The 72,089-nt window shown below is 34.2% G+C and overlaps 3 protein-coding genes and 1 pseudogene across 3 annotated transcripts in view; 2 read left to right on the forward strand and 2 right to left on the reverse strand.

Moving 5' to 3' along the window:
- LOC146747370 (serine/threonine-protein kinase Chk1-like) overlaps positions 1-6,863 on the reverse strand; it is a 7,873-nt gene extending 1,010 nt beyond the window's left edge. Inside the window, exons 1-5 of the mRNA XM_085498625.1 lie at positions 6,793-6,863; positions 5,399-5,498; positions 4,192-4,315; positions 1,973-2,107; positions 79-267 (exon numbers count right to left, since the gene is read on the reverse strand). Of these exons, the coding sequence (XP_085354751.1) occupies positions 79-267; positions 1,973-2,107; positions 4,192-4,315; positions 5,399-5,498; positions 6,793-6,863 (619 nt within the window). The remainder of the gene's footprint in view (positions 1-78; positions 268-1,972; positions 2,108-4,191; positions 4,316-5,398; positions 5,499-6,792) is intronic.
- A 15,763-nt stretch (positions 6,864-22,626) lies between these two features.
- On the forward strand, positions 22,627-25,141 carry LOC144354070 (uncharacterized; annotated as a pseudogene).
- A 16-nt stretch (positions 25,142-25,157) lies between these two features.
- LOC146747371 (uncharacterized) lies at positions 25,158-30,857 on the reverse strand. Its single transcript, XM_085498626.1, has 8 exons — positions 30,090-30,857; positions 29,873-30,000; positions 29,635-29,741; positions 29,341-29,437; positions 28,939-29,104; positions 28,133-28,274; positions 26,276-26,524; positions 25,158-26,007 (listed from the first exon to the last, which is right to left on the reverse strand). Exons 1-8 carry the CDS (start codon positions 30,800-30,802, stop codon positions 25,525-25,527), a joined length of 2,085 nt encoding a protein of 694 aa, XP_085354752.1. The 5' UTR covers positions 30,803-30,857; the 3' UTR covers positions 25,158-25,524.
- Positions 30,858-38,490: 7,633 nt separating this feature from the next.
- Positions 38,491-41,543, forward strand: LOC146747372 (G2/M phase-specific E3 ubiquitin-protein ligase-like). Its single transcript, XM_085498404.1, has 4 exons — positions 38,491-38,637; positions 39,198-39,441; positions 40,703-40,870; positions 41,269-41,543. Exons 1-4 carry the CDS (start codon positions 38,491-38,493, stop codon positions 41,541-41,543), a joined length of 834 nt encoding a protein of 277 aa, XP_085354530.1.
- Positions 41,544-72,089: the final 30,546 nt, after the last annotated feature.

Below are 72,089 nucleotides of genomic sequence, written 5' to 3' on the forward strand. Positions count from 1 at the left end.
CTTGTAATAACCTCATATTCTCATAGTATTTTAGGTTTTACACACATGTGTTTTCTAATGTGACAAGAATTAACTTACCACCAGCTAACATTGCCACTAATATAATACCACATGACCAGATATCGGATGGCTCAGCGTGATACTCTTTTCTTTTCAACACTTCCGGTGCTACGTATGGCGGTGTTCCACAACAACGTGACAACAACCTCTCTTTACCTTGGTGACGGAAAACAGTAGCTAAACCAAAGTCTGTAAACTTAAGATTTTCTGTGTGAAAAAATATGAAATATTAAACTTCTATAAAAAAAAATAAAAAAGACACAATAGAATCTGGTCTACTGGGGTATTAAACAAAATATTATTTCAATCCTGGCGATGGCTGAGAATATACTACTAGTAATATATGTCTGTCTGTTTTAGCATAGGCGAGAATATTATTGTAGTAATTACCATGAAAACTTCAAAATTTCGGCCACTTTTAAATAGTTTGTTTTGATACACGGTTGGGTTTTTAGAATACAAAATAACAATAAATTTGTGGCCAGTCGAGTTTTTTTAGAGTGAGAAATCAACAAATATAAAGGTTGGGTTATACTATAAAAGGGTTAATTATTCACTGGGTTTTAATTTTGCTTATTTCCCTGACTGAAAAATGCGCCAAATTAAAACCCTGTGAATATGTAAAATTTAGCATAGAACACATTATCTAAATGATAAAACCATGAATTTTAAACTCACTGAATATGCCTGAAATGCTAAATCAGCGAAATTTAAACCCAGTGAAAATTAGTCATTTTACAGATACAGTTGCAGAAATTGAATAGTTATAGAAAGTCATGTATCTAAGCAATTTTTTTGAGTAAAAATAAGTGAGCAATTTCTGGTGTGGTCAAAATTCTTTGGGATCAATAAATTACAAAAAAACGCCAAATACTTAGGTGTAAAATTGTTTAGAGTGGGTGAAATTTTAGAGTATTTACGGTAGTTTAGGATTCACTGATTGTGCAAATAAGATGTTGATTCATACTCAGTCAGCAGGAATACGCAGTTTCAGGTAGATATTTTAATATACCAGCTTCAGTGAGGCTGTTTTGAGGCGAAGCACATAAACAAGGCAAGGCGTGTCAACAACAAGCTGCTTTCTGATTGGTCTGACTGTTTCGGCGGTATTTGGGATGGGTAGCCAATCAAGCACAATCTTCTAAGTAGTTCTACTTTTGTCAACATCCAAATTGCATGTACCTTTGAAAGTATACGAAATGTTCACAGAGAGGAAAACAGAGAGAACACAGAGAGGAAAATTGGACAAAATATAATTTAGTACATCTCAGTATCCTTTTGTACATTTGTAAAGATATCTCTGGAAGAGAGCACACAACATATTCAACTTGTGGAATACTTAGACAAACAGACTCATAGATAGCAGATCATTACCCCCCCCTTTTTTTCATGACATGCACTCAGCAACGTTACAACCAAAGAACTTGAAACTGAAGAGCATGTGACACATTAAAGTATACATTGCTACATTTTATTCATATTGTTTCCCGCTTGTGTTTGTCTTGCATGTTTTTTTTTTGTATTTCTACTGAAATGATTGAGTTTTTTGTATATGGGTGTTTGCATGAGTATTTGAGTATAAACTTTGAGTATAGATAATGTATATTTTTAATAAATAGCAGTTGCTCGACCCATTAAATGAATGGGACAGTCACTCTTTCGTTGCTGTGGCAACTATATGTTAGTACAATCCATGTGAAGAGTTAATTATATGTAATCCATAAGCATACTCAGATTAGCAGCATGCTATATACTGTTATCATTGCCATGGTTACCACTGATTCCAGACTACAGAAAAGAGTGAGTAACCAGCGGAATGACAATCTGTTACCCAGGCTAATACTACAGCTAGTTGAGCTGAATTCAAATTAGTAGGTTGTTTTGAAGCACCTACACATACATTGATACATACCAAATTCATCCAAAAGAAGATTCTCTGGTTTGAGGTCACGATGGGTCACACCTTTACAATGTAAATAATCAACACCATCTATTAACTGGGAGAAAAACTTGTGAGCTTGTTTTTCTACCATCCCTAGATCAGGCTCTGAAAACAAGAATAAACAAATGTTTCAAATCTTTATCGGCTATGTGAAGATTTCAGTACAGCAATATATGTAAATAAATTTGTATTTTTAATCTTTTATTTTGGCTCTGGATTATGTGCCCTATAAGCCCATTTGAGCTCAACTCAGTAACCCCACTAAGTTTCTCAGTGACCTCAACATGCTGCACAGTGACTCCACCAAGTTGCTTACTAGTAGTGATCCAACCAAATTGCTCAGTGACCAAATCTAGTTGCTCAGCGTCCTCAACATGTTGCTTCCGTCGTGACCTCACCATGATGCTCAGTGACCCCCACAATGATGCTTTAATAGTGACCCTACGATGTTTCTTGGTGACCCATGTTGTTTAGTGACATCACCATGTTGCTTAATGACCCATCAAATTGCTTTATATAATAGCGACCTAACCATGTTGCTTAGTGACCCCAGCATATTGCTTAGATACCTCACAATGTTGCTTTGTGACCTCATTATGATTCTCAGTGACCCCACCATGTTGCTTAGTGACCTCACCATGCTGCTTAGTGACCTCACCATGTTGCTTAGTGACCCCAGCATAATACTTAGTGACCCCAACAAATGTCATCACTTTATTCTTTATGGTATATACTAACAACATTTTTGAACTTGACCTTTCTGAAGATAATAAAATTGTTTGTTACCATGAAACAGTTTATATGTAGGTCATGTTCATCCCTTTATATTTGATATTGGTTTTCTATACCTATGTTGTGAACCCAGTACTGTAAATTCCTTATTTAATATTGAAAAATACTTTATTTAATCTGGAATAAATTTTCACTGAAAATGTTTTTGGGTGTTTTGTACAAAATTCATTTTCACTGATTTTTGATGAGTTGAATGTAAAATATAGGAAAAAGGGTATAAGCAATGGATATTATTTTCACTGAATCATCCCTTCAGCAAAATGACAGAAAATAAATTCCAAATATTTTACAGTAAATACTAGATACAAATGACCACTGAGAGTGAGAGAGTCAATGCAAAGCTACATGAAAGAGTGTTCCTGATTGGCTAACCAACTCTAACACACAACAATAGGACCAATTAAAGAGCAGCTTATTTGCTGACAGGTTGTTATTTTTTAATCAACTGCAACATTTGTTTTTGCCCCTGTTCTACTCTCTCCCCCATTGTGTTCACTATTCCAGAAATCTTGGTTACATGGGTCAGGAAAACAATGGTTCTGATGACGAGAAAGAATAAAACACTTTTTGAGAGTGAAAACCAGTTGTGTGGCTCCCTCACTCTCAAACTGATCTTGCTGACCAATTGTCTTTAAGTTTCGTCTATTGCCCAAATAAATACAGGGAAACCTGTGTAAACCAAACAATATTACAGTGAATTTTAGGATACTAAGGGTCATCATGTCACATATCATGTTACTCCAATGGAGATAGTGAGTGAACACGGGATGTGGAATCCTACAACTAAACAAAATTTGTCATTCATAGCATAGTGGGTGTTGCATCAGACTCATGATTGGTAGACCTGAGTTCAAATCCTATTGTAAACGATCAACTCCTACCCTGGGTGAGTGTGCCACAGACTCTATGGAAAGGCTGAACTACTGGCGAGATTCATTCACTAATGGGTGCGACTTTGGGAGACCCAAGTTCAAATCCTATTCAAAAGTGAGTGTGCCACAGTCTTCTTGGAAAGGCTGAACTACTGGCGAGATTCATTCACTAATGGGTGCGACTTTGGGAGAACTTTGGTTAAGGTTTGCAGGTACATTGATAGAGAGATGGCTGCACAGCCCTGTCATGTAGTCCCAAACTTGACTTCTGTGGCAAAAGTGCAATATATGTCAGCACTTGCAAGTTGCACATAATAAGAAAAAGAAGGAATAGTCAAAAGTGACATTCAATGTTCGGAACTGTCGCCTGGCAAAAAAAAATAACATTAAAAAAAAAGTTTGTCAACATTCCTTGTGGGTGAACAAATTTGGTTTAAATAACATGTACCAGTATTTGATATGTGTAACAACAATCATGATTTGTGTAGCAGAGGAGAGCGCCCTCTATAGACATATTTTGCATACCTATTCTATCAAAAAGTTCACCACCGCTGGCATACTCTAAGAAGATATACTGTATATTGCCTTCTTTTCTTGAACCATAGAACTTAATGATAGATTTATCTTCTACCATGCGATGAATACAAACCTATAAACATAAAGTAATATTCGAGTCATACAGGATTCTATAATTATTTTCAGTGTATAATAATTTGTTGTAAGTCAGATTTGTTACATAAATATCAAAATAAATTGTGAAGAGCAATTTTGGAAAACTCTTTTCAAAAATATAAAACACTATACAGTATTTATATACTATGTATTCAAATCTTTGCAAGATACTATACTATTCAATGTTGACCAAATCCTGCAATAAATTCTGATTAAGGTAGAGATGCAGTTTACCTGACAGGTATTTTAATTACTTAATTAGGCAACCAAGATGACCTCCCTTGTCCACAAAACTATATATTTTCGGAAAGCTTATTGTATGAATTTTAAAATTTTGCAAGTTTTTTTTATGGACACTGTAGTTTGAAATATGGTTTGAAATTTTGGTCAAAAGTGATTTTAAAAAAAATAGCTTCTAAAACATGCCTCTGTTTCCTGTAAAAAAATGTTTATGAGTACATCTGTTTACTATGAAGAAAGTGCCGTCTTGAAAACTGTCTACCAGTTGTCAATTTTGCTGGGAAACAGCTCAAATTTCACTACTTCAAGTTTATGTATAAATTAACTACCAGGCTAGTTGTCTGTACGAGTGTTGTAACACTGTTCAACCAAAAACAATGCCCCGACGGTGTTTTGAAGATAAACACATTGTCAATCATTTGTGAACATTTCAAAAGAAAAGGTCAAATCGTCTAGGAGCTATTTTTTTTAAGTTCTGGGATGTGCACTAAAAAGAAGCTGAGATAATTGCTAATTTGCATATTTTATAGTTAAGTAAAAATATATGCTGATTTACATCGCCATTGGATTTAACAGAGTTCCACTAATGAGTTTAATTTAAAATTTTCACAGAATACAGATTTTCATACATGCGGCTTTTCCATTAAAAATACAAAAAAAAAGTGAAATTTGTCAAAATTTGCAAAATAAACTGCATCACTACCTTAAAAAAAGGGAGTTCAGCGTTTGTGCATTGCCGTTTTCTCCGATTCATTTTGGCTATCTGTGGGAACTTTCAGCAAGTGATGTGGAAAATAGAGCTAAAAACAACTGAACTCACCTCTTTTCTAATATTATCATAATTTTGTCCGACTTTGTCTAAATCTAGTATTTTAACAGCTACGGCCTCTTGTGTCATCTGGTTTACTGCCAGTTTAACTCTGTAAACAAGAATGCAATATAACATGCATGTTAAACACTTTATATTTGTTCTGATTTATTCATTTGTGCACTTCAAAAACAAGTTGGTCAGATTTTAGTATTTTCATCTTCATCGGACATTGTTCAATTATTGCTAGTTTGCTGATTGCTCAACAAACCCCATGTTTAATGGTGTTTACAGAAAAATCTTTCAAATTTGGCCTAAATTCTGGATAATAAATTCAAGTTCATTCAAGTCTAACTGAAATCTTCTGTATTTGTTCATGTTTGGTCATCGAAAAATAACATTATTTTGTTTGGGTACTTGACTAATTCAAAAAGAAATTGTATCAGGTTTTGATATTTTTATTTAGTCCTTATCAAAAAGAAAATTGTTGGTATTTGTGAAAGTGCCTGGATGAAAATAGTTTGATATGTATTGCATATCGTCACTAAATTCAGAACAAGCACTATTTACATCATTATGCAGACGTTAGAAGATGTCATTAAAATCACAAGGGATTAGTATAGTCACAGTTCCTCTAGATAGAGTGACTGTGCTATAGTGCCGGCTGATTGGCTGGAAACAAAATTGATTCTGCAAACTTTGTGTATAATCTTACTCTGGCCTCAGTATAAAGACTACATGATGAGCAAAAATGTAGCTCATCTTCAGTAATATTACATTTTGCACATTTTCTATCTTCAATTTTTATTTTTGGTTTTTGGTGTCTTCCGGATGCAATGATTATTTTATGTGCACTTAGTCTTAGTCTAGAAATAAGGTCAGTATCCTCTGTTTTGTACTATTGGCAATTTCAATCTTATTTTTTAATAATTTATATGTCCTTAGTTTTGAGTTTGGATCATTATTGCTCAAGTTCCATTTTGTTTCATAGTATTCGTTAGTTTTCTGTTTAAATTCATATTTGTTGATGATTTGTATGTTATGTATACTATAAATGTGTTGTTCTGTCCCATAGATGCCAATGTATTGACACAAATAAATTATCAGGCCCCTGAGTCTGACATGCAGCATACTCAATCATAATCTAACTATAAATGGAGTTGTTACATCACTCATGCTGTGCGTTGCTGAACCGTATATAGTGTTGTGTCAATAAATTGTTGTTGTAATATTAAACATTGGTGTGACAGATTTCTAGCACTCTGACAGATTATAATGTATTGTGTGATACTATTAAGGCCCGTAGGATTAATTTAAACAATAAAAACAGAATTGGAGCAATTAACGAGAATGACAGCTCAGTTTACAAAAATATAGATACCAAATTATGATTATTCAATACTTACTCGCCATATGCACCTTCCCCAAGAGTTTGCACAAAATCACATCCTTCAACGAAAGCCGTTACTTCTGTCATATTCCAATATCTTCATAGACAATGACAAGTAAAATATAAACTGCAACGTGTTGAATTCAGTAAACGGGTTTGTGCAGTGATACTTTCCGGAGTTCACCGATAATAAATCGGGAAATGTTTTGATTGAGGTGCTTCCGGTTTTAGTCGAGAGTTGACAGCACTCTCTTAGCTCGATGGTTTCTACTGATCTTGAGATGATGAATACCAAATAAACGACTCACACGTGTCCTGTGAAGTCACTATGTGGTCAGCGACGTAACGATCGTGCACAAATCATTCATCGAGAAGGTGAAAACGGGGATACAGTGCAATCAAATCTGGATGTCAACTGTGCGTATCTGCCCCATACAGTAAAGTGGGTTTGACCACAGAGCCAAAACGCAAGAAACTAATAAGTAACTATAAGTGACCCGAAGAGGGGTATATACCATACAGATTGCACCGGTTAGACATGGTTAGGATTAGAGTTATTAGTGAGGGGCCCTTAAGAACTCTTACCAAAATCTGGACCCAAAAAGATTGACGATGAGGTTCTTTTGCTCAAAAATTGGTGTTTTACGCCAACATTTTTTTTAAATGTCTAATTTAAATGTCAAATTTCCGGTGAAAAAGTTTGCTGGACCCTAAAAATGGGGTTAAAGCAGTGGCGCATACTTCAACTATGGGGTAGCCCCCAGGCTCCGATTGGTCACATGGAAAACATATATTTTTTTTATATTATTTGGTGGCCAATTTTGTTCTAAAATATTCATCAAAATCAAGAATTTATAACTGAATCTCGGTAAATGATTGGTATATCAGAGATTTTTTTAAACAAGGGGACAGGGGCACAGCGCCCTCATGTCATGGTCATGTGCCCCCTTACCCTGGGGAGCAGATCATCTGGCAACCATACAATTCTGATTGACCAGGGCATGCCATTTTGTTTTTCAGATCAGATTCAAAATGGCTGACTGGCAGCCATGTTGTTTTCACGAATGCTGTTCAAAAGCTGTATCTCAAGTTTACCCTGACTGATCTTTTTCAAACTTAATATACATCATGTCACACATATCATTTGGTGATCCAATTCAAGATACCTGAATTGCAATCCTTTAATATTTCAATGGCCAACTAGTGGTAATTTTGTTTTATATAATACAGTATGTCTGATATGCTCTGACCATTTGTGTTCAAACTGTTTCTAAAGGAGCATTATGTTGTTTGCTCAACTTCATGTTTAAAGCGGGGGATTCGTCACCTGCGCATGTGTCAGATGACCATAGCGTGTCATTGTTTACAAACAAGCGTCTACCTATGAGCCTTTGCATTTTTAGCGTGTGTTGTTATCATCGCTAAGGACACAATTCCCGCATGTGCGCAGGTGACTACCCTCCTGCTTTAAGATAAAATGTGTGTATTTTTAGTGAATGCAGTTCAAGAGCCTTGAATGATCATTTTGATCCAACTTTATATATTGTTCAATGGGCTATTTTCAATTTAATTAATGTGTTATTATAAATATCTTTTTTTTATATTTCACACAGATGCGCATATATTCGTTTGATGGCTGAATGGCAGTCAGTTTAATGTTGAAAGTTCATCAAAATCTTCTGCCATTCCAGAACCAGATCTTGGGTGTTTGAAAGGATTGATTTGGTTAAAGTTTGGTATACACATTGAAAATTATGTGACCTTGATTCAGATCATTATGTTGTTTGCTCAACTTCATGTTTAAAGAATAACATCGACACGGTGTTGTTAGAGATAGCAAATAACTTCATTGATCTAATTTGCATATTTTCAGGAGGGCGTGGTTATTACTGCCAAAAGCGCATCTACTCATTTCAAGGTGTGATCCTACCACATATAAACTAAATTAGATCAATGAAGTTATTTGCTATCTCTTACACCACCGTGTCGATTTTATTCGTATTTGGTATGATTACACCTTGGCACGAGTAGATGTGCTTCTGACAGTAATGACCACACCCTCCCAAAATATGCAAATTAGAGCAATGCAGTTATTTGCTGATATCTCCACCACCATGGTGTCGATTTTATTCATATTTGGTATTATTACACCTTGGCTTGAGTAGATGTGCTTTTGGCATTAATGACCACACCCTCCCAAAAATATGCAAATTAAAACAATGCAGTTACTTAATAGATTCTGAACATGGTTCAGTGGAAGTTTTTAGTTGTCAGTACAAAACTATGAGAAATCACTTTATGATGAATTGTACCCACATATAATACATATTCATTCACCTGTTTGCAGATGTTCCTTGTACTACTTTATAATCAAATAACGGGGACTGTGACATTCATGTTTTGTTTCACTGAATCATTCCTTCAGCGAAAATTAATTTCAAGCGAAAATAAAGTATTTTACATTGTTTAAAAATGGGAATGCTTTGGGAAAATGTGCTAGCATCATTCACTCTGATCATTTTATTTGTCTCTTTCAGGGCTTTAGACAACCAGTTATATGTGGCTGCCATATCACCAGCCAGAGATGAGACTGCTTCGTACATTGCATGGGAACATACTAGTGCTGTGAATCCATAGTAAGTGAAAAGATTCATCATGATTGAAAGAATCATGTCTCACAAATCTCTCACTAATGACCATAAGATAGAAACTTGTTTTTCTCATATTATTGATTATCTGCCTTTATCAGCTTTATATTTTTCACTTTTCTTTAAAAACAGTCAGCTGTATGGGGATGGGGGGTCTGTGTATTTTATTCTCTAATTTTAATGAATATTTTTGTAATTTTTGTAATAAATGCTATATCAATGTCTTATTGAAAATGCACGGTGAACCCAATTGCTTCAATATTTAATATGCAGGCACCTTGGATGAATAACTTAAATGTTCTAATTTTAGCGAATATTCTTTTTCATTATGAATCTAAAATAGCGGAGCTAAATCAGCTGATAGCTTATTATTTCCCGATGGCATGTAGTGGCTAGCAGTGTTCATCTGTAGACAGAGTGATATAGACAATTCAACTTATAATTTTAAACCTTGGTGTGATGGGTCTACAGTTCTTGATGAAAAAAGGTGTATATTTTCCTACATAATAGAGTGGTGAATAAACCTATACTCTATGTTTAAATTCAAAACTCATCATATTGTAACTTGGTATGTTTGATGTCATACTCTTTTGGTGAGGACAAACTATATCCAGTTATACTATAGCTAGTTCACCACAGTTCTCTCCAAACCTCCATTGCTCGTGAAGCAGTGTTGTGGGATCTGCCATTTCTGAAGGCTTTTGTGTTTCATATACAATATTTGGAAAACAGATCCCTTGATCAGGTCACACTACATAACACTAAAATTAGCTCGCTACTTGATCTGGTACTCTGGTACTGGTACTAATTTCAATAACAGAAAAAGGCCTGCAAAATGTATTAAATAAACTGCAAGATTATTGCCAAAAATGTAAAAACAAAGTCGGCCATTTTGAATCTTATCTGAAAAACAAAATGATGTGCATCAAAGTTCTATAATGTCCAACATATATACCAAGTTTGAAAAAAATCCATCTTTAAACAGCCGAGAAATGCTTGATTTTGATGATTTTTTAGCACAAAAATGGCCACCATTTGGCCATTTTTACTAGGATCGTCAAACCTATATATCTTTATATCTATGACATGATGTATTATGAATATTTAAAATTTGAACATAATCAGTCACAGCAAGTCAGAGATATGGCACTAGAACCACATTCATTAAAACAAAATGACCGCCAGTCGACCATTTTGAATCTTATCTGAAAAAAAATGACGTGCATCAAGGACCTATAATGTCCAACGTATATACCAAGTTTGAACAAAATCCATCTTTAAACAGCCGAGAAATGCTTGATTTTGATGATTTTTAGAACAAAAATGGCAGCCTTTCGGCCATCTTGAATCAGATCGTGAAGCAAATTGATGTGCATGTGTATAATATCATGTATTATGTATGTATGAAGTTTGATTGTGATTGGTCCATGCATTTCTAAGATACAGGTCCGGAAGCACGGACGCATGGACGCACAGAGGTCAAAAGATAAGTCCCCGTTTTCGGACTGCGTCCAAACGGGAACTAAAAAGTGCATCTAAAATTCATTAAACAACTACTTGGGCTTAATAAATACACAGCGAATAATGCATGTCTTGGTGATAGTGGAGCATTTCCATTGATAACTGAAGTGAAAATTAATATGATTAAGTTCTGGTCCCATGTCACAGACAAGTCACAAAATAATTATACTAAGATAGCGTTAAGCGATCAGACTTTGTCAAAAGCACAATGGGAAACATCAGTCAAAAATATCTTGAAAGATGTGGACCTCTCTAAAACATCACAACTATCACATCAAAATATTAAGGAAATTAGCAACACAATTAAATAAGAGAGGGAGAGAATGCCCATTACAGGTTAAAGACGAACTACACTTTCTTTTAGTTTGCCCGCGATTTTAAACAGATAGAAATGCTTTTATTTCCAGTATTTTATTCCCCAGAGAAATCATTATCAACCTGCAAAAATTCACATATTTAATGAAAAGTAATGACAGAAATATAATTAAACTTTTAGTGGGATTTTCTGCATAAATCATTCATTTTAAGAAATGAGCTTTCTTTGGATTTATTGCCTTGACTCTTTTTTTTTTCTATTTTTACGTTTTCTTACTTTGCTATTATTTTAATCACTTATATATTTATTCTTGTAAATCAATAGAAAATTTGTACTTCTAAGGATGCAATAAAGTTATTATTATATAACCATGTATGACAATGGTTATTCCTTTTAGTATCTGTCAATTCCTAGAATCTTACATCTGAACACATTATATATTTTGTGATTTCTATCACATACCACGTTTACGCAAATCCACTTCTTTTATTTGTTAAAATACCTTGTTCATGACTTGAACTTGTTGTTCTGTGATATCAACATGATCAGTTTGTTTGGTGACCTTTGCAAGTAAAATTTGGTAAAATCCCATTGTCTATGCAACTGAATGTCTCATGTTAAATTGACTTTCTATTCATTGAGAACATAATAAAGTTGCTCTGTACCCTTACATCTATCTACCCTTGACTCAATACTGTCTATTCACAGGGGTGAAGTGATAGCTAAGGCTGACCATGAAGAAAATATAGTGTACATAGATCTAGTATATATGAACGAAGTACGACAACAAATACCGCTACAACATCAACGAAGGCATGATTTATATCAAGTATCAGATCTTAGCAACTAATGATTGTCACTGACCAAATATGGGCATTTATGTAAATGCATAAAAGATAAGTTGTCAGACATTAGTTTGACAAATGTTAGTCTTGCATGAGGGCACAAACATCCATTCAGGGTGTTTTATTTTTATTACTGACTTTGATCATAAGCTTTAATTATTTTGGTCAACTTTCTTTAAGGAGACTATCCTATAACATAAATAGATGCTAGTCCAACTGTTTTTTATGAACATAAGCTTTGAATTGTATATAATTCAAATAATAACAATAATAATATAATTGTATTGTATACAATTCAAAGCTAGTGTTCATAAATCAATTTGTTGGTGTGATTTGAGGATTTAGCAATGAAATTGCTTTCGTTCATTTTAATAGACAGTAATAAACACATGTACCATATTGTAATGAACGTCTAAGAAGATTTGATTATAAATCTTGTCTTGACTTGCTGATCAGCGAAAGGTTTGCTATTTAATTTCAGCAATAATCACTTGTTTCACAATTTAGGGTTTTAAATTGGTTACTTGGTGCAAAGTCTAAGTTTGAATTTTTTGTCAGCAAGACAATAGAATATATGATGTATATACAACAAATGTGAAGGGTCAACACAACATTGCTAATAGTTAACTCCAATTAGATATTTGTATGCAGAATGGTTGACAGCATCTATCTGTTAGGGGTGTATTTTGACAATCCAATTAATATTTTAATGATCAAATTTATGTATGGAAAGCATTTTGCAATCATAGTTATATTTTGCTATGGTTCTAAGACGATTTAAACAGCTAAGATTTTATAATTTTTGCTTTAAGATTTTAATGTGTGATATTGAACTACTCTTGTAAGGGGTGGGCCATTTATCATCTTATGGGGGGACTTTGGAGTCAGAGCAAAACCATAATTAACTCTATCAGATAACAAATCTAACAAATTTAATCAGATCATGTAAAGGGAATTATTAGAATAATATCACATCATAGTAAGTTGAACGTACTCCATATACAATCTTTTAACCCCAATGATAGGAAATAGAACACCTCTAATGTTTATCTGTCACCTCTAAAATCAATACTAATAAAACTGTATAATACTTTCAATCCTAATAAATTGTTACGCTATAAATAATTTGTTGTTATTGCTGAATCTCAGAATGAAAGCATCATAACTGGTATACATCAAATATAATCTAAAAGAGCATGTATGAGACAAGTGTGCAGTTGCCATGCAAAGGGCAACACTCAGCTTGGCTTTCCTTTGAGGATTTTTGACAATAATATAATATGAGGTTATTATGAGGATACCGAAAAGTATGCATGAAAACATTCATCTAAGCAGCTAGAGTATCAACTGATGCCCAGCAGAGGTCGATGTGATGGCGCACTGTCTGAGTGCATACATTGTGGTATCCTTGTAATAACCTTATTATCATACATATTTTCCTCTCACTGATACATCATGGGAATGCCGAAATCCAAAAAGTTTAGAACAGAATCAGTGAACTTCTTTGTGTGGAGTCCAAACCCTGGTGGCAGCCATGCTTGTTTTTGTTAGTAGAGGACGCTTACGTGCGTAATCATTCCATATTTGAAATTCGCATTTCCTAATATGGTAGGATGAAAATACCCTGTAAAATACCGCAAAATGTTTGAATTAGAAAAAAAATGAAAAAAAAAAAACAAACATTTGAACACATTTACAAGTACAACAGCTGCAACTTTCAAAATTGTTGTTGCGTTACAATTATCACACCAGTAGAGCTTATAATAAATTCAGTAATACTTAGTATCTGTTAAAATGTTACAATAATGATCTTTAAACTTGAATTTCACAATCACTCTTCAACAAAATAATAAGGTCATCAATAATTATTTAATGAATGAATTAATCTGATTGTCAGATTTTTTTTTTACTGTTTTAAGAGTGAAAATAATGACTGGTAAAATACATGTCAAAATATGACAGAACATTAACGTAGTAAAACTACTGACATAATTTTAGCTACAAAATTACTAGAACAAGCTTGTTATTAGTATTATTAAAGGGCGACAGTCGTCGTGCCGCGTCCTGTTCGATATGGGACTTATAGCGACGTATACAACGCGTGTAAAATACATTGTTTATTTACATGAAATTTGAACACTCGCTGCACGACGACCACCACGCTTTAACGTATATTAGGTCACTGATGACCTTCTTATTTTTGTTCATATTTGGCAGCAAAAATATCTGGCACTCAAAAGGTTAGCTCAATTTAAATTGTTTCTAGTAAACACAAACAATAAACTTGTTGGGATACAGCCTCAACAAACTATTAAATTGTTCTTCAGTTATGCAAATTAATTATTATTGTATCTGTTTCCATGGGCAATTATGTTTATAAACTATTATACCTCCGATATAGATCATTCATTGTTCAGTGTTCAACTTTGTTTGCCATTGCAATTTTGTTTAACAATACAACTTTTTAGTAATTTTAAATTGATAAGTTGAATTTTCGATTGTTAAACAAAAACTATTATGTCTGAATGCAAATTAAAATGGGAGGTGATATCTATGTTTCGGCTTAAAAGGCAATTAATGGTTATCATGTTCGAAATGGGTGCATAGTTACATGATATGACGACCAAATTGTTTACCAAGTGTTTTTAAGAGCAGTAATTTGTAGTTCTAATATCCTGGAAATTCAATACAAGCAACCTGATAGTCAAAATAGCTCTACTGTACCACAAGAGCATTGTGGTAGCCAAGTCAAGCAATGCACACCTTTGGGGGAAAACGCAGTTAAACCTACAAAAAAGTAGTTTTGTTCCGGTATTCAACATAACTTCATCAAACAAATTATTATAAAAAATAAAGTATTGATGATATAGACATGAAATGAACAAATCTGATAGAGGTTCACCCAAAATACCTACATACTAAGTATCAAGGAAACCGAGTTAGTAGTTTTCAAGAAGAACATTGTGTAGAAAATAAAATTGAATATAACCTCATGAACTAAAGAAATCTGCCAAAAGTCCATCCAAGGTACTTGCATATCAAATCAATTGAGCGTAGGCAAGTCAGTAAACATCCTTTGTTATGTAAATCACAAGCACACTTGGTAGATTCAAATTGTCCTTCCAGAGCTGTAATCAAACATGACCTGTCAATCACCTTTATCACACGGCAATACACACCGTTGTTTCCCATAATTCCATGCACACTTCTATTTGCAAGGTTTGAGGTAATATAAAAAAAAAACATAGAATAAAAAATGCTGACAGTCAAATTAGCCCATTTAAATAATTTTCACAACGGCGTAAATTGAGAGGGGTGGTGTTGGGGTTTGTTGGGTATTGGAGTGTGGTGGTAGAGTGGGACTGGGACTACGAACAACATAAAATACAGTCGGCATCGAATATCAGGAGATGTACATATATACTTTAAGGTATTCTACGTTGTATATAACCACGGATATTTCAGAACGTTAATTTAGTTATTAATTCGAAATAGCCATGGTACAAAAATCAATTGTGAGATATGACATCGAGTTTGATGCGGTGATAACTTGAGTATTTGAGTGAAATATCAATAATTTGTTAATACTTCGTTCAATGTAGCGAGGGAAAAATAATATAACAAACAAACACTCAATACGCACGTGCGATAATTTTGTTCCGACAGTCGTAATAATAACAATCAGCGCGTGTTTGTTTTAATTTGTTTCACATTTGTTCAAAGAATACTACTACTATACGAATACTAATAATGCTAAAATATGAATATTTTTTTTTTCAGTTCTATCGGACATTTAAGATTCATGCAATGCAATATTAATAGACTAAGGAATGTAAGGAACGCGGCGTAATATCGTGGTTTGCAAGTGAACCTGAATCGCGCGATTGTTTCGATAGACAGGCAACATTTTTGGAATAAAAAAATCAGCGTACAAAGCCGACCATGAAGAACCTTTCCAAATAAAAGACATTCTAAAATTTAAAAACATAAGAGGTAGTCACTAAACCATGTACTTTCACACTCAAGCAAGAGAATAGACATGTTGGTGAACTAGCCTTGCACTGTGAGTGTTTTATTGTTTACACTCTGTAAAATCCCAGTTTTTTTCACAAATAAAAAAATAAAAAAAAAAGAACTGCAGACCTCACTTCTTTATATTTTTGAGTGAGCCAGCCAAGTTTCTACATACAAAAACACACATAATATTTCTATTTATTTTATTTTATTTTATAATATAATATTGTCACTGAATTCTTTAAAATAAATTTACCATTTAAAAATTAATGTGTTGGACACTATATAATCTTAATATTTTACAATCGATATCCTTATATTTGAATCTGTTTCAAGACATTTGAAAAAGATATTTTAGAAGCATAACAATACAACGACCAGATTTGGTGTCACAGTTTGCTCCCAATTCATACTGGAATATTGCCAGCAATAATTAATAAAGTTTGTTCAGAAAACCATTTATTCCCGACATCATATTCAATGGCTAGTTCGCAGGATCTGCAACAGTAAATAAATAAACAGAAATCATTTTGATGCCATATCGCACAGATATTCAACACCGCCATATGGAATTTGGATTTGGACCATACCATTTCAAGCTGCAGGGTGTCTAAACTATGACTCAACAAACAATAAACACATCTTCCACCCACCACACAAATTTTAGCCATAATTGAACAACCAAGAAAGCAACAAATATCAGGCTGCATCCTGAAAACAACGAGATAGCGCATTACAATCAATCATTACAAACATGAAATCCTCCACCCCTCCCTGTACACCCTACAGCATTTATGGTTCTTATACTCATTTGCATATATGTACAACAAGCTTAGCCAATAGATGCACCTGACTCATCAAACTGTTGACCAACCACTCATTCTAAATATTGTTGAGTGAGGGCGCTATTTACTAATGAGAGGAATCTTTAAAAACAATTAAACATATATATATATATATATAGTGCTGCATATTGATTACCAGGCATGCAGATTTGTTGAAATTATACTTATTTTCCTCTCACAACATTGATTCAGAAGTGAAATATTACCCTTCATTCATTAATTAACGTATTAATGTCTCGGCATTGTTGTATGCTATCTTGATGTTACACAAACAATATTCCAACTTTGAAAACAGATCCTACATTGTTAAAGGTAAAAACAGTGTTTTTGGACAAAAAATTAAATATCTGCTGCAAAAAAATCTTACAAAGTAGTACTAGAGCTTTCAGTAAATATATAACTTCACGGGCATTAAACATTATTTCCACTGTTAATTATGTCTCAAACATTCCAGTTGTTACGTGTGATTTGAAAACATTAATTATATGCGTACCTGTACATAGCTTAAGTTATTGGCTGATTTTTCCACTTTGAACACTCAGAATTGAAGACAACATGCCAAACTTATATAACCATATAGTAAAGAACATTTTAGGACATGTTGTAAATTTCTGTACATGGGGGAGATTAAACTCCTAAAATAAGGCCCTTTTTCAGGGTTAAGCGCTCGCCTATATAGTACTATATAGACATATAGTACAAACTATTGAGCGTGTGTAAATGATATGAATTATATGTTCTTCATTTTTTCAGCTCTCCAAATAATTATAATAACAGGCACACCCTATTTACCCAAAACCATAGTTAAATGTAGCAACTGTATTAAATGTAATATTTATTTTCGATATTCTGTTCCTAATTGTGCCCAGATTATAATATATTAAGTTACACATAGGAGAGGAGTGATATGGGCAAAATATTATTGATTATAGAACTACATGGAAGTATGGAAGTATGAAAGTAATTTGATTATAACAAATAGCGAAATATATATATATATATATATATATATATATATATATATATATATTAGAGCGTAAAACGAAAAGTTAAAAAGTGAATATTAATAGAGATACTAAAAAAAATATTGTATCAAACAAAATAATGTAATAATCATGTTCTTTATTGTATCCATAACATATTATGCATATTCAACATTGGTAAATATGATAACATCACTGGTAATGATCATTTTCTAAACATGACATATTCCATTTAGCATATACATGGGTAGTTTAGAATAAAATAATAAATTTTTAGCTTGTTTGTGATAACTCAAAATTGAGAGATATCCGAAACTGCATGCCATTAATATGTTAAATAGCTTACATGTTGTTGTCGGAGTCATTATTGGAGTTTTTTTATGAATTTCAAATAAGAATTATGATGCTATTTAGTTCATTCGAACCAAATGTATTGTAGAATATCATACTAATAACATAACATAATATATATTATAATGTGAACGAAATATGTTGTCGATAGAAAATCAAGACTATGCATATAATCCATCATATATCTGCTATGACATTGATTTGTGCCGAGGGCATTAATATGGCGCCACTATGAATATCCTAGTTGCATTGCAAGTATCAAAGTGGTTCATATACATGAAGTTCACATCAATCATATATTTAGCGATTAATCTTGTGTAAATTTGAAGTATCACAAGTTACCTCATGTATTGGTTTTCATATATTATAACCGATGTGGTCAATCTCAGTTATGGTTTAAGGAGGGTCGCTACCTAGGGTAATGTTAACACAATAATATTCTGAAACTTTCTACAGTAGTAAAACTAAGTTTAGCGTATTCAGTACAAACAAAATTATGGTCATCGGTCAATTTGTTTCGTGGTGGCGCCCTCTAGTGTCAAGAAGTTGCCTACAACTGAGCAATTCGTGACATCGACTAGACTAACTCCTAAAAAAGCACAAAAAAAGATTGTTTTTTCTTAAATATTACTTCAATATCTGGCAAATTATGGGGTGCCGTTTGTAAATTTATTTATATGCAGCAATTTTCCTTTATTTGGGCATTTTATATGTAATAATCGAACATTCTCTTATTATATATAAATAATTAAATGTTACAGAAATTATATACAAATAATTGTCTATAACATTTATTTTCCCCCAATTGCTATTACGTTGAACGAAAATAACCCTTCCCCCCTCTATAAAACATGGCGTACACAAATCATTATTTACGATGACCCGCTGACCTTTGTTGATTGTGACCCGGATGTTCATGATTGAAGCGCGGCAAAATACAAGAAATATGGCGGACGACATTAGTTCAGCAATTGCAGCCGAGGTGGCAGCCGTCGTTTCTAGGGTTCTTCAGGGTACCCCCAGGGATTCTGGTGCCCCAAACACTGACGTCGGTGAAACCACAGGGAGCCCAGGAACTATAATCAACTGTAGTACGCAGTCTCTATGAGCGGAGGGGGGGGGGTATCGGCTGGTATCTAGTGTAAGAAATAGACAAGGGATGAAGGCTCCAGCCAGATCACATTTTTTTAACTCGAAAAAACAGGCGAAAAGAATGAAAAATAAAATATAAAAAAAATACCAGCTTGAAGAATATTAGTTGCTCCTTCAAATTTCGCCAAAGCCTTACCTACATTTTACCGATATCTGCAGAATAAATCAAGAAAACTACACAAATTGACCCCATTTATGATTTCCTAACGGTTCGCCCGAACGCACGGCACAGTTGGAGGCGTGGCCTGTTCTGAATTTGTCAACAACCAATCACAAGACTGGATACAAACCACTGACAGTTCACCACACGGTTAGCCTCGTTCAATAATAATAGTTTGAAATTACGTTTGCCTGTCCAAATACTTCATTCTTGATAGGCTATACTTACATTACTACATTTATAAAATAGGACACGATAAAAATAATGCAAATATCCTCAAACAACTTATCGGTAGAAGTAAGTAGTCATTCAATTATTTACTTTCGTGACGACGAGGTTACAGTCACCTGATCAACTTGTATCTTTGTAAACAAGGCATGATCTACGGAAACAGTGACCGAAGACAGGAGTGAACTTTTACTGATCTCTCATATTCTTTTGGAACATTTGCTCTTGGCTTGAGGCTATAAGCAGGGTTGGATCGTGACTTTTACTTTGTGCTTGTGCTTGATCACTGAGTAAGTTTATCTATTATTAGACAATCCGAAACGTTGCATAGGACATTATATCCCTTCGTACAGTGCTGTGTACGGGGACGCGTTCGATTGATAGATGTCCCCCACCGCCCCGTACACGCAGCACTGTACGCAGGGCTAGGGACATTTTGCCTTGATCACAGGCGCTAGCTATTTTTGTTTAATTGCGAAAACAAGTAAATGTTAAATGTGATCCAGCACAATCACCGTTAAATAAGGAGTGGGTTGTGCTTGGTATGGTGTGTGAACAGATATCCATCTCGTTAAGTATATATTTGTTCTCATTACAATTCAAGACACAGCCTGTGCGCCTGTGCCCTTGGCCTTTATCGTTCTCTGTGGGCATTGTTATAGCATGGATGTACATCCATGGTTATAGTATGACTCATCATAGTCCAAAGTACACTTTCTCTTAAATATTTTGATGATGTACACGTTTTAAAGACAATTTTAGGAATAAATAGATTATGTACATTATCCTTGTCTGTTGTGGAACTGCTGGCACTATAAATTGTCATGTAGAAATTATTAATATTAATTAACATATTCTTACGGGATTGCCTTTTACTAGTAAAATATTTGGAAATATTCAAGCAAACAAATTATGAGGTATGTGATTCAAATCAATGCATGTGGTTTTATTTCAAGCTGTTGTATGTTGGTCAATGTAACTAGCATACATGCATACTTGTTGACTTGTCCGAGTAGTGTCAATACAAGTACAATATTTATACACATGTATTGTACAACAAGATTCAACACCTTTTCCTGTCATTTTCCTTGGCTACTCTGCAGAGAAATATTTACTAAGATTTGCACAGGGGATTTACACCACATACATGTATCTGATGTTTGTGTTACATTGACCAATATATAAACATCACTGTTATTTTTATTTCTTGTGTTTAATTTTTAACTTTTCTAAATCTAAGTATTTTTGGTCACTAATTATAATCAATAAAATTTATTGAATGTATTTTTCATATTATTGTTACTACATAAAATTAATAATAAAGCTATTCAATTCATCACTAAACATATTGTTTAATTTGTTACATGTATAAGTGTTTTATAAGTGCATGTATAGCATGATTGTTTTATCATGATATATCTACTCATACCAATTCTTCAACACTTTCCCAAACATAAGTTATTTTATCACAAATAGGAAATTCATTTCTTTTCAGTTAGTTTTAATATTCGGTATGATTGGACTGGGAGTTTTTAAAAAGGGGCCTGGAAATCATGTATTTTTACTTCATTCCCATGTGACAACATTTTGTGTATCACTAATTATTAATGAATGGGTGGAAAATTAAAAGGGTGGTCCAGTACATATAGGAAGGGTCATTAAATTTGACAAAAGAATATAAGGGTACAAATAAATTAGATACATTTTGCATCTTCATTTTGTCTTTTTATTATTCAGTATAGAAACTCTCTAATGTATTAGCCCATTAGATATTGAACTATCACTGCTATTAATTCCAAAAGACCAAGTCAATTATGAAAGTAGGTTAGAATTAACAAATAAAAGGCCAGTGATCATTGCCACATTCATTTGCGAGATTTAAGTTTAAATACAGTAAAATACTTTATTTTCGCTTGGAAGTAATTTTCACCAAAGAAATGATTCAGTGAAAATAAAATCCAGCAAATACATGTATACATGTTTTCCTATATTTTACATTCAACTTGTCAAAGATCAGTAAAAATAAATTCCATACAAAATACCTCAAAAGTTTTTTGAGCGAATTCCAGCTAAAAATAAGATATTTTACAGTACATTGATTTTCACCAATCAAATATTCATTGATTGAAAAATATAAATGCAAGTTTGATCTGAACATGTTATGAATGAAATAAAGACTAACTTATTGTTGATGCATTTCAATAATTCCATATGTAATGTACGTAACTTGCACAACACTCAATCATTTTGTTTCATGTGTGTTTCTTATCTTTCAATACATGGCATAACAATGATCACCCCTGAACAAAACACCTTTTGTCACAAGCTCATTGACTTTATGACATATGGTAGCAGCCCAAATACACCTGTATAGTATTTAAAATACGACATTGTATGTACCAAGCATCTATAAATTTAGATATATTCACGTTTCCATTCAAAACCAGTTTATCACAGGAACAGAAAAGGGCACTGGACATTTCTTTGGCTGGTCACAACGTTTTTATCAGTGGTCCAGCAGGCTGTGGTAAAAGCCACATGGTCAAAAGTATTTATAATGACCTTCGCAAAAAATACAAGGAGAATGAAGTTCAGATTGTGTGCCCCTCTGGAGCAGCTTGTAGCGTGTATGATGTTGAGAGAGGACCAGGCAAGGCCGAAACAGTGCACCACTACTTCGGTCTATGATTGGCTGACAAGTCGTATGATTCCATCATAGAAAATACAAAGGAGACAACATGTGGTAAAATTCAGCAACTCAAGGTCTTGATAATAGATGAGATTTCAATGATGAGTGCCAGAATATTTAATCTTGTATCAAAGCTAGCAATGCATTGCAGGGGTGTCAACCAACCATTTGGTGGAATGCAAGTCATTGGAGTTGGGGATTTCTACCAACTGCCTCCAGTAGCAGACTATATTGACCCTGGCCAGTATGCATTTTTGTCACCACTTTTCAAACCAACATTTAGGCACAACGTTCTTCTGCATACTATATATAGACAGCATCAGGATGACCCAGAACTACTGGATGCATTAAATTGCATACGAGTTGGGAATTGTGATTTGAAGACAGCAGAGTTCCTAAAAACATTAAACCGAGAGTTGCCAAATAAAGAGAATGTAACAGAAATATATTTCACCAACATTGATGTCAACTACTGTAACATGTGTTATCTTGATGAGCTTCCTGGTGAATACCATTCATTCAAGTCAGATGACAATGGTAATCAAAGGCAACTTGACAAACTCTGCATTGCACAGAAAGAAATCCATGTAAAAATAGGAGCCCCTGTAATGCTACTCTACAACCTACATGGAGGATTAAACAATGGTTCTATGGGGACATTTGATGGTACAAATGAGAATGGAGATCCCCTGGTTTCTTTCAATAATGGTGTCAATTGCTCTGTTCCAAGGAAAACATGGGCTATAAAGGATGACAAAGGTCAAGTTATTGGAACACGCTGTCAACATCCCTTAAAGCTGTGCTGGTCAATGACAGCACATAAATCACAAGGTCAGACTCTTAGTAAAATAATAGTTCATGCACAAAATGAATTCTGTGCTGGGCAGTTGTATGTAGCACTGTCTCGAGCAAAATTCAGACAAAATATTGAACTGAAGGGATTTGTTCCTTGGCGAATGCTGCCTGCTAACAAAGATGTGACATCATTTTATGCTTCCATGGTAACTGAGCAAGAGTTCTTGCCAGAGAGTGTTGCATGCTGCAATGAAGAACGTGCATGTAGCTATGACGTTGATGAGTGTGGAGATGTGAAAGAGAGTAGGACTGATGATGAAGAGGATGCACACATTGAATCCTTTTATGAGACGACTAAAAATCAGGTTCCTATGATAGATTTAGTGGTTGTCTACACTGAGATGAACATAAGTGGTTCAATTCTTGAAAATCCACCAGAAAATTTTAATTTTGAATCATTTCTAGATAGTGTCAGAGATAACTCTCCTTTCAGTGATAAAGTGGGATCACTTTCATGGAAAATTAACCGTCTTTTGGATGAGCTTTTTAAGACGCCATCAACATTTAACTTATTTGTTAGAATACAGTGGCTGAAGATATATAGTAGTACAAAGAAGAGCATCGAGAAAAGTGAGGAACTTAGAGTAAGAAGATCAGAATTCACATCCTTTGCTGGAGATTTGCACAAGCTCACGACTGAAAATGATTTGACAAATGAAGGTGCTGCTCTCTTTAGGATACCTGTCGATGACTTGAAAGTGGAACATCGCATATTGTTGACTAACATAATGTGGAAAATCAGTGATATGCAAATGAATTTACTTGCTGACAGAATCACAGATAATAGAGACCAGCTGGCAGAGCCTATTCTAAATGTCAATGATATGGGAAATGATGGTAAAGGTAAAATAAGATATGTAGGAGGATGGACACTACATAAAGAGTTAGAAGCCTCGCGCCGATACATTAAAAAAAATGTAACATCTAATGATAGAAAGGTCCATGAAAACGTAAAACAGGAATTTGCGAATAAGCAGCTAATTAATCACTTAATTGTTCCTGAATCAATTATAAGAAGAGACACAATATATCCAGAGACACTGAATGTCATTGACAGTAAGCAGTTCACAAAACGTGGCCTTATCCATGTAAGTGATGAAGCTTACACTTTTTTTATCAAGTTAGAGCAAGAAAGAATTAAGTTGTTGACTGTTAAAGAACTTGATAAAAATTCAGAAGAGCTCATTTCTAGTGCTACTGAGAAAATGATCAACAATGATGAAATATATGTCATCTTTGCTGGTATATTCACAAACTGCCCAGGAACCACATTCAACACCTTGGCTATGAAGATTCTCTTCAAGCGTCTTGTCAAAATATACATGAGAATGGGAGCAGGACAATTTTTGAAAGACTACAGAAGAGATTTACAACTGAAAAAAACAAAGGCCCATAGAGCAAAAATAGCTGCAAAGACTGAAAAAAAAAATGAAGGCTGAAGCAAAGGTACCAATAAGTGATTTGAAGCAAGACCGATCAGAAGGCAAGATAAACTCACATCAACGTTTACATGCAATGCTCACCCAGCAACCAGACATCTTTACCAGCTCACAATACACCAAAGAGCAGCTCCTCATTTTGGTAGATGCATACAATGTTGCTGGCTCACGTCAGATGAAGAAGAGTGAGTTAGGAAGACGTCTCAAAGAGAAAATACTTTCTACAGACCATTTACCCAATCCTGGTGTTGTAACAGCATACGAGGCAACTCCAATAGATGTACCTAATCGTTTGTTGATGAGGATACGCAGAATTTAATCAGGTAAAGATAATATTTATGTATACAATATCAAATTTTATTTAACGCTTATAAGAGGTTTACAAAATATGAATTCTACAAATCAGAATACTTTAAATAAAAAAAATGTTTTAGAAATGGTTTATTTAAGTTCCTGGTGCACCACTAATAGAATAAATACTGTATTTATCAATTCCACATATTCAAGCATTTTGTTAGGTATTGAAGCTGGCTTGCATTACCATTTGCATTTTTTTACATGCAAATTTTATTTCCACTCTTTTCTTTTGTATTGTATCAGACACTACAGCATAGCATAAATCTTTGTGAATTAGAAGCTCAAAGTGAAGTCATAGTTAGGCATACATATAACATACTTTATATGATACAAATGTATATCACTTTATCGCCACGTTAAACTAGCATTTCCCTTCTTACTAATTGTCTTTTGCCCAATTAGAATGCTATTTTGTGTTTTGCAGTACTTATCATATGTTGGATTTGTATTTTGACCATTAAATGATCTAACTTGGCAGAAAATGTTCTCAACAACATCCTGATTTATAATCCCCGGCATTATGGATGAACCAGGGAATAGTTGTAACTTGTAACAGACAATTTGCTTAAATCCTAATATTAATGACTGCATGTCGTAGTACAATTTACTGGATACAAATTGTTTCGATTCTTCTGTTTTATGCCAGTCATCCAAGAACGATAGAAACTTCAAGTTTTCTGCAAGTCTGTCGTCATTAGTGTGTTTAACAGGATTCTTAACGTCACAGAACAAATCTATCAGCTTGCTTGTGTGTTCAAGTATTTGGATTGTGGTGTCAAGATATTTCACATCATACTCATTTTTCTGCGAAAGATATCGTTTGTATGCCTACAAATAAATATAAAGATATTTCAATAACATATGGATAATGTGAAATAACTTGTGCAGATATACATGTATGTGCATATCACACTCTCTACATATACATCAATATATGTCATAAGGCTAGAGACACAGAATGAACAATGTACTGTGACATCTTTTACCTACCATCTACCTACATTTCAGATTGCGATGATAATTGTCTATAACAATTTAATAGGTCCTGTTGGATAATTATCAGAGACACAAACACACACGACACATTATAATTTACCTGCATTGTATAAAGCATCTTGTGATCCAATACGTCCTCGGCCAAGTGATTTCTCATTTTAGATTTTGCTGTTAGATTGAAATGCTCCTCTGTTAGTTTTTCATTGATTGTAATAGAATTGTTGGATTGGTCAAACCGATAAGCCAAGAACCAATACTTCCATAGTATTCTATTCCCTTTGTATTGTAATATCTGTTTTGCGTTCTCTCTGCTTCGTTCCAGATTGTTCCTGATCTTCTTTATATTGTGCTGATGATGTGAAAAACACCAGAGAGCTGTTTAAAATTATATCGATGACAACATTTGTTTGAACAATAGATGCAGCAGCTACAAGTTTCACAAAATATCCACCTTACCAATATGTTACCAGCACCTTAAGATGTCGTTAAGTCTATGAACTGCACACAGAACGCTTTGTGCAACATTCAAAAATGGACCATATTATGCAACAAATATTCGATGAGAAACAATAGGCATTAGGATGAGTCTTAGATCCACACAAAACTTCAGTTTTTTCCTGTTTAGTCATTAGCCTCCCATTTGTATAGAATTTAGTATTACTAGTATATTACTTGTGTTACCACTATACTGTGGAATACTTTATTTTCGCTGGAATTAATTTTCGCTGAAAAGGCTTTTTGGGCGTTTTGTATGGAATTTATTTTCACTGATTTTTGATGAGTTTAATGTGAAATATAGGAAAAAAAGTATATTCGCTGGATTTTATTTTCACGGAATCATTCCTTCAGCGAAAATAGCGAAAATAAATTCCAAGCGAAAATAAAGTATTCTATAGTATCTTTGCAAATATTGAACATGCATACTTCCTTTAAGATTTGTATTTAGGGAACCCACCCCGAAGTAGAAATGTTAACACCATAACTCATATTTGGTTTTTGGGAAAGTTGTTCAAAATTGAAAGGCTTTTAAAGTTTTGTGACAATACATCTGTAATGTACCATAGTTTATAAAGGAAAAGTAAAGGCAAACGACATAATGCTTCCCGATAAAAGAGCTCCACAAATGTAGGAGAATGTAATTTACAGTTTTTCTTATATCATTTTTCATTCTCTAGATAATCAAATTATCATCAGTATTATGTTGTCCGCCTTTTTGATTTCCCCAGCAAAGGATTGTGGGTAAAATGTGATATCATATCTTCTGTTGTGAAAAATTGAGAAAATGCTTTCATCTATAACGTGAGAAATACAGTAGCGAATTAGTTCAAATTTTTGGTGTGCATATTAACTCATGTATATAATTATAATAATGGAAATTAGAATGTTACAAAAAGAAAGTTTACTTCACAGAAAGTGAAGATATTGCTAAAATGAAAAATGAATAAAAATTGTATTTTGGTCCTTTAAAATAGAATGACACTTTTTTGTCCCCTTTATGGTCAACAGATTATGTATCACCTGTATAAGCTACTCGCATCGATAAATTGTGTAAAATATACGAAAAGTTTAGCATTTGGTAGAAAAACACAAAATTGAATATTTTGGCACAGGTACATGTATGCTACCATGTTCTAAACTTTTAAGTTATAGATGAAATTATTTTCCCAATTTTTAATAGTGGATATGATGTCATACTTTACCCATAATCTTTTGCTGAAGAATCAAGATGGTGTACTACATAAACTGATAAAAAGTTGAATATCTATGGAAGAAAAAGTGATATAAAAAACTGTAAATTGCATTTGCTTACATTTGCCCAGTTCTTTCATCTGGGAATATAATGTTGTTCACCATGTCTTTTCCTTTATTCACAGGTATTTGTTGGTGATAGATAGTCAACAAATAACTTGAAAAAACATTATTCACTTAAAATTAAAATTTGAGAGAGAAAACATACTTTTGGATCCATGATGAAAACCATCTTTCCTCCTGTTAATGGATTAGTTGTAGTAAAGTTGAATTCTCGCTCATTATTATTGAAATGGAGACCAATGAAGCTTCGATTATTCTGCCCTCCATCACAACAGCACCAGTATATGCTTTAAAGTAAAACAATAAATTAACAGTTGTCGCAACTGCACATGAGCGATTTTGTTGTTGCTAAATAATTGGTTTATCCATAATTCATCATGATTCGCTTTCAAAACAAAATGGCAGCAAATAGATTTCAGCATGAGTGAGATGGAAGCAGCTATCATTGTGAGCTTTGAAAATGCAGACCCATGGCCGTGTTTGAGTTCATAGATCGGGACATGTGGCTTTCCCGTCTTCAGCACTGGCACTATATGTGGTGGCCGCCAATTTTGTTTGTTGCTAAGTTGGGGGATATATTTTATTCCTATGGATTTCACAAATTGTGCATGTGAAGTTCTAACTACTGTAGACCTTTAACACATTTACAAAAAAAATACCATGCTGTGACTAAAACTGTTAATGTGCTTTGGAATCCATAATATTACATAATGGTATAGTATGGTATTTCACACTTTCTTTCAGTCAGCTGGCAATTGTCAATACTGCATTTTGCCTTGTTTAATGTATTAATTATCTATGGAAACATTAAATGTGACGACAGTGTAACAATAACAGAATATGTCAATCTATATGAAGTGTCTCAACTTGTCAAAGTAGTGACATATATCACAAACTAGCAATTATAAACAGTAGTAAAAATTGTGTTATTTGTATAATAGTATTAAATACCTAAATCCAGCCTTGAGATGAAACTGTACTCCTTCCCAAAATATCCTGTGAAGAGTTGCCGGGGGACATTCTTTTGTTGGGAAATGTGCAATAGGATATCTAAAACCACCATCACCAACAAACACAAACTGAAGTACATGTGTTGCTGTTTCTATACTGTTGTTACCTATAATCATACAACAGATGATAATTAGATATATATATGTATGTATGCATGTGTATGTTGCAAATTAATTACTTCAAATTGTTTGTTGAAAAAAAATGTGGCTTTGTTTACCCACACTGACATAAAGTTCTAACACTTGTCATCTTAAGGCACATTGAAGGACACAGGTTGATGCATGAATTAGTTTTGTAACTTATAAGCTTATAACTATTGTACTCAGTGTCATTTAATTTTACCTTTCATAATCTTTTGCATATCTTTATAAGTTTGTCCCAATGACACAATTCCTGTCAATTTGCTTGTTCCATTTTTTTTTACCAACTGCAAGTCTTCCTATTGTAAATGGGTAAATGAGATTTACCTTTTAGAAGTAGCTATTTAAATAAAGAGTTATTTTTTCCTAACTAGATTTCAATTTATTTTTTATTTTATTTTTTTAAATTAAAAATAATTAGCTGTACATCCCTAATTGTGAAATGAAGGTACTTTTGATAATATTGACCCATTTCCAAAAATTTAAGCATCTTTACCTGTATAGACATCTCATCTAAACATAGTCCTCCCCAGCGGTCAATATCCTTGAGATTTTTTTTGTTGGCTGCTTCTTTCATAGCCACAAAGGACTGATAGTTCCAACCTGAACAGAGAAATTTCAAACCAATTTACCTAATAGGTAGCTCATGACACTCAACAGAGAATTGGCCACAAATTTTATTATAATGATAAGTATTTAAATTCAGTTGTAATGTAAAAGTGTGTGAAGCTTACCATGTTCCTGAGGATTTGAATTTTTTCTGTATGCAAGTGTTCTTTTACTTGGCAGTATCAGCACATTTGCCAATTCATCATACGCATGAGGACTTCTGATATACACATCAAGACACAATTTAATGATTCTGTAATGTGAAAAGAGTTTTGAAAATAACAAAAATGGAATTTTGTGAATAAGGAAAAGTTGGTAAAATCAATAATATTCTAGTTATACCTTGGATGCCATCTGTAACCATATTTACTTCTCTGATTCAAACATCTGTACTGTTGATCAAACAGAATTTTCATTTCTTCACTCAGACTCACTTTATCTATATATTGGATCATTTCCCTCAAATCTCTATCATCATCATCTTCAAACTCAATCATTTCACTTTCAAATTTGTTGTTTAGGTAATTTTCCCTGGCTTCAGCATTTCTACGTAGGCGTTGTTCTTCCTGCAACTTTTTCACCAACATGTCCGTCTCCATAAATTTCAATTTTGTTTGTTGTTTTCTTTCTTTAGTGAAGAATTTTCTTTTCAGGTAATATCTTTTTGTGTTGATACAATTTTCACATAGTCCTGGAGTATTATTTGCTATCAGTAGGCATTTTTCCTTTCTAATGAACAAGGTAGCTTCCTCACCTTCTTTCTGCCAAATATCTGACTTCCCTAGACTTGGTACAGGTGAACTATTGGAATCTACAAGTTCAAATCCTCTGCAAATAGTGCCTGGCTGTGATAGCCAATCCATCATGACATTGATCTGATGCATAGTTGGCTGTCCTGATCTGAATGACAATGGTAACCTCAAACCAATCTCGTCCAACTTTACAGAGTATGGACCGTGTTTTACATGTACTGAAATCATGCCATTGATGTTTGTTAATTTCACTTCAGTGATGACTCGACTACCATTAACAGTTTCATTATATTTCTTGTCCATGTAAATCCAACAGACAGAATCATCAAGGGGGTCAACACAACCACAGATCCAACCATTAGGAACGTACGACTTTACACTTTCCCATGTCATAGGTACATGTATATGATCTCTTTTGTTGATTTTGGCAAGGTTTATATATACACGATTCTGTACTTTACCAGACAGTCGCGATTCTGTTCTTCGAACAACACGCACTTGGTTACCCCAAATATATTTGATAAATTTTCCAATTGATGAACGATTACTTGTACAAGTGGCATCAGTGTTTTCTTTTATCATTTGTATTTTACTACACAGTAGATTTGAACTTGTTTCACTGCCATTTTTGAGACAAAAATTCTCCATCAACCTAGAAAGTAAAATGATGGCGATGATTTCTAACAATTTTAAAACTTCAAATTACATACTACACATAGCTACAGGTGGTTGTTGCTATATTAAATACCTTGCCGGATTTCATGGTGTCGGGATTTATTTATTTGACAATTTTAATGTGCCCAGTAAGAGAACGTAAATGTAGAATTGCACCACAACGAAGACGTAGAATAAAGTTACTCACCATAATTTGGTATGAGCGGTGACAAACTTGCATCCAGTCGGCAACGACATGACAAGTCGTTCGCTGCGTCTTGTTTACGAAGATTTGAGTAGATCAGGTGACTGTAACCTCGTCGTCACGAAAGTAAATAATTGAATGACTACTTACTTCTACCGATAAGTTGTTTGAGGATATTTGCATTATTTTTATCGTGTCCTATTTTATAAATGTAGTAATGTAAGTATAGCCTATCAAGAATGAAGTATTTGGACAGGCAAACGTAATTTCAAACTATTATTATTGAACGAGGCTAACCGTGTGGTGAACTGTCAGTGGTTTGTATCCAGTCTTGTGATTGGTTGTTGACAAATTCAGAACAGGCCACGCCTCCAACTGTGCCGTGCGTTCGGGCGAACCGTTAGGAAATCATAAATGGGGTCAATTTGTGTAGTTTTCTTGATTTATTCTGCAGATATCGGTAAAATGTAGGTAAGGCTTTGGCGAAATTTGAAGGAGCAACTAATATTCTTCAAGCTGGTATTTTTTTTATATTTTATTTTTCATTCTTTTCGCCTGTTTTTTCGAGTTAAAAAAATGTGAGCTGGCTGGAGCCTTCATCCCTTGTCTATTTCTTACACTATATACCAGCCGATACCCCCCCCCCCGCTCATAGAGACTGCGTACTACAGTTGATTATAGTTCCTGGGCTCCCTGTGGTGAAACGAGATCGAGTCGACGGCGTCCTTTAGTGTCGTCAGCGGGCGAAATCCAGCCAACTGCCAGATCTCGTCGACGCACTAGACAGGATGATGACCATCACTATGGAGATGACGACAGGGATTTTAGACCTCCCACATTGGTATGTCAGTTATAATCTCATTTCTAAAATAATTCTCACTGTACAAGTTGTCCATTAAGAGTACCATGTTTTGTGGCTGTTAGTTTTGCCGAACGATGACTCGTCTCCTGCTCGGACTCAAACATTAATAACGGAGCTTATTACGTGCAGAAAACATGAAACCCGTCCACGCGATCCGCGCCACACACGCCACGGTTTGACTAGCTAACTTATTTCAATACCGTTTCATAATTTTAGATCGGCTATGGTTATTATAAATTTTAGGTCAGCTTGGCATATATATTAAGCATGGGGGGTAGCTGGTACAAATTTAATACAGAATAAAAAAATGCATTTTACATTTTCACAGGAAATAAAATGGAAAGTTCCATTTTCAGCATCTCTACATTGAACTCCCTCAGACAACATAAATAATAGATCTGATCAATCACATGGTTTTGCTGCCGTCTTTGATTTTCTTCAAAAATGGCAGAAATTTAGGGAATTTCTTTCTCATTAATACTTTTCGATGAACTTTATATTTTGCATGTAATAACATGAATTAGGATCAGTCACATGATTTGGGGGATTTTCTGATGAAAGTTTTTATGATTAACTTGATAATTTGTGATATGTATAGCCAACACTTTTTAAAAGGAAAAAGAAATTTTGTGGTTTGGATTTTCTGACAAAAATTTATACAATTTAAGATAATTTGTTCTCATGAGTGGTTTAACCGGCGATAATTTTGTATATAACTTGTATGACCAAAGGTTCTTACTAGAGAAATAAAATAATTTTGATCAGTCAAATGGTCTTGCTGCCATCTTGCGAAACGAGACACAAATGTTGGCATTTGTTTCTCATGTATAACTAAACTTTCAACTTGTTGTCACCATTTGTACAGTAGCTTGTTCATGGACTAGTCTGCCTAAAAGAGTTTGCTTGTTGAATGTGTGTAAGATGTGCTTGAAGTATCAACGATTGAATACTATGATTTCCTTTCATACACCAAGGATGCCTTCTTTCCATGCAAGAAGGCAAACAACAACTCGCCGTGGAAAGCTTTTCAGCAAAAATGTTATTTGTATTTTGAATTGCAAAGAAAACATTATACCAATACCAAGAGGTCAAGCAAGAGGTCTCTTGGCCAAAGCAGGACTCATGGGAAAAATTCAGATTCATTCGTGTTTGAAGGAAAAAGAAGTCCAAATAGAAATCACATCATTATTTGAAAGTGTTTTTTTGTTAAGCCCAGGTCAGCTACTTGATTATGATTACATGAGGTAGGAATTTCAATTTACACATGTTTCATTATAATGACACAGATGTTTCATAGTCCTATAATTTTCATGAGAGCACAATATAATGTAAATGAATGTTAACAAAATTTTCATTCTAAATTACATGGTATATTAGGCTGAATTTTGTGATATTTGATGACATTTCATTTTATAAGCTGTAGCTTGATATATAGATCTTGTGTACACAAGATCTATATATCAGAAACACTGTCTCATTTCTTTCGTGATTCACCTTCACATTATTGATTCTTTTTGTTTTCATTTCCACAAACCAGTTGACAAAATATTGGGTAGGCAGGTAGGGTTTTGTTTGATTTTATTTATTTTATTTTATTTTCCCAATGAATGTTATTTCTATCACAACCACCACCAACACCACAGTCATTATAGTAGCGAATTTCAGATATCTTCTGGTCACTAGAGAAGTAAATGAACAAAAAATGATTATGGGTAGAATATGGCTATTGTGCATAAAAAAGGTTTCACCACAAATACGTAGGTAGGATTATTAGAAACACAATTATATGTGGGTACTGATGGAGTATACAAGCAAACTTCTTCTACCAGTGGTGTACAATTCCTAGTGTGCAGTACTTTGTCCAACTTTGATGGGATTTAGATAGACAGTATTTCACTACCTAAAGAACAATCAACAGTATCATAGTTTTTATTTTACTGAAGACTGCTTGTCACACTATAAAGTTCAGTGTAGTTAGTTTAAGTCTTGTTGGAATTCATATCTACTTGTGACACAAAGCATAACAATTCAAATCAGGTGTAAATGCATCAATATCCCAAGACATTTGTTATTTACAGTGATTTATATTTCCTCTTTATTAGTTTGATACCAGGCACAAAGAAGCTTCAAAAACCTCATGTCTCCCGAGGATCTGTTTGGAATGCAAATGAAGTGTTGTCATTGACAGGACAAGGCTGTCTTTATATTATGACCAGTGAAAACATGATGCATTTATCAGCAAACATGGTGTGTATACTTTTAATAAGTTATATTATTTTTTTGTAGTCTGACATTAATCATGCACTTAAAATGTGACCCTATACATGTTGGTGCATCAAGTTTTTTGCAGTGTAAGTTCCCATTCATTGGAAATAGCACAATGCTTTACTACCAGTAGATCACCATTATTAGCCCATTTTCAGATATAGTTCCAAAATGGGGACATGTAATTTTGGTTCTTCCCATCTCGAGTCATTTTGTGGAGTTGCTTTGACTGATGATCAAATGTGATGCAATGTCAAATAAAAAGTAGTGTGTATGCACTTACATGCCTTTATTTACTATACTGACTATAAGTCTTGTTATGACCAATATTAATAATGGCCAAATGAGTGAGCTCAATCTTGCTTCAAGGTTTGCATGATGGAGCAATCTTGAATTCCAAAGAAAGCCTGGGCAAATATGCATGTGCAATGACAGATTTTTTTGAAAAATGCAAGCGTATGATCAAAACATAATTGCTGTTTACCTAATGATGGGTTACAGAACAGAAACACAGTTCAAGTGAACTTTCATTACGTTACATGATCCTAAATTTTATTTTATGTAGTGTACATTGATAGTTAAGTATGTATTGTTACTATTGTTAAATGTAATGCCCATTATGACTCATGACGTTAACAGGTGGATGAAGATGAAGGTGATTCAACAGACTCTTTGGAGTTGCCTGATGTTTTGAACAGTACTCCTAGTACCAGGGCATCTGAAAGAATTTGTATGTCATCCATGCAATCTTCTACTCAATCATTACCAACACCAGTTACAACAAATCAAACTATGCCAACTGCATCAGCGTCAGTGCAGAATTCTCCATTACTATGTACATCAGTGTCAAGCCAAGGATCATTAACTACTTCTACATCAACATCAACACCTTCTACATCTACAGGAACAAACAATCAGGCTTACAGGTATATTTTATTGGCTTTAATATTTGAATATTGTGTATAAAATGAATTTATGTCTGTCAGTGTCCCCTTTTAGATTTGTTTTTCATAATTTCCCAAGCATGTGTTATGGTGTTGATATTAATTGATGAAAATTTATGAAGAACTCCGGTGTGCTGAGAGCATTGGGGGTACTTGATTCCAAAATAGCGTACACTTAAAAATTACTTCAAAATATTCAAATTAGTCTTTTAAACAAAAAGCCAGTTGCCTAATCTAGCTCTGCAGCAGCAATATCACCCACAGTTTAACAATACAATTAAAGCGAATGAATACAATTGATTGTATAGGTCTCTTGTTTGCTATATGTGATTAAGATTAATATAAATCTGATAAATGTATTTTGAAATATCAAAATATTAAATATAGGTAATTAACATATATTTCACCCTAAACATAATCACATTAATGGTTGAAATCCATGCATATTAATTTCGTGTGTTCCTTAATATGCATAACTGTAATGTACTAAGTACTGTAACTGTTGCGGAGAAGGGACACGCAACCGGTGCTATAATTTCGTAGTCTGATAGGATATATTAAGTCATCATATATGGTTATTTCATTAAATATTTATAATTTTTAAACCATAGCTTCGTGGAACCCCCATAATCATTTTCTCTATTAGAAGCACATATGCCTACTGTAAAATAAAGGACAAAGACAAGTCTATGGTCAAAATAAGACACATTTCAATGATATTGCATGCAATAAACACAATGCTTTATGTGTAATGAAGATGTGCTTCTAATATAGTAATAAATAGTATTCCTTATTTGTTTTTTATGCCTACAATACCTTCGGCACACAGAGTTCTTTCTAAGCTTTATTGCACAATGGGAGTCTTTGCAGTTAGTTTGTCTGTATGTATATTATGTATGTGTATGTGTGTCCCTTCGTTTCCACTGATATATCAAGAACCATACATCGGTTTTTGATGAAACTTAGTGCATAGATGCTCTGGGTCAATGCACATATTTGATTAGGTTTTGGTAAAAATCCATGCATATGAATTACCTAATTTGCATGATAATTAGCTAATTTTTAGGTGTTTCATGACTGTTCCACTGATATCTAATGAACCACTCATTGGATTTTGATAAAACTTGGTACATATATGCTCTGAACCGATGCGCAGAATTGATTAGTTTTGGGGACAAAACGTGCATATTAATTACCTAAAAAATGATTAATCAATTTTCAACTTTTCCACTGATATCTCAAGTACTAATCATCACATTTTAATGAAACCTCGTACATGGATGTCATAGGACACTGCACAGACCAGATAGTTTTTAGGGTACTATAAGTAAATTTTAATTATCTAATTTGCATAATTAATTGATTTTTTCCCAGCTTTTTATATTTCAAGTAATAATCATTACATTTCAATGAAACTTGGTAAATACTCAAGGACTATGCAGAGATCAATTGTTTTTGGGTAAATATTTGTGCATGTATTAATCACCTATTTTGCATAATTAGTTACTTTTCAGCTTTTCCCCTGATATATCAAGTACTAATCATAACATTTCAATGAAACTTGGTACATAGATGCTCTAGGACAATAGACAGATCTGTTTAATTTTGGGTTATAATCTGTACATGTTAATTACCCAATTTACATATTACCAATTTTAAGCTTTTACACTGATACCTGAAGTACTAATTAATCTATTTCAAGGAAACTTTGTACACAGATTGTCTGTTACATTATGCAGATCTTATAAGTTTTTACACTCAATTCTGTTCATATTAATTTCCTGATTTGCATAATTAGTTTTCAGCTTTCTCATCAATATCTCAAGTACAAGTAATTTTGAATTTATTGTTAATGTGTTTCTGATACTCTCAGCACAGGTGAGTTCTTTCTAAGCTTTCTTTGTTTTGATTTTGAAGTTGTTCTTGCAAAATTTGAGTACAGCTTGGCCACATACATTGACCATTATTTTTTTCTGTAGTAAGTATTCTGAAATTGTTTATACGGGTGATGCCGATCATGATGATACAGATATAGATGTCCAAAAGGCAATTGCACTGTCTTGTGCAAGCAATTGTACTGAAAATTGTTCAGAGTCTACCAAGTAAGTATAACTGTTTTTCACATAGCAGTCACTACCGTTTTATGGATGGGAACACCTGAAAGGACACAGTAATTAAATACTGCATGTAGAGATGGTAGTATATAACTTATCAAGGACTGAACTTCACAAAGGCATCCGACACATTTCATTGAGGCCTAATGCGTTTGAAATATTTCCGCTGTTTTATGAATTTTATGAATTTTGGCTTTGAAAATGGGTGTTCTGTCAACCCTGAGGTTTAGCCCCAACAACTTGCTGGTGTGGCAGCTAGTGCATTTTATATCTGTGAGCTTCTAAAGTTATATACATGTATCTTGTATGGCAAATAATGTGGTGATGTGATGTGTTTGTCTGTCTATTACACGCGACTGTACATATAACCTAATGTTATAATTTGCAGATACAATTAGTGTTTGTTTTCTGTGTTCTAATTTGCTACAGTAGAATGACAGAGGTTATTTTATGGTCAAAATACACAATATTTTTAAATTACAGTATAAAATAAATTCATTGTTTGCACTTCTATTGGGGATGTATTCGTGATAAATATGGTATATATTCATCAACAATTAAAATAAAAAGCACTAATTTTGTTATTTTCAGGATTAGTATGAAATACATATCACATCGCCTCAACTACCATAGGGAACAAGTCCTCATTGCTTTAGAACATCATCATACAGACTCTCCAGTAATTGAAATTTGTAGATTTCTTTTATGGGGTAGTGCTGTGAGAGCTTTGATGGACAGTAAATTTGACCCTACTGCACCATTCAGAGTGAGATTCACTGGTGAACCAGCAGTGGATGAAGGTGGACCGTGCCGTGAGTTCCTGACACTCTTGTCATAGAAGTTAACAGAAACTGGGGTTTTTGAAGGGAACCCAAAGTGCTTAACTATTTATTGTACATGATTATAAATTGTTGTCATCAAGAAAGTTTATTTTGGTTGGTAAATTAATGGCGATCAGTATTATACATGGTGGTCTTGCACCTATGTTTCTTGCGAAATCTGTTTTCAATTACATTGCTACAAGAAAGATGCCAAGGGACATCACAATTATTGATGAAATTGCTGACTGGGAAGCCAGAAGTGTTGCATCCAAGGTAATGTAATAAACTGATGTGCTTCACTTATTTGTTTGTTGTTCAAATATATTCTAATTTTGACATATGGTGAACTTGTAGGATCTAATAATACTTACTATTATTATACATCTGTCACCATAACGCCATAAGTTACAGTATGACGTAATTTTGTGGTATTATATGGGGTTATTTTCATCCTACCATATTAGGAAATGCAAATTCCAGATATTTAATAATAAAAATATATGGCTGCCACCAGAGTTTGACTGGGTTCAACACAAAGAAGTTTGCTGATTCTGTTCTAAACATTTCGGATTTCGGCATTCCCATGGTGTATCCTTGGAAGGAAAAGATGTATAAAAATAAGATTATTATGAGAATACCTCAAAATATGCTCTCAAACAGTACGCCGAGCAGCGACTTCTGCTGTGCGTCAGTCGATACTCCAGCTGTACTGTCTTTGTGCATACTTTAAGGTAACCTCTTAATAACCTCATATTCATAATAATACTGCTTATGTGCGCGAATATCAATACTTCATTCTAAGTCATGGACAACTTATTCTAATTATTTGCTAGATATTGGAATGTCAGAATACATCAGCAATCTCAGGATTAGTAAAAATGGAAGACACAAAAATGGTTTTGGAAAGAATTGGATTCAATGAAGAAGAAGTGGATGGCAATATGTTTGATGGAAAACATGAAATAATTCATGCAATTCTCCAGCATTACATAATAACTGACAAACTGATGGAAATACATCAATTTGAAGAGGGACTAGAGTTGTTAGATGTACTGAAGCTGATCAAAAGTGAACCAGGTAAAATATGTGCTATTTCATGTATATCTTGTAATCTCTTTGGGGTTTGTAACCATAGCTGTATGACTTGATTCTCTTCAAGGTTGATCAATACAGTTTCACGAAAACATTGTTCACAAGTAGATACACAGAATTTTGTATTCTGTTGCTCATGTATTAGCATATATGACAAACTAGTGAATTTATAGCATCACTTTCCAGTCAGTGTGTGATCTGGCCGATCACATTCAAACTCTATTGACACATCATAATTTTTGGGAGGCATATGCACATCCATTTGTTTCATGATCAAATTTAAGATGGCAGAATGGCCTTTTTGACATCAAAAATACATCAAAATAAAGAATGTATGAACTCCATACTGTGGATTAAATTTCAGAACAATGCCATTCCCTTTAGCTCTCGAGCAGTTGTATGAAAGCCATATCTGTACCATGGCAATATGGCACACTGACTCACACAAGACTTTGCTGCTCCCTCCTGCCAATAATAATCACATCACCTGGGTTTCAGAGTATTCTATCATCGCCATGAAAAATGGCTGGAAACATCCTACCATCACAAACTTCCACAAGCAGAATTTCTTTGTATCACAAACCTTTCATGTTGGATTTACACTGTACATGACATTTATATCTCAACTCCAGATAAGATGCAGCTTTTTAAGTGTCTTCATTTGTGTGGTTTTCTGCCATATGAGGAAGGAGCATTGTCAAATCATCTTCAGTTGACACAACCACTCTCTTAATCACTAGGGTATGTAATTAATTAGGGGCAATGTCAAGTAAAGGTAATCCAACATTTGATTCACCTGAGACACCTAGTATTGCATGTTTTTTTTTGCACTCCAGAGCTTTTATTACTCTTCCAAATAGACTTAGATGCATCTCATTCATTCCCACCTCAATTTAAGCCAGTATTTTTCGCACAAATTTTTGTTTCGTTATACAAGTGTATTGCTTAAAAACTTGTATATAAACTTTTGCCTTGCAAAAAATATAGCGCACATGGCATTGACTACATTGTTAGTTTGTAACCATTCTTGAATTAAATACTTATTTGGTCATATATATTCAGATTGTAATGGGACATGTTTGTGATAATTACACTATGTTTTTTACTGTATAACTACATCAAATCTTTTTGTTAAGTTCTGTAGTTATTAATGGTTTAGTAGCATTTTCTGTATGTTTTAATCATAAAGTAGCTACATTTCGTAACACTCATAACATATTGCACTATTATTGCTCTCACATCATAGATTGTATGGAAAAAGTATTTTGCTGGTGCGAAGAACTTTATCAACCTACAGTGAAGTTTTTCAAAGATAACACTCAGTTTATAAATAGCCCTGAAGAATCATCAAGTTTTCAACAGGAAAATATAACCATGTATCTTTGGAATGAATGTTTAGTAACCTGTGATCAAGGTAAATTGATCATTGTGAAAATAAAGAAGAATACTGTGAACCGTACAAAGCTTTTATTTTACTTTAGTTATCATGTCAACAATATAACGGTCAGATTAATCTCTTGCACATTTCTTTTCACTAACGGTACCTGTATTATTTCAGTTTAATGTTATAGAATTGTACTTTGGAATCTTTGCACATGGCACCATTTCTGCCTATGTGCATTGAGCCATTTTGGCACAAGCATTGTGGTAGAATGAAATTCATTATTTTGTCAGGATTTTTGATGTAAATATGCAAAATAGAGACTTAGCGCTGGCTAATTTCCTGATCTATAATTTAGTTGGTCATTCAATTAATGTAATGGAAACTCTTATTATTATAATAGATGTAATTTGATTAATTTCTCCCTATAGGTGATGTATATGTGCAAAATGGAGGTCAAGACAAAATGCACATCACATTGCAGGATGTTTTGCAGTTTATAACAGGAGGAAGAACTATCTCACCACTTGATTTGGAATTCAACTTGGTGGTAAAGTTCAAAGATCCCACTGAAGTTGGATGTTTTCCCACATGCTCTACATGTACGAATACCATCACATTACCTGTCACATATAAGGAGCCAGAATTGTTGAATTCCAATATCGCATTTGTGATACTTAATGGTCCTGGTTTTGGCCAAATATAAAGCATCAGTCATGCCTACCGGGTGTAGTGTAGTTTGAAATGGGATGTGTCTTGATATGTGGGGATCAGCATGGTTTTGTCCTAGCATAAGTTGTGGTGCAAAATGCAAATGTTTTTTTTAAATACTTGTAATAAGCTTTCTAATTCATTGATGCTAGGTTATCTGTAGTTCTAATACCTGCATATTTTCAGTATATTTCTGTATTACCATTTTATTGTTAAGTGTTTTGTTGAATTTTAGTATAGACAACTGACACCAGTTGTTACAATAAATACAATAAATGTACATGGGGCTGATGTCACATAACATTATGATAGTCAGGCTTAGAAATGGAGGCGTTGCAAGTCTGGATAAAAAAATGACCATAGAGTGCCCACCTGTCATGTGAGCAGAAGGGGGGGTGTTGATTCAAGCTGATGTTAACCCAACTGTATGTTTAGCTGTTAATCAATTAGCATTGTTATCTAGCCCAGTGGGAGGCAGAGATTAGAACACCTTGTTCATTACAGCTAGCTCAAGAAAAAATATGAATACACTTGAACTCATTTGTCCTATGGATGTATTTAAGGGTGCCTCTACAGGTAGTTGTGCTTGGAAAAGGTGAGGCGCATTGTTGTCAATATGCCACTTGCATGTACAAGTCTGGTTTGATTAGAATGCCGCGTAGGCGCAAGTGGCATATAGACAAACATGCGTCTCACCTTTTCCACTCCCAACTACCCTGTAGAGGCACCCTTACATCCTATGGTATAGCTATGTAGTTACACTAGCATGCATTCAAAATACCTAGCAGAGAGTGGTTCCCCAGCCATCAATCCTTTGAGTTATACCACAGGACCCAAGAAGATGACAAAGTACTACATTCTCTGAAATTGTGTTGTAGGCAGTCTTCACCCTTGGCTCCCTAGGCCAAAAAAAACAAGGCGGTAGTTACCATGCATCGATGTTTGAATTTCATGTATTTTACATATGGTGTGTTCACGCTACGAGCCACGTATCATTTACTATGACCTCCACTCTTTAATTATTTGTTTTTAAATCATGTGTTGGTGGTTCTGCCATATTATTTGATTGCCCCACTAATTGATGTAATGAAGTAGTCCTTGTGCTATCTCTAACTTGGGGAGTATTGCCACTTATTGTAATTAACATCAGTACTGAGTATTGTTTGTTCGCATGTTTTCTTGCATGGCACTCGGGAATAATTTTGGGATATTATTTTGTTGACGTTGGGCTGCAACTAAAGCTGCTCACTCCCAGCCAGAGTGCTAAGTCTTATTCACAATAACAGTTTACAAAATATGCGACAGTTAAGTAGCTAAGGCAATGCCTGTTTACAATATGTGCCATAGTTATCTGTAGCAATTAGACTTAGCATATGAATACAAGTGTGATCAGTTTACAAGTAGCATAAAGTAAGAGACGTGTGGATTTACAGAAATAAACCAATGGCCAGAACAATAGGCCACATGATCAAAAGTGGTATAAATTGTATTATAGATCTCAGAGGTTTCTTTGCTTCATAATTTAGAAACAAGTGAACTTTTTAAGGTTGATATAGCTCAGCTGTCCTACAAACGCATACACAGAGTTCAAAACAAATTGGTTGAATGCTATTAGTTTATTGCAATACAGTTTCTAGGACACATCTATACGAAATATTGAACTCGAGGAACCTAACCAACACATCTACCGGTAATACTTATTTAATCAGATTCTAGACTATTACATAATGAGCGTGGTCACCATTCATTTGGGGAAAATATTTGCCAGAATGAGGCAAACCATTTGTGTAAACGTGTCAAATTTAATCTGGGAGAGCTTCAGGAACTTACATGTGAATTTAAAAGCATCAAACTATATAATATTCACACACCGTGAAACCAAAATAACAATAATATTCATCACAAATAAAAGTGATTTTTTTTTTCAAAACAACCTTTCCAAGGTTCCTATATACATTGTACATATCAAATCGGGCCATTACATGTATCTTCAATGCCAGCAAGGCTAATCAACTTATATAAACTATAAATACATGTATTACATTCACAGATTTGTACCACACAATAGAACTGATATGGCAATTACTCAGAAAAATTATGGTGCCTATGCTTGTTGCATAGAATCAATATGATGAGATACAATCTGCCACAAACTCACAAACCAATTTGTATACAGCTGTTCCATCATGTTGAGAATAGGGATCAATGGATCTCTTCAGTTCTGTGAAATCAGCATTACTCAATGGTATATTTGTTACAGGTAAAGTTACATGAGGCTGTTGTCGCCGTATCAAATCTGTGGCAGAAATGTCACCATAACAATCGTCATAATTATTCGCTTCATGTAGTTGGATTAAATGGCGGTTTGCATAGAACAGCTGAAGAGGTGTCATACTTCTTTCTGTACTGACATTGTGAATGTTATGGGCTGCAGCAAACTCTGCTAGTGCATTATTAATTCTACATAAAAAAGTGCAATGCAAACAAAAAATATCAGTGTTGTTTATTGGATCCAGCCATCCATTATCTTCAATAGCACAGAAGATTGGTTTGAAGGTGTTCATAATGTGAGTGTTTATTTCTTTGTTGAGGCGTTCAATGCGTTCATTGTGCACTGAACTTCATACAACAACAGGGCGAGACTCTACACCACGACATCTGTACATTTCATCCCAAACACCAACATTCTCTCCTCCATAATCTGATCTAACTCTTATTGGTAACCCATACTTTGAAACACCTTCCAGGAAATGTCTTGTTACAGTCTCTGATCTGTTATTGTCACTACACTGCATGTATGTAATTACACGTGAAAAACCATCTATCGCTGCATGTGTCACCAATCTCCATCGAATTAGTTTGTGGTTACCATCAATATGACAAAGATAGTTTGGGCATGGCACAGAGTACACTCGTCGTGATGTAAGTGTGCTACATTGCCTTGCTCTGATTCCATCTTCATCAACACGATGCAATGATTCACGGATTCTTCTTCTTTGTATTACAATTCCTTTTGATCTGAGATGCCCAATCAAATATTTCTCACCTGTATTTGGGTGTTCTTGTTTTATCTCCATAATTACATTATCCAACTCATCATTTGTAAGTTCCTCATATCGCTTAGAGAACTCAACATTATGCTCCATCATTTTCTTGTATAAACAAGGCCTAGAGATTCCAAGGTGCTTGGAAATAAAGGTAATAGTGAAACTAAGTGATAGCATGTTCTTCACTTCTTGAATGTCAATTTCCAGAGATGGTTTACCTGCTTGTTTCTAAAATATCAATGTAGAAAAGAATCATCAACAAAGGCTGACCATAATTATACAAACATATATTTATGTTACTTCAAAATCAATTCAATGAAATAGTGAAACATTCAAATAACAAATTAATCTTGCCTTAAATGGGCAAAGAAAGCACAGGCTTGGTGCATTTTATCACTACTAACTGAGTTATATTTCTTAGTTAGTAGGGGACAGATATCTCCAAATTCTGCTCAACAATAGACATAGATAAATCAATATCAGAGGTACATTACTTGGGGTTTGCAACTACGGTGACATGATACCAAGATCCCGTTTCAATCTCGCTCTCGCATAAGCGTTCCAACTCGAATTCGAATGCGCATGCCCGAGGTAACTGGGATACTGGAATGTCCAGGTGGATCAAAATAGCTGCTCACGATATGACGGATTACGATAACTATACTTTCTGTACATTTTCGATGTATTACATTTTTTCACTATGAATGTGTTAATACATGTTTTATTATTTTATTACAAACCGCCTATCTCATGTCAGAAGGTCGTAGCACCAGTCTCGCTATCTACGAGATGAGACTTGAATGGGATCTTGACATGATGTCACCATACAGTGCTATGCACGTTGCAAACCCCAAGTAATGTACCTCTGTCAATATACATATTGATAGCTGAAAATGTGAATTTACTCATGGAATATCTCCTTGTTCATAAACATAGCCCAACATAGGCTAAAGCTAGGGGAGGCCCGGAACAGGAAAAAAAGTTTCGGATACAAACTGCAATAACCCAACCCTTCAGAAGCCCATAGTAAAATCATCACCCTGTGGAATTCATTTACGGTGACCCCTCTTCCCGGAACAGAAAAAATACATCCGGAATTTATACCATCCATATGGAGGGGTGTGGATACAAACTGCAATGACCGAGCTACGAAGTAAATGTGTTATTTGCTTGGCAAATATGTGAACTATAACAATAACATCCACACTCGTTTTTTTTTTCCATAATCAATCTTTACTCACCGGTATAGAAGGATTAAAACGATCTTCGTCGAAACTGTCACTGTCGTAAACCTCTGCACCCTGCACCGCAACCACAGAACTCGCAGCCATTTTGCTTTTGAACGGCGCTCCTGCGTTGTGTCGTCACCGATGTAGGAGACGCCGAACTGCAGCGTCAATGACGCGCCTGTCTCCTGTCATTAACTTCCGAGTCAACATCATATATGTCAAAGGTCATATTATATAATGTTGTGTATGTTTTATATTCTACGCAAATGACAACATTGGTTTTAAATAAACGCGATCTCTAGCTCGCGGTTTCAAATCAACTTTCCCAAAAATACCTAGAATTGCTACTTATAGATTACACGAGCCATCAAAATAGTTTGATCTTCAAATCCCTCCAGGGTTTGCGATTTCGCTAAAATTATATATATATAATTTCGTTTGTGTTTCTTTTAAATAAAGACTAATTTTTCATGGTTTATAAACAATCGTCCCAGCGGTCTCTAATCAATGCAAGATTTTATATTATTTATAAACAATAATTATAAAAAAAAATTGCCGGCCATATATGTTTAGTAAATAATCATAACACATGTTCTTGTAAACGCCTTTTTCAGTGTCTTGTTCAAACCCAATCACATTATTTACAAAAAATCATGCAAATAATATAGAAACAGTTTTTATTTATATAATAATTATTCAGATCCATGTTTTTATTGATATATAAAGAGTTCAGACATTATTCATATAAAATTGAATGAGCGATATGCTTTATATGTATATAATTTTGACAATTTAAATTTATTTGTAAATATTTCAATTCCGTGGAACTTATATATATATAAAAAAATCCGCTTTTACACAGTATCATTATATGAATATAACTTTATTTTTTGTAATTGTTTGTGGGAAAATAAATGTTATAGACAATTATTTGTATATAATTTCTGTAACATTTAATTATTTATATATAATAACAGAATGTTCGATTATTACATATAAAGTGCCCAAATAAAGGAAAATTGCTGCATATAAATAAATTTACAAACGGCACCCCATAGCAAATCAGTTCTGTATAGCGAAATTATACTCAATTATGCTAAATTATCTGCAATTTAATCAAATAAGCTTTAAAAAATAGGGACCACAAATTTTGATTTTAAGATATTTATTTTACAAATCAAATGAATCCTAATAATAATGGCAGATGTAATGGTGTCCATGGCAACAAGTAAGTTGAGAAATAATTTAAAACTAAATTGCTGGAATGTTTATCTTGGAGATGTGAATGTTGTGTTACTATGGCAACCACATTTTAAAGTTAAGAATGCGTCACGTTGTTCAACGGCACGTAAATGTAATTATTAAAGGTGACACTATACATATTATTTTAGTTATGACTTATCTTTGTTGAAGTGAGATGGAAAGGGGAAGTTTAATACCACATCCAATTTGTTATTGCATTACAATAATACCACGTGGGCAGGCAAGGTGCACCAGGCAAGACGACCGACAATACGTGGAACCTTCCCTAGTTATGTGATCACTTTCGACCAAGCTCGGTGTGGTTTTTTTGTCTTCCATATTCAGTGTGTTATGTGATCAAGTTATGACTAATCTAGAGTGAGTTGAGTTGGGCTTGAGATGTTTTATTTATCTACCACATCAAGTGTGTTATGTGAATAAATTATGACGTGTAGGGATAGGGAAAGGGGCCGTTTTTATTTACTTCTATCACACAGAAGAATGAAGATGGCAAGTAATGAAAAAGTTACATAAATACAAAAATGTATTTTATGCTCTGAGTAAACATGATCAAATATATGTACATGTATTTACATTTTGGCTTATTTCTATTAGAGATATGATTCTCGTAGACTAGTAAACAAAAAATGTTTAATACACAAATGAGATATGTTTCCCAGATAGGTATTACATAAGGTACGTTTGCAGTGTCAAATCATATTTGATCACAGTGCTGCTAATAACAGCATTAATAGGACAGTCACTAAAATAACTTTTGATCGGCTTGATTCAAAATATGCAGCGACAGAGTTTTTAATTGTTTTTGATCTAGTTCCTCAGACATTCCCATTGTATAATATTGCGAAAACTGAACGTATACCATCAGCACTGTACCAGACTCAATCATATGATTCCATGTTGACATGTTAAACATTTTCCTGTCCTGGAAGTGAACGACCTGAAGGAAATTGTCTAATGTGAAAGAGTGAATTAAACTATTACTGTGATTAGATTACAAAAACAGTTCTTGTAATGCTATGACACAATTATGTGCAGAGTGTGCCTTATAGTTTTGCTATCAAATAAATACCCATTGTGAATAACTAAAACAACATTCGGTATTAATTTCCACCAGAAAGGGAATTCGAAAGCCCCTCTTTCAAAGGCACTGAATTGACTTCTTTACAATCAGAAAACATTTTAGCAGTATTTTGGTTAACTGAGATTGTTGTTGCCAATTCTGCACCAATAGACATAGATTTTGAATGAAATGTGTATGCATTGAAGCAATTGGCTCCATAATATCTGCTTGTGTGTCTGAAATACAAAAAATAAAAATTAGCAGTAGGTTAATAAATGTACATGTATATACTCATTTTATTGCACCCCTCAACAATAAAAAACACATTCAATTTTAATTTCAAACAATTTTGTTCACACAGGGACACGTACTCAGACAGACACATGTCCTTGTGAACTACAAATGCCAATTATTTTTTGGTGAATCTGATTCACAAACAATTTGGTGCATGCATGCCTATATTTATCAACTTCATAAAAACTCAACTTATATTTTATGGCAAGTATTTACATTTCATTCTAACATAAACGTGTAGTATCGAGATCAAAAACAACAAAGTTAACTGATGTATCACTGAGTGGTGTACGGCTACGTCGTATGGCAGGATCTGGAATTACAAAAACTGAATGTAATATTGCTTTTGTAGCTATCACCTTCTCGTACTTCATGGGCAACTTTACACTTATACTTTTCTTCTTTACGCTCAATGCGTATTCGTTTGAATTATTTTGATGGTTGTAATGTTTTTTAAAGCTTTCTTATTTCATCTAACTTGAGACCATGTATAACAGTATAACAGTATGGCATCCTGGAGATAGGCCGATGCGTGTGTTAACCTGTGAATGGTATAACAAAATAACATTAGATCATGTACATATATTGCATTATCGATATAAACGAAATATATTATTTATTATTGACCAATTTTAAGTGTTGTTTTGTTTATTTCTTTTTTTTTTCAGCGAGGTTCTGATCTATTTAACCGCTTTATGATGCTGGTGTAACAATGATACGTAAGGTTATTGTTTCTGCAAAAATAATCACCCGTAGTACTGACGCTCGGTAATTCGACCCATGCTGGAGTATATTGTATATTGAATTTAATATAGGGTTCGCATTGAATACACAGACTAGAGACAACAGATGTGCTGACCATGAAATCTTGAATACGAAACTATTAACTTACTGCCTCGTAAAATCAATGCACACTAGCTAGTACTCAGAACACAAAAAAAACGTTATTTCGCTGCATTGGCTGCATGGAACCTGCAGGCATATGCATTACATAGTTAATCCGAGGAAGTCATTGTAGAAGCTTAGGGATCAAACATTTGAAATAATGTTGGGGGCTTGGGCATGAAGAGCATAACCATTGCATTTTTTCGCGGTGTCTTGTCCAAACATTCTATTTTTATTGAGTATAACAACATGTTTACCCTTCACCACCTTGCATCATGCATTTTTTTCTCCGTTCATTATTTTAAAACTAATCTTCCAAACAACTCTCATGATAACAAATGATCGATCCCTAACACATAAATGGGTATGTGGAAAAGGTAGCCTCCATATATCTGTTATATTTCAACGTCAAATTGCATGTATCAGTAACATAGATCTGGTATTTATTTGTTTGGGTACAACCTTTAGTAACATCATAAGTATTTTTTTCTGTTTGCAATTTCCCCTCGTCATCAACAAGTTATATTGAGAAAAATCAATAAATAGCTAATGTCATGAGATTTGGTTTTGGGGCATATCGAGCGCCAGAATCACAGAGTCACGACAGCTGAATAACGATTACGCCGGAGTTTAGTTAGATCGTGATTTTATCATGATCATCACCATGTCAACGTTTCAACCTAAAATTGGAATTTGTGAGATAACTTCCCAAACCTACGTTGATCGATCAATGATGAGAGTACGGCTGGCAGGTCAGACTTTAAAATTCATAAGACCTGTATCGTGAAGCGGATATATTCATTTATTGACCACTGTAAACATGACGTCAAGCATGGTTCCAATTAATAATCCATTTTTCTGGGGGAACTGAGATAACGGTTTGATTCACCACATTTTACAGCACCCACTGTAATGCCTGATTTAAATTAAAATGATATGTCTCCGATGACATGCGAGTTATTCAACGTCATAATATTTTACTAAATGACTAGTCTATAGTTGACTCGTCCAATCTGTAACAACACACACATGGTGAAAATCAGCTATCGTTAAAACCATAGACCCTCTGTGTTCAAACGAATAACTCAATTTCTCCATATGATTACCATTATATTTCTATTCACACACCGATGTCACTTACTGGTTAGTCACTTGCGAGTAGAACTTCACTTTTGAAAGATTTCATTGAAATTTACTACACAATTAGCAAATTAGCTGAATGATTAAAACAAATCTTGGCACGTACACTTGGACCGAATGGTTTGGGTGTGCGTTCCATTTGGATTGTACCATTATATGAGAGGGGTAAGGACACTCGTTAATAAACATCCCTATATTTTAGTTGCTAGGGCGTTTTTTTACTGTTTTGAAACTTAGATAGCAAATTTGACAGACGTCTACCAGTAATATTCAGAATATTAAGTGCCTGCAATAATCAATACCTTTCTAAAATAAATGTAATATAATATAATATAATTCATTGGAAGACAATGTGATACATGGCTTCTTTAATCATGACTCACAAATGGTAACAGAGAAAATAACGGTCACATGATACATGCATTACAGTGATGTTATAGCGTTCTGTCATGGTACGGATGTATTAAATAGGGTTTGTTAATGTCAGTGTCCTTTCATTTATGTTTTTGTCATAATACCTCAAACCCTGCAAATAGAAGTGTGCATGAAATCATGGGAAGAAACGGTGCACATTGCCGTGTGATAACTATCATAAAGGTGATTGACAGGACATGCTTGTTTTCAACTCTGGGAGGACAGTTAGAATCTACCAGGTGTGCTTGTGATTTACATAAGTAAGGGTGTTTACAACTTTGGAAAGACAATTGGAATTTACCATGTGTGCTGCTATTTGAATAAAATTCTGTGAGATTTGTATGAAATGTTTGCGATCTACTGCTTTCAGCGATGCCCTCCAAAATACCAGCATTCCTCTGCAAGCAAGACTCCTGTATTTCATCGTTGTTGTGTTCCAGAAGCTATTGACTGTCATTCATTTCTACGTCCTGGAACGCTGAGTTATCACCAATGCACACTTCCCTTAGCAATCCCCTATTTTAGTTACTTTATTCATTGTATTTTTCTATGCTTTGTTTCGTGTAATTATTTTGAAAGGTATTACAGCCAGGAGCTTTAACTGTCTACCCCATTCTAGCAGTGAAGGAACCCCCTGTCCAATGAGAGTTCTGTGGGTGGCCCTGTTAATAGCGATGAGCAAGCCTTACACTGTGACACTGGATTCAACATTATTCTGCCAAGGAGCTGCAGCGAGGGCATGTTTCCAAGAGATTTAAAAACAGTCGTTGTATATACTTTTCCGAAAACTTCATTCATGGAATTACATACAGAATGAAATCTAATAGTCTGATTGCACCTTTGCAATTGCCATCCATGCTGTTAACTGCATAAAATAACAGTAACAGATGGTGTATGTCATCTAGGGACGGTTTTCAGAACAACTACTTTATAATATCCGTTATGCAGTGCTAAAGCCTTGTGAATTATAAAGAGGTTTATAGTATGTTATCTTACTGTTGTTACACATATGATAGGTTGAGACTCAGTCACATGACATTGAATAAAAATGGATATCACATAGTATAATGCTCGCCAAGTGGATATTACATGGTATATCACAAGAGTGGCGTCACTGAAACTACTGCGCAACGAGAATGCACATAAAAAATTGCCGTTCGCTACACTGGTGATGTCCTGGTTTGATGTTCGGGGCTGCTTTCAAGGCTTCAAAGTAACTTTAGCCATTCAAAATAGACAGCGATCGTCGCGGAACGGATATTAAGTAAGATATTCTGCTTTGATGTTTACAGTATTATTTAGAAGAAGCAAAAATGTACGGCGAGGCCGCCATGAACGTCGCAACCGTGAGCATTTACTTACTTATTTATTTGAGATAGGTTTCCCAATTACAGGCACTCATAAAATACAAGTGCAAGAAAATTTAAAAATAAAAAGACAGACCCAAAGTTCAACTTATGGCATTTAAAACAGATGTCTTAAAAGAAGATAGACTCGTAAACATATCTACAGAGCCAGCAATATAAATATAATTTAAAAAGTCAAGACATCGAGGGATAAAAGAAGATATTCTGAGATTACTGTGACAAAGAGGTAGTTTGAAGGGATATATGGAGTTGAGCTTTCTGGAGGGAACATGAAAAGGAATGTTGGAAATAGTGTAGGGAGAATAAAAAATATTGTTAAGGCATTTATACAAAAAAGTCAATGAAAAAAGTCAAGGAAATTTCTGTGATTCTCAAGTTACAATAAATTAAAACGAAGGCATAATGCATGATACTGTGATGATCCAAATGGGCGAGAAGTAAGATGATATAAGTGTTTGACAAACTTTTGTTGGACCCGCCCAAATTTACAAACCAGGTATTTTCGATATGGTGACCAGATTTGAGTAGAGTATTCAAGACGACTTCTAATTAGCGAAATACACAAACAGCGTAAACATGTAATACTGGTAGATTGTCTACATATGCACTTTATTAGGTCAAAATGAAATTGTTTTGCTGCCCTTAATGGGCCCAAATATTAAAAACTCACCATTTTAAGCAGTAATTGGTGTTTCCTCTAAAAATTTACGATCCCGGACCGTTATTTGGTCCCCAGGCTCCCCGGGGGATAAGTGGCGACTTTGAACCTCGGGTTGATGTGTATTTCTCTGACATGTTCGGAATATTAAGAAGTCTGAAGAGCAAACACGTCTTTGTATTTCAGGCCATTTTGACATTTCCGATTCGACGGATAGTTGGTGCACAATATTAAAAATATTTTCAATACATGAAATGCACAAAATTTTATTGAATTTACAAAACGTGACAAGGGCGGAGGACAGAGATGTTGAAGAGGACAATGTTTTTTTTTTAAGGAAAAGAAAAAACTAAGACCAAAAAAATGTGCCGATGAAAACAAAAAATATACAAAAGACTGAACGAAACACTTTGATGTTTGTGTTTAATATCTAGCATGCGTTTGATTGATTCCCATATACCTAGGCTATTTACGATACCTTTGGTGTTCACGAGTTTAAAAACAATCACACCGACCCAATTTTTCAATTTTCCGACTTGAGGGCAACATAAGTTTTTTTGTTTTTTTTGCCTTAGACCAATCATTTTATATGCTTTTGTTACAATAGTGCCAACATGAGCGGACAAACAAAGGTTATCCATCAATATGACACGTTCGGTAAACCATCTTATAATTGTGATAGTGAGTCGAGCGTTTCTTAGTGAACGAGATAATGTTACACTTCTAGGGATTTCGCTTGAAAAACCAATCCTTATACCAATCATAGAGTCTATTTAAATCATTATGGAGGGTGAAAGAGTCTGTGACATTGATGATAGATTTATAAAGTTTTGTATCATCGGCATATATTGAGAAGTATGATGAACCTATGTGATCGGGGAGATCGTTCACATACATAACAAAGAGTACTGGTCCTTTAATGTAGCTCTGTGCCACTCCTGATGTAATACCTGCCCATGCAGATTGTGCAATCCCAATAGCACACGCTGTGTACAGTTACATAAATATTCAATTGTGAATAGGTCCTCTGATCCCATAGTATTGCTACTTGTACGTCAGCAATAAATGGTTAATACTGTCGAATGTCTTGAAGAAATCGAGATAGACAGAATCAACCTGTCTAATAGGATCCACACCTCGGATTTTAACATTAAAAGGAAACACTCTGATTGGTTTGCCATGTGAGAAGGTCACTATTACGTTTACATTGCCACTTAATCAGCTACAAAGTTGCGACTTCTCTTGCGTTCGCTGTGATAAGAGCGTATTTGGGACCATTAAGTAAATGGCTTACATAAACTGATTTGTGTTTTTTTTGTAATAGAGATACATGCATTGTGAGGTGAAATCAAAAATGGAACGAGTTCTAACGAATATATCTCAGTTAATATTGCTTGGAATCGAATGAAACGAAAACGAACCAAAACAGAAAAACATTGTCTATCGATACAAACTTAATACGAATGAAATAGAACAATTACAATTGAACAACAACAAATATGAATAAACCAAGAAACACACGTGGATAAGCATCCACGATATACTCGGGGCGCGATAAGACGTACATCGCACAGTAATGAATAGATTTGTTGTTGATTCAATTCAAATAGTAAAAAAAAATAGTTTGTTAGTAATATATGTACATGTATTACGACTTTAAAGTTCGAACTTCGAGAGCTGATAAATGCGTTTCCGGGCTTGTATCGCGGCTGTGCGTGTGGATCGTCTCAAATAGAATGGATGGCTGTTCGGAGTAGGAGCTTCCGTTGTGTTTGAATTACCAGTTAGTAAATGATTCACGGTTATGTCAGATGTCGTGTCGGAATCAAAGAGTTCGCATGCAGGTTATAAGTAGTTTAGGAAGCACTATAGGTACGACCATTAGGGCACTGTTCATATTGGATGGGATGACGTCATACGGGATGAATGACGTCACAATGGGAATTCGTGTATAAATTAGCATAAATGAGCGACCATGGCCGTAAAAAGGGTCATTTGAATGAGGATGTCGTCACAATGGGATACTGTGAATACATTTTCATAACTGAAATAGATTTCAATACGAGGTAGTAACGAGGTCATCGTGAATACATTTGCATAAATTACCATCAATCTTTTTAAATTATTTTTAATTGGACGAGCATGGACGTCAAGTCGTAGAGGGCGCTCACACTAACGAGGTCACCGTGAATACATTTGCATAAATTACCATCAATTTTTTTTAATTATTTTTTTTAATTATATTTTTTTAATTATTTTTAATTGCCGTGAATAAAATTTCCATAAATTACCATTACTTTTTTTTTTATTTTTTTTTTTTTATTTTTTTTTTAATTAGATTTTTTTTTTATTTTTTAATTAGACGAGCATGGGCGTCACGAAAGACACACTCACACACACACACTAATAAATACACGGCATTTTGAAAACTAACAGAGTTTATTGCACAAAATAAGTAAACACGAATGAAATATTGACATGGAGTATACATTTATGGCGTGGTTGAGTTTTTTTTTAACGCCACGAAAAAACATACGATGTGATTAAGGAAAATAGTTACGTAGCATGTAAATGTGATTAAATATTTCTTTGTTAACACCTCGAAAAATACGTACATAATGTGTAAATGTGTGGCGTGGTTAAATTTATTTTTAACGCCCCAAAACATACGAGTATATAAACGATTTGGCCCGCAGCAGAGGATTTGATCTCCCAAATAAATGAAATAAAACACGTGCATATGGACATTATCGAAACGTTCAATCCCGCTTTTTTCAGATTCGATAATGCCACACCTCTTGCCAAAATATCGCAATGACGCGTTCTCCGTGCCAATGTTACGATTAGTACTCAAAATTGACTCTATGGGGGATAAATACGGGGTCAACTTGATTCGGTCAACATGAATCAGTATGGTTTCTTGTCCATCACCAATTCACTTTTCTGAAACTACACATCCCCAGTGTGTCATGGCATTCCACAGCGACCATCGCTTGCTAAGTGCTACAATTGATTTACTCATTACAGTAGCGTTATGAAATGGCCATAGGATACATCCATGAATTTATATGAAGAGAGTGAACTTTATCCCCGTTAATTTGGATTAGCGCTTCCTTCTCATCACTTTTAATGATCTGTGACACTGTGACGTCTTGCGTAGTTATATAGTATCTCGGATCGTTTCTGTATCATCGGTAATTGAGTGTACCGCTCGAACGCAATGCATCAATCAATAGTTTATTTTCGTAGGTTTATTTCACAACGACTTGAAAACCCACCGAAAATCGCGAAATTTTAGGGTTCAGTCTTTACTCAGCCAACTATCAAGACTATTCAGTTCATTCTCTCTTCACTAATGAAATGGCAGTACTCAGCAAACTATCATTCATCGTTTTTTTAAACATGATTTCGAATATCCACGATTCTAGAAGAGACAAGAACGAGTTTATCTTCCAATGGCTCGAAACCAAATTAGATGAAGCACTATGATTCTTCACAAATTACGCTGACATCCTTCGCAGCCTGGCAAAAGAATCACTCAACTAACCTCACCACCCGGTTCGAATTTCCACGATCAATGACGAAAAAAACGAAACATCTTAGGCGATCTCTTGTTTGAGGTAACTGGTTTGGCTCAGCTACAGAGAGACAATTGAAGTTACTAGCTCGCCAAATTAAACACTTTGAAACGGGAATCTAGCCGATCATCATCGAGACATCGACTCACAAACTGTACGCCTCAGCAAAACAACCGATTGACGTATTCGTGAACTCAAATTCTGAAAAGAACAATCTTGACATAATACTTAAACTATGCTCTTTGCAAGAACATGTGGATGTCAACGCAACATTTCTGAAGACCCACGAGATGAAGGACATAATTTTAGTATATCTGTTAATTGCTTTACGATTGGTGGAAACTGTCGATAGAACACATTTTATGAATGATTTGGTTTTCCGATTTGAAAATCATTGAGTAGGTATTCATGCGTTAAATAATAATGTTCACCCCATTGAATTCGTGCCACACCCCAAAAAAATCAGAACAGCATTACTAGACATATTTTCAAAGACAAAATAATCCAAATTTCGAAATTATACATATTTTAATACTATTTTTTACCATCAAACTACTGAATCACTGTACATAGAATTACGTATACCATTGACAAATTCAGACTCCGCTTATAAATTATACTCGATTATGTCTTTGCCAATCATTCACGATTCGATTGACCCCGTTCTGAATAATTCGTACACACAGATTAACGGATTTTTGCGATATGCATGTACTTCTTGTTTTCACTACAAAACTTACTGCTTATTTGATCGCTCAATCAAAAGCTGTTTTACTTGGGATTGACCAAGAGTGTATTTCCACGTTAAACTGATGTGACAACATGTCGGTCATCAACGATTTTCAGAAAGGGTGACTGTTGAAAAGTAAGACACCAATAATTTAAAATAATTAGTTATACTGTAGAGAATGGGTGGCATTTTATTATTATCATTGTAGATTCAATAAATTGTTTAATATTATAGAGAAGGTGCGTAGTTCATTCTTTGACAATAAACACGTACGCATTGCACACAGAGTCTTTTCAACGACGAACATCTACCAGTAATAATACCATACATGTTGTTTGCCAATTCATGTTTAATCAAAATGCGATAAGTTTTAATTATTGCCAATATAAAGGGAGCACTCGCTTATCCATTAGGCAGTTTCCATTATACAATATACAATTATAATATCCTGACCGTATTGTTTACACTCTCGTAAAGCACTGTTTAACGTGACTAAGACACCGGTCGACGAGGGAATGTGTGCGTGTGCGTGCACGTTACATTTCGTCGACACTTCCATTGATAATAGTATCATTTGCAATATGCGTAATATCAATTGCCGATCTTCAGAATACTGTATGTATGTATGCACGTTGTAGTTCGAATGATTATATATTCCTTTTATTTTGCCATTTTTGTCGATTCTTACATTATGAACAGTGTTGTCTTGCTCTCGAAATAAATACTTTTACACCGATATTCTATAGTGTGTACGTGGAAGAGATTCGATTTTGAAATATTAATTGAATAAACAACTGTATAGTCTTCAAATCAGCTGGGTGTAACACATGAGGCGTGATATTGTTTTAACGGGGTCTGATCGCGTTTGTATTGAATAATGCCATGAATCAAATTTTTCTAACATGGGGAAACATGGTAGGTTAGTAATGAGGTCAGCATTCTATTTATAAGTAGCTCTTTTATCGGTGAGAAAAGATCTGCTTCGTGAATGCGATTATCTCTAATATAATGTATAATAATCTATTCCTCTACGTACACAACTTGAAGCGGGCATTTCAATTCAACTCACTGCAGCCGTACACAGCATGGCTTGTCCCCCTTCGAATGAGTGCGTGCGTGTGTTGCGTTAGCAACAGTATCTGTGACCACTGAGCTTGTCAGTTATTTACAAAGCACGATAGGATAACCGAGGTGGTAAACTGACCATGAAGCCAATATTCAACTACCTAACTTGCACAATAATAATAATTGAAATTGAAACCGTATTCATGCGTGGGATTTTGGTTGGAAATACAATGAAAACGAGCAAAGTGTAACAATAATAAAATCACAAACATTTTAATGTAAAGCAAAAAAGAAATATGTGGTGGTTGGTTTAGGCATCTGGCATTTTATGGGGTTTTTTTTCTTGTCGTAACTTGAAACAAGTGTGAATGAATTTTCCTAGTTCAATGATTGTTTTGTCATTTTAAATTTTAGTATACCTGTTAGGTGTTCATCTTCCGTCCTAAAGTTGATTTTCTCGTTCCTCCTTGTATAGATTACAATTGAGAATACATTGTTTTTCGTTCTCAATTTTCTAGTTTTCACAAACTAGGCAAATTCAGTCTTCAGCTATAAGGTTATATACAATATAGTAACAAAAATAAGCAAAGTGTAACAATAATAAAATCACAAACATTTGAATGTAAAGAAAAACAAAATTATTTGGTGGTTGGTTCAGTCATCTGGTATTTTAGGATTTTTTTCTTGTCGTAACTTAAAACAGATGTGGACGCATTTTCCTAGCTCAATGATTGTTTTGTCATTTTAACTTTTTTGTATACCTGTTAGTGTTCATCACCTGTCCTCAAGTGGATTTTATTGTATTTAATATTTTAATCATTATTTTTTTCGTTACTCCTTGTATAGATTACAATTGAGATGAAATTGTTTTTCGTTCTCAATTTTCTAGTTGTCACAAACAGTCTTTGGCTATAAAGTTATAATCTGCCCCTTTCGATTTGAAGGGTATGAGCCCTTTTCCGAGTTTCGTCTTAGCAGCACTATGATTTGGATTTTTGATTGTGGTGAGATATTTTTCATATGCAAATTCTGTTTTGATTTTTCTGTAGGATCGTAACTTGTTTTTATGGTTTGTACTTTTATTGGTATCCTGTAATGTTTCTGTGCTATGGATTTCAAAGGATTGTTCTAATTTACCTGTCACTGTTTCAATGGTTTTATTTTTGTCATCCTGGGAGTTATGTGTATTCCAAAGATTTTTCCATACTCAAATTTTTCTAGAATCTGATTCATGTCTTTTACCCAGTTGTCTTTTCGCTTTTCATCAAGACGTATTCCAAGTTTGTGAGCTACGTGAACTAGCGAGTTTGGGTTGGAATTATTTATTTTGATCCAATATTTCAATCTAGTTGCTATGGGGGAGGATATTTTCCCAACTCTAGCAGGCTTGCCAAATTTCTGTTATTGCTATTTACTTTTAGAAGGTATTTACATTAATATATTTTCATTTTTTCCATTGGTCTAGACAGATTTGCCATATGACGTGATTTTTTTGGGATGTTCTTCATCGTACAAATTTTATTTTCATGAAGTGAAGTTTTATGTTGATGGGGGAGAACTTGAAAATACAAAAACCTACACATACCTCATAATAAAAACACACAAAACAGGAATATTCATCGTAAAACAAAAAGTCCTTAAAGCTAGAGCAAAATGGAACAAATGCATTTCTCAGAACAACTAATTCCAATCAAAACACACCTAACAATATTCGATTCAATCAAAAACCAATAATGCGTTACAGTGCAATTGGTTAGGATTAGGGTTAGGTTAGGGTTAGAGTTAGGATTAAGGTATTGGTTAGTAGTAACACAGGTGGTCATACGTCTGAAACCTCATTACATTTGTGAGACCCATTATGATATTTGAGGAGTATGTGACATTTTTTAAATGTGTGACTACTTCACGTCCTGTATTACTCGTTGTGTAGATATCGATGAGATGACCCTTTCACGAAAGGTCAAACTTGGTCTACCGCCTTTGAATCTTCGGCAAGAAGGCAAGGAAACCGAAAATCGCTACATAACCTCATTCCGTGTGATGATTATTTATGTCAAAGTTATTCTGTGAAACGATCAGGTAAATATATAGCATGTAATATTTTAACGCATCACACCATAGTCCGCCATTTTTGAAAAAAACAAACTGTATGTCGAGCAACCACACTTTGCATACTTTGCATACATTTTACCGGATACAATCCATCTCTTTTACCGGATGACTCATACTTTTAAATTTCCAAACTATAACTTATACTCTCTTTATTTAACTATCAGTTGTTATTATTATTCTTTCTCTCTTTTTTTTTCTTCTATGACAGATGAGCAATTCTGATTGGAGTGATGGAATAAAAAAAGTGTACAGACGGCTTGACTCATTGGAATGAAGTAAGAAAATATAAAAAAATTAACAAAATATTTATAGATAGAATGAATTATTTTTTTAATTATACATTGTTATTATTATTGACTTTTCTCTTTTCTGTGTTTTTTGAGTTGAAAATAAATTTAACCACGCAACACATTTACACATTATGTACGTATTTTTCGAGGTGTTAACAAAGAAATATTTAATCACGCTAAACATTTACACGCTATGTAACTATTTTCCTTACTCACATCGTATGTTTTTTTCATGGCGTTAAAAAAATCAACCACGCCATAAATGTATTCTCCATGTCAATATTTCATTTGTGTTTACTTCTTTTGTGCAATAAACTATGTTAGTTTTCAAAATGCCGTGTATTTATTAGTGGGTTTGTTTCTGTGTGTATTTATTAGTGTGTTTGTGTGTGTGTGTATGAGTGTGTGAGCGCCCTCTACAATACATTCTGAAAAATCTTTCGTGACGCCCATGCTCGTCCAACGAAAAAATAAAAAAAAATCCAATAAAAAAATAATTTTAAAAAAAAGTAAAAAAAGTAAAAAAATGGTAATTTATGCAAATTTTATTCACGGCAATTAAAAATAATTTAAACAAAATAATTAATAAAAATAATTAAAAAAATTGATGGTAATTTATGCAAATGTATTCACGATGACCTCGTTACGACCTCGTATTGAAATCTATTTTAGTTATGCAAATGTATTCACATATCCCATTGTGACATCATCCTCATTCAAATTACCCTCTTTACGGCCATGGTCGTTCATTTATGCTAATTTATGCACGAATTCCCATTGCGACGTCATCATTTATGCTAATACATGTTTGGTTTCCTTACTCACATCGTATGTTTTTTTCATGGCGTTAACAAAAATCAACCACGCCATAAATGTATTCTCCATGTCAATATTTCATTTTTTGTGCAATAAACTATGTTAGTTTTCAAAATGCCGTGTATTTATTAGTGTGTTTGTTTCTGTGTGTATTTATTCGTGTGTTTGTGTATGAGTGTGTGAGCGCCCTCTACAATACATTCTGAAAAATCTTTCGTGACGCCCATGCTCGTCCAACGAAAAAATAAAAAAAATCCAATTAAAAAATAATTTAAAAAAAAAGTAAAAAAGTAAAAAAATGGTAATTTATGCAAATTTTATTCACGGCAATTAAAAATAATTTAAACAAAATAATTAATAAAAATAATTAAAAAAATTTATGGTAATTTATGCAAATGTATTCACGATGACCTCGTTACGACCTCGTATTGAAATCTATTTTAGTTATGCAAATGTATTCACATATCCCATTGTGACGTCATCCTCATTCAAATTACCCTTTTTACGGCCATGGTCGTTCATTTATGCTAATTTATGCAGGAATTCCCATTGCGACGTCATCATTTATGCTAATACATGTTTGGTTTCCTGACTTTATGTATACAGCACCACCATAGGCTTTGGTTGAAGCGTCGGAAAATGCGTGTATCTTGATGTTGCTGCTCTTGTTATTGGCATTGTCGGTAAAGTAACGTCGATTAACGCAAATGTTTGTTACTTCTCGTATATCGTGAGCTATGTTAGTCCAATTAGTTTTGAGTTCGTCGGATATTGGTGAATACCAATGAAGATTCATTTTCCATGTTGACTGAATAAACAACTTCGCTCGAAAGGTACCTGTCAAAGGAGACCTAGTGGGTCATAGAGACTGGCAGCGAAACTGACTACTTCACGCTTTGTAGTCATGGCGTTGATATTTGGTGAGTTTAGTGGTTTCAGGTAGATAACGTGCTAGGTGTGAAGTGGAACACTGAAAGTGACGTTAACAGTAGTGTTAGGATTCGCTTTACTGTCTCGATTAGTGACATCACGGCTGGTTTGATCATTTGTACACGTGTGGACAATAATTTCGTTGAGTCTTCATAGAATTGTATAGCTTCGTTAGTGTCAGGACTACCGGTTACCACGTCATCAACATAGATGTTTAGTTGTAGATCGTTGGCAGCAGGTATATTCGGATCTTGATAGCGGCGTTCAGAATAAATGGGCTGCAAGTATCTCCGAACAATACGGAAGTGAATTGGTATGTTGCGAATTCACAGGTTGGATTATTTATGTCAGACAACAGCAGGAATTTCGTATATTTACGGTCTCCGTCTGCGAGTCGTATCAGTATGAAGGTCTTTTCGATATCGCTTGTTAATGCGACTGGATTGGAGCGAAAACGAACTCAGATTGCGGTTAGGTCGTTCAATAGTGGGGGTCCCATTTCCAGACAGTTGTTTAAACTGGATTGTCTGATTCCGGAAGTTCCACTGCAGTCGTACACGATGTGGATTGGTGTTGAGGAGCTATCGGGCTAAACTGAACCAGGAGCGAGATAGTGACCACTGGTATTGTCGTCTTCTTCTACTCGCTCGAGAAAGCCAGCCTTTAGTTGATTCGAGATGATTTTGTTGTAGATATGAGTAATATTACGTGGTAGTTTATTGATCATATGACGAGTGCGTGTTACAATTTTCTTGGGGGTTTATTGCATCGCAAATACCGATCGATTCCAGTTCCCAAAACGAAGTGTACAGCTATTAGGACGTTAATAGTATGCACGAGATATCAGACACATAAGGACAAAGATGAAAACTTTGATTATTATAAACTGAGTAAAAACTGAGAAATTATTAAGCTTTGATCATGTAATTTTGTTGGTAATTGAATGGACGTACTAGAGAGTACGTCCATGGTAATTGGAAGGTATGGATGGAGTTACCGTCGGTGATTAGTGTACGTTGCAACTGATTCATAGCCAGAACATTATAGAGGAATATATGTATCTAGTTGTGTAGGTAAAGATTTCACTAGTATAATTAACACTAGAATTAGTCAATATACTGAAGATAATAACATTATAAATAATAACCAGGCAGGATTGCGTAGGGGATGTCGTACTACAGATCAGATATTTGTAGTGAAAACTATTGTCAACAAATACTTGAAATCAAAAAGAAAATTGTATTCATGTTTCATAGACTTTCGAAAAGCATTTGATAAAATCTGGAGACAGGGGCTTTTCTATAAATTACTTAATAATGGTATAAATGGGAAAATCTTTAACATCATTAAAAATATGTATCTAAATACAAAATCATGCATTCGTTTCAAAAATAAAATTACACCCATACTTGAAACGATCAAGGGTGTTAGGCAGGGTTGTGCCATTAGCCCAATGCTTTTTAATTTGTTTGTTAATGACTTAAATAATTCACTAGAAGATGAATCATTAGATCCAGTTACATTGAATAACTGTAAAATAAGTTCCCTACTCTATGCAGATGATCTAGTGTTAATATCTGAAACAAAAATGGTCTACAAAATGCACTAAATAATTTAGAGGTTTATTGTCATAAATGGAAACTCCAGGTAAATCTGACAAAAACAAAAGTTGTTATTTTCAGACGAGGAACACTAAAAAAGACAGAAAAAATCTATTATAATGAACAAAATATTACCTGTGTAGATATGTACAACTACCTGGGTATAAACATAAAGTCAAATGGCTGCTACACTGAAGCCAAACAAAATTTAGCAGATAAAGCAGCACGAGCAATGTATGCATTGAAACAGTTCCTACCACCAGAAACAAATTGTAGAACTTACATCCATCTTTTTAAAAGGTGTATTTAACCAATATTATTGTACGGGTCTGAAATCAGGGGTCATGAAATTCAAGATTACAACAAATGGGACAAAAAAATAACAGAAAAAACACAATTGAATTTTTACAAACAACTACTGGGATTGAACAAATTTGTGACAAACATTGCATGCAGAGCTGAAGTAGGAGAATTCCCACTCTTAGTAGACATTCGGATCAATTTAATAAAATACTGGACTCGTATCAGTAAATTACCAGGCAATAATATCACAAAACAAGCATACCTTGAACAAAAGAAATCCAATTTACAATGGTATTCTTCAATACAAACAATTATGAACAACATGAATTTTTCACGAGAACAACATAATGATTTGTTAACAAAACATGTACAGCAAATTGGCAAAGTTGTCAAACAAAAATACATAAATTTCTGGAGAAAAAATATAACCGAAAAAACAAAACTGAGAACTTATGAAAAATTCAAAGACTCTTATAATTTTGAAAAATACTTGGATGTGTTGAATTTGAAGCAAAAAAATTCAATGACAAAATTTCGAACTATTAATCACAATTTAGCAATAGAAAAAGGGAGGCATATGCAACCAAAAATACCGACTGAAAATAGAATTTGCAAACAATGTACACATAATAAAATAGAAGATGAACTGCACTTTGTCATGATATGTCCACAATATAAAGTAATACGCCAACAAATCATTCAAGACATTACATTTCCAGAAGAAACACAGGATGATCTCCAGAAATCTAAGTTCTTGATGACTTCAAAAGATGATGTAATAATAAAAAAAGATTGGCAATTATATACATAACACATTTCAATCAAGGAATGAAAATGCCATTTGATATGTAACACTTGCTTTATTCTATTAACAACTAACTTTCTTTTTGTAGTAGTAATTATCACATCTAATCTTTATCGCTATTAACTGATAGAAACATTGTATTTCTAAGGATGCAATAAAGTTATTATTTGTATTAATATTAGCCGGGTAGGGAGGTGCCCCTGAGTGTTCAAAAGTGTGACCATTTTTATACCCCGATAGTGACAATATTTATACCAAAATACCATTTCTGTAATCACTGTTCATTCCAAATAAAACAGTTACCGTAATTGGTCTATTAGACGACCATCTACAATAGAAGCACATGTAAGCCAATTCACTGAGGAATGTGCGCCCTCTTCTATTCCTTGTTAAATCTCCGTTTAAATGGTAATTCCCTTGTTTAATTTCTGGGTTGATGTATATATGGATCTGATGCCGAGATCTGAGGTGGATATATTCGCTCATATACCCATAAGTATACCAAATCGAAAAAATATTACCGATATTTATACCTGACCAGAAATAAGGCCGATAATCAAAAAATCAAGACCCATTTCAAGGGCATGTTCCCATTAGGCAAGTTATATGTATCCCACACGTCAGGAACACAATGTATCTTGTACCACCTACAAATATTTACTGTTTGTTATGAACACACACCACCTGTTAACAGACAGGAACTGATTGTATCATACATTTACACTAACCAGTCAAGAAGAAAATGAGCCAAGAACAAAGCACCAAACAGAAACAAGCACCATGTCATGAACAAATAGTGTCAAGCACAACATCTGTCTGAAAATATGTCTGAAACATGATCCTTATTTATTGTTTAATACATTTATACCATTGACCTTGAATATAATACATATGGTAATGTACGTATTTGATTACTACAACATGTCAACAATACTCAAGAAGCACACATGTCAAATGCATACCATATATAATGATCATATACAGCTTGACAGAAACTCATTAATACATGCAAGGAAAATCTGTCCAGAACAAAATGTCCGTATATCAATTGTAAAAAATATTATATCACTAACACATTCAAGGAAAGTTTTTATCAGGAATCCACATACATCATGCAAACAATACATTTGTTTACAGTAAAATAACCTGTCAAGAACAGTGTCAAGAAAACACCACATTTAAGAAAAATGGATCACTAGTACACAACATGTCAGAAATGTTTCATGAACACATTATTCATTATAAAAATACGATTCAGGACATTAATTCATTAATTATTTTTTATTAAGATTTGGTAACTACAGATGTGATTTCTGTGGATTTTCATCTAACTGGAAAAGCAATTATCAGAAACACACTACAACAAACAAGCATAAGCTATTAATGAAAATGATGAAAGATGGTATTCCAATTTTGGAAACTGAGGAAAGCGTTGATGGAAATACAGGCTCTTCAGATGAAGAAATGGTGGATGAAATCCCAAATGTTATGAATTATGAAGATCCACTTGATGAAACAAGCGATAATGTTGAAGAAAATCAAGACGTAATAATCCATGATGACAAAATACAACTGGATGAAGACATTAATGATTTTTTTTTCCATTTCCCTCAAAAATTATGTATTTACTGAAAGAAATTACCACTGTAATTAAAAAAAATCCTTCTCTTTCAAAATTTACTTGTGAGTCCATATTATACAAAAACAATTGGAAATTCTTAAGAGCTTGCTTTGAATTGGACCAATTACAGCTGTACATACCTGAAATCTCCAATCTCCTACGTCTTTATAAGGTGCTATGACTGATTTTCTATTTCTGACATCTTGAAACATTGAGACAAGCAAAAAATCTGTCTATCATGAAAACAAATTTATCAGTGGACTTTGTATCATGTCGTCCCCTTGCTTTGAGTGCATTAACCACACTGGAACTTAGAACCTATTTAGTACAGGATAAGTATTACACATATATCATATATTTTTTTTTATTTTGATTTACAATATTTAACACATGAGTGGCTATATTCCTAACACACCACAAGAAAGTACAGACTTCTCAGCAACGTGAATGGCCTTCACATTTTGTAACAAAAATGTTCTGCAGCAACAGTTTTGAATGTGGGATTTACTTAATTTTCATTGTGCAAATGTACTTACCTGTGCTGCCAATTTCACTTTCATTCTTAATGAAGGGGATAAATGTAAATGTTCATATGTAATCTTGGAAAGTTTTCTCAATGATGCCACTCCACTCACATTACCAACACCTATGTCATATTCTACCAGATCAACTAGCTGCTTCCAGGAAATGATTTGTTTATTGTACTGCATGGAAGAACAAATTATATACTGTAAAATGACTAATTTTCACTGGATTTAAATTTCAATGATTTAGCATTTTTAGGCATATTCAGTGGGTTTTAAATTCACTGTTTTATAATTTAGATAATCTGTTCTATGCTCAATTTTACATATTCACTGGGTTTTAATTGAACGCATTTTTCCAGTCAGCGAAATAAGCAAAATTAAAACCTAGTGAATAATTAACCCTTTTACAGTATCATAAAAGAGTTGGTAAGGTTAATAGTACACAAAAATCAAATACCAGTCACTTATCCCTTAAATAATAATTTTAAATTAATGTGAAAAAAAAAAAATTACTCACATGTAAATTCCTGGTTTTGTTATGCCAGCCTGAATTTTCCCAATTATTACGTGTGGTTTTAACCAGGTGTGGAACGTCACATATAAAATATATATTTCTATCTTGGCTATATCTGTTCACGGTAGAGTGGACTCCAGTGGTTTCTTCGTTATTGGTTTTATGGATTCTATAAAACTTTCTGTTTGGGGTGGCACCATCTGACACGAAAGCACGCACTTTAAATCCAGCATATTCCAGGAAAGCAACACCTTTCCACAACACAGCATATAATTTGTTGCTTGTGAACCCAACGCATGGGAACCATCCAAACACTTCTTTTAAAGATGTGCAAATACCTCGCATCATCAATACCATAATGTGAGTTGCTAGTGGTGTTGAAAGTGCCTTGTTAACTGGACTGTCCCCCTTTATTTGCTGCACGAGATCTTCAATTTCATTGTTGATGTTGCCACAGTCTGTATAACCAATTAAATTGCCAGTGTTCTTTGAATATACTAAACCAGACTTGATTTTAATTTCATCAAATATTATCGAAACATTTTTTTCATAATCCTCCATCCCAGCAAAATGATGGTCTTTTTTTATTCTCTTGATGATTTCAGCATTAAATCCACTTTTGACCTGTGTGAAATGGGTGTAGTCCTTGAGAGTTGTCTCGTGTGGTAGTATGAGAAATCTGGAACCTCTAATCATACGATATGCAGAAGGCGATTTTGAATTGAGTGCTATACACCATTTTATCAGTGCTGGGTGCCATCTTCGACCTGACTTTGCAGTGCTTGCTGCTTTTTTTCTGTTCCCACAATAAAAATTGGGGACTGTTCTTTCCAAAGGTGGACGCTATTTTGCTGGTATTCTCCTCTAAAACAGTTTCTAAAGAATTTGATAAACTGTCGTCGAGTAGTTTACCGTCTTTTTCAATGACTTCCAGTCTGTCTTCCAGTCTCTTAACTTTACGTTTCAGTTGGATGTTTTCTTTCACTAGATTCTTGGTCTTTTCTTGTAACTGGTCATGGCTTAAATAACTATTTCTGGTTTTTGATGATACACAAGGAATGAAAGATTTCTGAGAACTCCTCATGCTGCCAGGTCAGATTTGTACATTCGACAAACTTTGCACAATGTTTTACCCTTTTCATCAACCAAGAGTTCACACGATTTAGTCCTCACAGTAGATTGGGGAAAAAAACCTACTTCTTCATACCCCTTCACATTGCCTTGATGCGTACTAAAAATAGCTGGTGCATTTGGTGATTTTTTTCGGCAGACATCATCAAATCCTTGAATCCCACTGCATACCACTGCTTGCTGTAAGGTGTCAAACAGGAGTTTTGCTGACTTTTCATCTAGAAATTCGGAAATTCATTCAAGCAATGGGCATTTACTTGCAGTTCTGCCATTGATCAGCAAAGACCAAAGGCCCTTGCAGTCCTCTTCCAGCCTAACCTTGATGCAATTACTGTTGTTCCCCAGTTTCAGACAACAAATACTGCTGCCAGCTTCAGTCACCAAATATCCAGCTTCTTTTCCAAAATTTGAAATGGCTCTGAAAATTGCAATGTCATTACCTTGGTCAGTGCATTTAAAACACAAGTCACAATCCTTATCATGTGCTTGAAACTCAGCTCGGACAATATTGAGTGATGATTTCAGCTTTTTGCTTGTTTTTTTGTTTGTGTCTCTGTATTTTTTTGGTAACAAATATGGCACACAAATGGAGCGAATACGTCTTCATCTTCATTCTCAACACTGAGAGAAAAGATCTTCTGCAGCAATTTTGAAATATCATATTTAGATTTTGGCTTTACCCTCAGTTTACTGTCTGGTGTAGCTCTAGATAGACCACATAGACGACAATGTTCACGCAATTTCTCTTTGTGATAATTCATTGCAGTATGATGTAAAACAGAAATATAGATAATGATTAAAAAAATTAAACATAAACTATAAAAACTACAAATATGGTGTCTTGAACAAGTATGAACCTACCGGGTAGAAAACAAAATACTAGTAACTATATAATAATAATACATTCACCATGCCTCCAGCCATTTGTGCTGAAGGAATTAATAAATAAATTTTAGTTACCGTAAATATAAATAATCAACTGCATATAAAAAGTACTGAATCAAGGCATGTAATGTTCTCTCTGTTTGAAAGCAACAAAAAACAAAAATTAGGCTAAATTTCCCAAAGATAGGTGGATGACAAATCAATACAATGTATAATGGCCCAAAATATTTGAAACATCAAACATAATATAGTATATTTTCTTTAAATTACATCCATTACCAAAAACATGATAATAATTTGCTACAACCCTTAACAGCATTTCTACCCCCCCCCCACACACACCCCTGAATTTTATTTCAAGGTAATGTAGTAAAATATTAGAATTGTAATTAAATAAAATAATCTAAAAGATTGCCATGATCATAATACTTGTTACAAGTTACAAATACATGAGGTTTGCAAGTTTTGTAAAAAACATGCATAGGGAATATTTACCATTTCCGATTAATTTTAGAAGTAAAACAATTGAAACCATTTGTCATGTCGATTGTGAAAATAAAAACAAAACCCGCTTAATAATATTTCCTCTATAATGCATGGGGCTACTACGATGTGACACCCTTAATTCATCAAGAGTCGGGTGAAAAGTGAAAACAGATTACCAAAAAAGCAGCAAGTTGACGGCGCGTTTTCATCCTGCTATCTTGTGCTATCACTAACGTCGACCACGGTAAAAAACAGAAAAGATAAAAACTCAGATCTGATATTAAACTCGTTTGTCGCAAATCTTAAGAAAGTTGAAATATCATACGATAAAAAATCAAAGCAAAAATTGCAAAAAGCACGAAGAAAGCACTGTTACTCACCCGATCGTCAACAAACTTCTGCCAATCTGATTTATTTCCGGTGTTTGAAAGGTCATCTGTCACGTGGGCAAAACTGCGCATGCGTGTTGGTCGCTGTTTTTTAATGCGCATTGAAATTGTAAACGGTATGAAATATTACATTTTTCACGCGATGTACACACCCCTTTTAATAACGGCAAAACTCATCTAATTAATTTGATCTGGTTTTATGTTTTATCTGAATGCTTATTGGTAAGACAAAGGTTTGAAGAGGATTTTAATGCATTATAACACCAAAAGTAAACTTTCTCGAGTGCTTTTTTAATCCTCTTAACTCAGTGGTTCACCCTTTCTTAGTACATCCATGCATATATCCTCAGACTAGTAATACAACAGACAAGTCGAGATTTACTACAAATTGAAAATGCCGAAAAGATACAACACGTTAAAGTTAACAGTTGGCCACTTCTGACGTAACAAATCTTCGTCTCAAAGAAAGTAGGGCGTTTTAGGTTGGCCTAAATATATTAAACCCTAGGTAACTATTTTTAGGTATTCTTGTGTTAAATTATAACCCATGTCCATGTTCGCAAAAAAAGAAGAAGACGTTTTGCATCCAATACTTCAATTTACTGCATTTAATTTATGTTTTTAATAAGCACATGTATTTTCTTATCTTGTTCAGGACAAATAAAATGCAGTTCACGCATATACCTGGATTGAGAATAGTTTTTGCATTTTTGATTGGATTTGCAGCTGGACCAATGTTAACAAGTCTGGTAAGTTCAGCCAAGCTCAAAAATAATTATGTTCTGAGAAAACAATTGAATACTAATTTTGTTCATCCTGCAATATATATCGCGTTATGAGCCGGTTTGGAGACCAGCTTTATAGTTCTGCCGGCGTTGCAACACGTGTGAACACAATGATTTATTTTAAGCCGCGCTAAAATGGCAAGTCTCGAATGGCTACCCGTACTTGCAGAATCGGGTTTAGCATGTGTGAGAAAACAACGCGTTAAAAGCATGCCCTAAATGTCAGCCTCGCTCTGAAATTACATTCATTGCGAGTATTTCAAAGAAACAATTCGGCCGATAACAACGCCGGCTCAATTTAGTCTTTATACATGGTTGAACACGGTCCAAAAAACACTAACAATTTTGTGTGTTATTAACTATTCTATATGCGATATGCATGTATACAGTTATATAGCGTCATGTTGCAGCGTTATGCAAAAACAACACGTTCTGCATATGTCCGAATTTCAGATGAAATGCGATGCAGGTGGATTTTTGACAAGGATTCAAAATGCAGCTCCAGTGCTGGAGAAGGACACAAGACGAGTCGTGATCAACAGTATGCAACCAACACAAATTCTCCCTAGTTCAAACAAAGACAGCATTGCAGAAACAACTAACAATATCACCAACG

Source organism: Saccoglossus kowalevskii, chromosome 4 (assembly GCF_978046115.1).
Source record: "Saccoglossus kowalevskii chromosome 4, keSacKowa6.1, whole genome shotgun sequence".
Classification (NCBI taxonomy): domain Eukaryota; kingdom Metazoa; phylum Hemichordata; class Enteropneusta; family Harrimaniidae; genus Saccoglossus; species Saccoglossus kowalevskii.

Excerpts from the sequence above, each read along its gene's own strand:
- LOC146747371 (XM_085498626.1), bottom strand. The coding sequence starts at position 30,802 with ATGGACAAGAAATATAATGAAACTGTTAATGGTAGTCGAGTCATCACT. Across the intron at positions 29,105-29,340 it reads TATGCAAAAGATTATGAAAG|GTAACAACAGTATAGAAACA; the intron begins GTAAAATTAAAT and ends GTATGATTATAG. Across the intron at positions 26,525-28,132 it reads TTTTCATCATGGATCCAAAA|CACAATATAAAGAAGATCAG; the intron begins GTATGTTTTCTC and ends TCACATCATCAG.
- LOC146747372 (XM_085498404.1), top strand. The coding sequence starts at position 38,491 with ATGGCGATCAGTATTATACATGGTGGTCTTGCACCTATGTTTCTTGCG. Across the intron at positions 38,638-39,197 it reads CCAGAAGTGTTGCATCCAAG|ATATTGGAATGTCAGAATAC; the intron begins GTAATGTAATAA and ends ATTATTTGCTAG. Across the intron at positions 40,871-41,268 it reads TTTAGTAACCTGTGATCAAG|GTGATGTATATGTGCAAAAT; the intron begins GTAAATTGATCA and ends TTCTCCCTATAG.